At 45.8% G+C, this 72,089-nt stretch overlaps 2 protein-coding genes across 8 annotated transcripts in view; both read left to right on the top strand.

Annotated features, from left to right (window-relative positions):
• Positions 1-29,675, top strand: part of LOC139421251 (pyruvate kinase PKM-like) — a 36,588-nt gene extending 6,913 nt beyond the window's left edge. For 3 of the 6 annotated variants that reach the window (XM_071171968.1, XM_071171976.1, XM_071171961.1), the window contains exons 2-12: positions 3,711-3,875; positions 14,551-14,642; positions 14,779-14,910; positions 15,825-16,011; positions 16,509-16,782; positions 24,901-25,051; positions 25,569-25,721; positions 26,181-26,347; positions 26,462-26,528; positions 26,704-26,818; positions 29,279-29,675. In XM_071171968.1, coding sequence (XP_071028069.1) covers positions 3,737-3,875; positions 14,551-14,642; positions 14,779-14,910; positions 15,825-16,011; positions 16,509-16,782; positions 24,901-25,051; positions 25,569-25,721; positions 26,181-26,347; positions 26,462-26,528; positions 26,704-26,818; positions 29,279-29,385 — 1,584 coding nt within the window. In that variant the 5' untranslated portion in view covers positions 3,711-3,736 and the 3' untranslated portion in view covers positions 29,386-29,675. Of the gene's footprint in view, positions 1-3,585; positions 3,601-3,710; positions 3,876-14,550; positions 14,643-14,778; positions 14,911-15,824; positions 16,012-16,508; positions 16,783-24,900; positions 25,052-25,568; positions 25,722-26,180; positions 26,348-26,461; positions 26,529-26,703; positions 26,819-29,278 lie in introns of all 6 variants that reach the window. The other 3 variants (XM_071171998.1, XM_071171987.1, XM_071171954.1) reach the window with 3 other exon arrangements.
• Positions 29,676-36,392: 6,717 nt separating this feature from the next.
• On the top strand, positions 36,393-61,451 carry LOC139421238 (potassium/sodium hyperpolarization-activated cyclic nucleotide-gated channel 3-like). 2 transcript variants are annotated; one of them, XM_071171942.1, is made up of 9 exons: positions 36,393-37,066; positions 51,674-51,880; positions 52,138-52,360; positions 52,696-52,857; positions 55,580-55,798; positions 56,945-57,091; positions 57,339-57,579; positions 57,785-57,949; positions 59,011-61,451. In XM_071171942.1, exons 1-9 carry the CDS (start codon positions 36,393-36,395, stop codon positions 61,275-61,277), a joined length of 4,305 nt encoding a protein of 1,434 aa, XP_071028043.1. In that variant the 3' UTR covers positions 61,278-61,451. The 2 variants fall into 2 exon arrangements, with proteins under 2 accessions (XP_071028043.1, XP_071028035.1); XM_071171934.1 differs by lacking the exon at positions 36,393-37,066 and adding an exon at positions 49,783-50,033 and having other exon boundaries at positions 51,378-51,880.
• The last annotated feature ends 10,638 nt before the right edge of the window (positions 61,452-72,089 follow it).

The following is a 72,089-nucleotide window of genomic DNA, read 5'->3' as shown; positions in this document are numbered from 1 at the left end:
ACATTACACATACAGAAGTTTCAAAACAATAAAGATATTACAAATGTCATATTATACATATATATATATACAGTGCCTTGCGAAAGTATTCGGCCCCCTTGAACTTTGCGACCTTTTGCCACATTTCAGGCTTCAAACATAAAGATATAAAACTGTATTTTTTTGTGAAGAATCAACAACAAGTGGGACACAATCATGAAGTGGAACAACATTTATTGGATATTTCAAACTTTTTTAACAAATCAAAAACTGAAAAATTGGGCGTGCAAAATTATTCAGCCCCCTTAAGTTAATACTTTGTAGCGCCACCTTTTGCTGCGATTACAGCTGTAAGTCGCTTGGGGTATGTCTCTATCAGTTTTGCACATCGAGAGACTGAAATGTTTTCCCATTCCTCCTTGCAAAACAGCTCGAGCTCAGTGAGGTTGGATGGAGAGCATTTGTGAACAGCAGTTTTCAGTTCTTTCCACAGATTCTCGATTGGATTCAGGTCTGGACTTTGACTTGGCCATTCTAACACCTGGATATGTTTATTTTTGAACCATTCCATTGTAGATTTTGCTTTATGTTTTGGATCATTGTCTTGTTGGAAGACAAATCTCCGTCCCAGTCTCAGGTCTTTTGCAGACTCCATCAGGTTTTTTTCCAGAATGGTCCTGTATTTGGCTCCATCCATCTTCCCATCAATTTTAACCATCTTCCCTGTCCCTGCTGAAGAAAAGCAGGCCCAAACCATGATGCTGCCACCACCATGTTTGACCGCGGGGATGGTGTGTTCAGCTGTGTTGCTTTTACGCCAAACATAACGTTTTGCATTGTTGCCAAAAAGTTAAATTTTGGTTTCATCTGACCAGAGCACCTTCTTCCACATGTTTGGTGTGTCTCCCAGGTGGCTTGTGGCAAACTTTAAATGACACTTTTTATGGATATCTTTAAGAAATGGCTTTCTTCTTGCCACTCTTCCATAAAGGCCAGATTTGTGCAATATACGACTGATTGTTGTCCTATGGACAGAGTCTCCCACCTCAGCTGTAGATCTCTGCAGTTCATCCAGAGTGATCATGGGCCTCTTGGCTGCATCTCAGATCAGTCTTCTCCTTGCATGAGCTGAAAGTTTAGAGGGACGGCCAGGTCTTGGTAGATTTGCAGTGGTCTGATGCTCCTTCCATTTCAATATTATCGCTTGCACAGTGCTCCTTGGGATGTTTAAAGCTTGGGAAATCTTTTTGTATCCAAATCCGGCTTTAAACTTCTTCACAACAGTATCTCGGACCTGCCTGGTGTGTTCCTTGTTCTTCATGATGCTCTCTGCGCTTTTAACGGACCTCTGAGACTATCACAGTGCAGGTGCATTTATACGGAGACTTGATTACACACAGGTGGATTGTATTTATCATCATTAGTCATTTAGGTCAACATTGGATCATTCAGAGATCCTCATTTAACTTCTGGAGAGAGTTTGCTGCACTGAAAGTAAAGGGGCTGAATAATTTTGCACGCCCAATTTTTCAGTTTTTGATTTGTTAAAAAAGTTTGAAATATCCAATAAATGTCATTCCACTTCATGATTGTGTCCCACTTGTTGTTGATTCTTCACAAAAAAATACAGTTTTATATCTTTATGTTTGAAGCCTGAAATGTGGCAAAAGGTCGCAAAGTTCAAGGGGGCCGAATACTTTCGCAAGGCACTGTATATATATACAGTGTTGTAACAATGTACAAATGGTTAATGAACACAAGGGAAAATAAATAAGCATAAATATGGGTTGTATTTACAATGGTGTTTGTTCTTCACTGGTTGCCCTTTTCTTGTGTCAACAGGTCACAAATCTTGCTGCTGTGATGGCACACTGTGGAATTTCACCCAGTAGATATGGGAGTTTATCAAAATTATATTTGTTTTCGAATTCTTTGTGGATCTGAGTAATCTGAGGGAAATATGTGTCTCTAATATGGTCATACGTTGGACAGGAGGTTAGGAAGTGCAGCTCAGTTTCCACCTCATTTTGTGGGCAGTGTGCACATAGCATGTCTTCTCTTGAGAGCCAGGTCTGTCTACGGAGGCCTTTCTCAATAGCAAGGCTATGCTCACTAAGTTTGTACATAGTCAAAGCTTTCTCTCTCTCTCTCTCTCTCTCTCTCTCTCTCTCTCTCTCTCTCTCTCTCTCTCTCTCTCTCTCTCTCTCCCCCTCTCTCTCTCTCTCTCTCTCTCTCTCCCCCTCTCTCTCTCTCTCTCTCTCTCCATCTCTCTCTCTCTCTCTCTCTCTCTTTCTCTCTCTCTCTCTCTCTCTCTCTCCCCCTCTCTCTCTCTCTCTCTCTCCATCTCTCTCTCTCTTTCTCTCTCTCTTTCTCTCTCTCTCTCCCCCTCTCTCTCTCTCTCTCTCCATCTCTCTCTCTCTCTCTCTCTCTTTCTCTCTCTCCATCTCTCTCTCTCTCTCTCTCTCTCTCCCCCTCTCTCTCTCTCTCTCTCTCTCCCCCTCTCTCCCCCCCTCTCTCTCTCTCTCTCTCTCTCTCTCTCCATCCCTACCTCCCTCCCTCCCTCCCTCTCAGGGCTAGACCACCTCCCAGGACCAGCATGTTTGTCAGCTCCCTCTCTCTCTCTCCCCCCCTCTCTCCATCTCTCTCTCTCTCTCTCCCCCTCTCTCTCTCTCTCTCTCCATCTCTCTCTCTCTCCCCCTCTCTCCCCCTCTCTCTCTCTCTCCATCCCTACCTCCCTCCCTCCCTCTCAGGGCTAGACCACCTCCCAGGACCAGCATGTTTGTCAGCTCCCTCTTTTCCTTCCCACCGTTTATTTCATAGTTTTAATGTCTCCATTATTATTTTACAATGTAGAAAATAGTACAAATAAAGAAAAACCCTTGAATGAGTAGAGTTGTCCAAACTTTGACTGGTACTGTATATTCATTACATGTTACATGTTTTTAATGGATGGATTGCATTTCTATAGGCCCATAAGAGCACTCACCCAGGTCTCAAAGCACTTGACCTTGAACTCACCTCCTCCACCACCAGTCTAGAGCAACACCAACTAGGGTCTCGATTCAATCCGTCGCTCTGAAGACCTGCACTACAGCGCAATAGAAATTTAAAGGCAATGTTTCCGCGTTCGCCGAGACTGCATTCACAGTAAACGGTGTATACGTCGGCTCAATAGGAAATGACCTTTACCTTTAAATCGTGCTACAGATTGAATGGAACCCCTGTTACTGTACTGTAGGGTTTGTTTGTAAAGACACCAGCACCCAGACAGACTGTGCATCTGATGTGTGTGTTCAATTAAAACAGACTCCAAATTATAACCATTTGTCAGATTGCTTCTTGTCTCCAGAATGTCACTGTATATGATTTCCATGTCAGGTTGTAAATGTCATGTAGTGGCCAGTCACAGCATCTGTCCTGTATGGCAGTATGTTGCATGTCACGTGACGTTAGCCCCCTCCCCTCCCCACACACACACACACACACACCCTCTCTTGAATGTCACTGTTCAGAATGCTGCATGTTAACCTTCTCCAACCTTAGTTCTGTTAGTCTGAGGCCATCTCTCTCTCTCTCTTTCTCTCTCTCTCTCTCTCAATTCAAAAGGTTTACATTACCAAAGTAAGTCGAATAGACAACAAACAAAAACGGAAATAAACCATCAGAAATTAACAGTAAACATTACGCTCACAAAAGTTTTAAAATAGCATAGACATCTTTCTCTCTCTTAGCTCGTATCAGACGTTACTCTGACGTCATGCCCCTCCCAGACTCCTTCATCCAGAAGCAGCAGCTGGACGCCAGCATGGCCGACACCTTCCTGGAGCACCTGTGTCTGCTGGACATCGACCAGGAGCCAATCACAGCCCGCAACACAAGCATCATCTGCACCATCGGTGAGTTAAATAACGAATCATCTGCACCACGTGTCAGAACTCATTCCACGGAGGCCTGAGTGTCTGCGAGCTTTCGCTCTACCCTTGTACTTGATGGATGAATTAAGGTCACTAATTAGTAAGGAACTCCCCTCGCCCGGATGTCTAGGTCTTAAGTGAAAGGAAAAAACAAAAACCTGCAGACACTCAGCCCTCCGTGGAATGAGTTTGACACCCCTGATCTACGCCATCGGTGGGTTAAATAGCCAATCAGCTACACCATAAGTGAGTTAAATATCCAATCAGCTGGATCATTGGTGAGTTAAATAACCACTTCTGCACCATAAGTGAGTTAAATATCCAATCAGCTACACCATCGGTGAGTTAAATAGCCAATCAGCTACACCATCAGTAAGTTAAATAACCCATCAGCTGCACCATCAGTGAGTTAAATAACCAATCAGCTGCACCATCATTGAGTTAAATAACCAATCATATGGACCATCAGTGAGTTAAATAACCAATCAGCTGCATCATTGGTGAGTTAATTAACCCATCAGCTGCACCATCAGTAAGTTAAATAACCACATCTGCACCATCAATGAGTTACATAACCACATATGCACCATCAGTGAGTTAATTAACCCATCAGCTGCACCATCAGTAAGTTAAATAACTACATCTGCACCATCAGTGAGTTAAATAACTACATCTGCACCATCAGTGAGTTAAATAACCAATCAGCTGCACCATCAATGAGTTAAATAACCAATCAGCTGCACCATCAATGAGTTAAATAACCACATCTGCACCATCAGTGAGTTAAATAACCAATCAGCTGCACCATCAATGAGTTAAATAACCACATCTGCACCATCAGTGAATTAAATAACCAATCAGCTCCATCATTGGTGAGTTACATAACCACATATGCACCATCAGTGAGTTAAATAACCCATCAGCTGCACCATCAGTGAGTTAAATATCCACATCTGCACCATCAGTGAATTAAATAACCAATCAGCTCCATCATTGGTGAGTTACATAACCACATATGCACCATCAGTGAGTTAAATAACCCATCAGCTGCACCATCAGTGAGTTAAATATCCACATCTGCACCATCAGTGAGTTACATAACCACATATGCACCATCAGTGAGTTAAATAACAAATCAGCTGGATCATTGGTGAGTTAAATAACCAATCAGCTACACCATCAGTGAGTTAAATATCCAATCAGCTGCACCATCAGTGAGTTAAATATCCAATCAGCTGCACCATCAGTGAGTTAAATAACCACTTCTGCACCATCAGTGAGTTAAATATCCACATCTGCACCATCAGTGAGTTAAATATCCACATCTGCACCATCAGTGAGTTAAATATCCACATCTGCACCATCAGTGAGTTAAATATCCACATCTGCACCATCAGTGAGTTAAATAACCACACCTGCTACACCATCAGTGAGTTAAATAACCACTTCTGCACCATCAGTGAGTTAAATATCCACATCTGCACCATCAGTGAGTTAAATATCCACATCTGCACCATCAGTGAGGTAAATATCCAATCAGCTGCACCATTGATGAGTTAAATAACCAATCAGCTGCACCATCAGTGAGTTAAATAACCAATCAGCTGCATCATTGGTGAGTTAAATAACCAATCAGCTGCACCATCAGTGAGTTAAATAACCAATCATATGGACCATCAGTGAGTTAAATAACCAATCAGCTGCATCATTGGTGAGTTAAATAACCCATCAGCTGCACCATCAGTGAGTTAAATAACCACATCTACACCATCAGTGAATTAAATAACCCATCAGCTGCACCATCAGTAAGTTAAATAACCACATCTACACCATCAGTGAATTAAATAACCCATCAGCTGCACCATCAGTAAGTTAAATAACCACATCTACACCATCAGTGAATTAAATAACCCATCAGCTGCACCATCAGTAAGTTAAATAACCACATCTACACCATCAGTGAATTAAATAACCCATCAGCTGCACCATCAGTGAGTTAAATAACCACATCTACACCATCAGTGAATTAAATAACCAATCAGCTCCATCATTGGTGAGTTAAATAACCACATCTACACCATCAGTGAATTAAATAACCCATCAGCTGCACCATCAGTAAGTTAAATAACCACATCTGCACCATCAATGAGTTACATAACCACATATGCACCATCAGTGAGTTAATTAACCCATCAGCTGCACCATCAGTAAGTTAAATAACTACATCTGCACCATCAGTGAGTTAAATAACCAATCAGCTGCACCATCAATGAGTTAAATAACCAATCAGCTGCACCATCAGTGAGTTAAATATCCACATCTGCACCATCAGTGAGTTACATAACCACATATGCACCATCAGTGAGTTAAATAACCCATCAGCTGCACCATCAGTGAGTTAAATATCCAATCAGCTGCACCATCAGTGAGTTAAATAACCACTTCTGCACCATCAGTGAGTTAAATATCCACATCTGCACCATCAGTGAGTTAAATATCCACATCTGCACCATCAGTGAGTTAAATATCCACATCTGCACCATCAGTGAGTTAAATATCCACATCTGCACCATCAGTGAGTTAAATAACCACACCTGCTACACCATCAGTGAGTTAAATAACCACTTCTGCACCATCAGTGAGTTAAATATCCACATCTGCACCATCAGTGAGGTAAATATCCAATCAGCTGCACCATTGATGAGTTAAATAACCAATCAGCTGCACCATAAGTGAGTTAAATAACCATATCTGCACCATCAGTGAGTTAAATAACCACATCTACACCATCAGTGAGTTAAATAACCCATCAGCTGCATCATTGGTGAGTTAAATAACGACATCTGCACCATCAGTAAGTTAAATAACCCATCAGCTGCACCATCAGTGAGTTAAATATCCACATCTGCACCATCATTGAGTTAAATAACCAATCAGCTACACCATCAGTAAGTTAAATAACCCATCAGCTGCACCATCAGTGAGTTAAATAACCAATCAGCTACACCATCGGTGAGTTAAATAACCCATCAGCTACACCATCGGTGAGTTAAATAACCAATCAGCTACACCATCGGTGAGTTAAATAACCAATCAGCTACACCATCGGTGAGTTAAATAACCAATCAGCTCCATCATCAGTGAGTTACATAACCACATATGCACCATCAATGAGTTACATAACCACATATGCACCATCAATGAGTTAAATAACCACATCTACACCATCAGTGAGTTAAATAACCAATCAGCTGGATCATTGGTGAGTTAAATAACCAATCAGCTACACCATCAGTGAGTTAAATAACCCATCAGCTGCACCATCAGTGAGTTAAATAACCACATCTGCACCATCAGTGAGTTAAATATCCCATCAGCTACACCATCAGTGAGTTAAATAACCCATCAGCTGCACCATCAGTGAGTTAAATATCCACATCTGCACCATCAGTGAGTTAAATAACCAATCAGCTACACCATCAGTGAGTTAAATAACCGCTTCTGCACCATCAGTGAGTTACATAACCACATATGCACCATCAGTGAGTTAAATAACCAATCAGCTACACCATCAGTGAGTTAAATATCCAATCAGCTGCACCATCAGTGAGTTACATAACCACATCTGCACCATCAGTGAGTTAAATAACCAATCAGCTGCACCATCAGTGAGTTAAATATCCAATCAGCTGCACCATCAGTGAGTTAAATATCCAATCAGCTGCACCATCAGTGACTTAAATAACCACTTCTGCACCATCAGTGAGTTAAATATCCACATCTGCACCATCAGTGAGTTAAATATCCACATCTGCACCATCAGTGACTTAAATAACCACTTCTACACCATCAGTAAGTTAAATAACCCATCAGCTGCACCATCAGTGAGTTAAATAACCAATCAGCTACACCATCGGTGAGTTAAATAACCAATCAGCTACACCATCGGTGAGTTAAATAACCAATCAGCTACACCATCGGTGAGTTAAATAACCAATCAGCTACACCATCGGTGAGTTAAATAACCAATCAGCTCCATCATCAGTGAGTTACATAACCACATATGCACCATCAATGAGTTACATAACCACATATGCACCATCAATGAGTTAAATAACCACATCTACACCATCAGTGAGTTAAATAACCAATCAGCTGGATCATTGGTGAGTTAAATAACCAATCAGCTACACCATCAGTGAGTTAAATAACCCATCAGCTGCACCATCAGTGAGTTAAATAACCACATCTGCACCATCAGTGAGTTAAATATCCCATCAGCTACACCATCAGTGAGTTAAATAACCCATCAGCTGCACCATCAGTGAGTTAAATATCCACATCTGCACCATCAGTGAGTTAAATAACCAATCAGCTACACCATCAGTGAGTTAAATAACCGCTTCTGCACCATCAGTGAGTTACATAACCACATATGCACCATCAGTGAGTTAAATAACCAATCAGCTACACCATCAGTGAGTTAAATATCCAATCAGCTGCACCATCAGTGAGTTACATAACCACATCTGCACCATCAGTGAGTTAAATAACCAATCAGCTGCACCATCAGTGAGTTAAATATCCAATCAGCTGCACCATCAGTGAGTTAAATATCCAATCAGCTGCACCATCAGTGACTTAAATAACCACTTCTGCACCATCAGTGAGTTAAATATCCACATCTGCACCATCAGTGAGTTAAATATCCACACCTGCACCATCAGTGACTTAAATAACCACTTCTACACCATCAGTAAGTTAAATAACCCATCAGCTGCACCATCAGTGAGTTAAATATCCACATCTGCACCATCATTGAGTTAAATAACCAATCAGCTACACCATCGGTGAGTTAAATAACCAATCAGCTCCATCATCAGTGAGTTACATAACCACATATGCACCATCAATGAGTTACATAACCACATATGCACCATCAATGAGTTAAATAACCACATCTACACCATCAGTGAGTTAAATAACCAATCAGCTGGATCATTGGTGAGTTAAATAACCAATCAGCTACACCATCAGTGAGTTAAATAACCCATCAGCTGCACCATCAGTGAGTTAAATAACCACATCTGCACCATCAGTGAGTTAAATATCCCATCAGCTACACCATCAGTGAGTTAAATAACCCATCAGCTGCACCATCAGTGAGTTAAATATCCACATCTGCACCATCAGTGAGTTAAATAACCAATCAGCTACACCATCAGTGAGTTAAATAACCGCTTCTGCACCATCAGTGAGTTACATAACCACATATGCACCATCAGTGAGTTAAATAACCAATCAGCTACACCATCAGTGAGTTAAATATCCAATCAGCTGCACCATCAGTGAGTTACATAACCACATCTGCACCATCAGTGAGTTAAATAACCAATCAGCTGCACCATCAGTGAGTTAAATATCCAATCAGCTGCACCATCAGTGAGTTAAATATCCAATCAGCTGCACCATCAGTGACTTAAATAACCACTTCTGCACCATCAGTGAGTTAAATATCCACATCTGCACCATCAGTGAGTTAAATATCCACATCTGCACCATCAGTGACTTAAATAACCACTTCTACACCATCAGTAAGTTAAATAACCCATCAGCTGCACCATCAGTGAGTTAAATATCCACATCTGCACCATCATTGAGTTAAATAACCAATCAGCTACACCATCAGTGAGTTAAATATCCACTTCTGCACCATCAGTGAGTTAAATAACCACATCTGCACCATCAGTGAGTTACATAACCACATATGCACCATCAGTGAGTTAAATAACCACATCTACACCATCAGTGAGTTAAATAACCAATCAGCTACACCATCAGTGAGTTAAATATCCAATCAGCTGCACCATCAGTGAGTTACATAACCACATCTGCACCATCAGTGAGTTAAATAACCAATCAGCTGCACCATCAGTGAGTTAAATATCCAATCAGCTGCACCATCAGTGAGTTAAATATCCAATCAGCTGCACCATCAGTGACTTAAATAACCACTTCTGCACCATCAGTGAGTTAAATATCCACATCTGCACCATCAGTGAGTTAAATATCCACATCTGCACCATCAGTGACTTAAATAACCACTTCTACACCATCAGTAAGTTAAATAACCCATCAGCTGCACCATCAGTGAGTTAAATATCCACATCTGCACCATCATTGAGTTAAATAACCAATCAGCTACACCATCGGTGAGTTAAATAACCAATCAGCTCCATCATCAGTGAGTTACATAACCACATATGCACCATCAATGAGTTACATAACCACATATGCACCATCAATGAGTTAAATAACCACATCTACACCATCAGTGAGTTAAATAACCAATCAGCTGGATCATTGGTGAGTTAAATAACCAATCAGCTACACCATCAGTGAGTTAAATAACCCATCAGCTGCACCATCAGTGAGTTAAATAACCACATCTGCACCATCAGTGAGTTAAATATCCCATCAGCTACACCATCAGTGAGTTAAATAACCCATCAGCTGCACCATCAGTGAGTTAAATATCCACATCTGCACCATCAGTGAGTTAAATAACCAATCAGCTACACCATCAGTGAGTTAAATAACCGCTTCTGCACCATCAGTGAGTTACATAACCACATATGCACCATCAGTGAGTTAAATAACCAATCAGCTACACCATCAGTGAGTTAAATATCCAATCAGCTGCACCATCAGTGAGTTACATAACCACATCTGCACCATCAGTGAGTTAAATAACCAATCAGCTGCACCATCAGTGAGTTAAATATCCAATCAGCTGCACCATCAGTGAGTTAAATATCCAATCAGCTGCACCATCAGTGACTTAAATAACCACTTCTGCACCATCAGTGAGTTAAATATCCACATCTGCACCATCAGTGAGTTAAATATCCACATCTGCACCATCAGTGACTTAAATAACCACTTCTACACCATCAGTAAGTTAAATAACCCATCAGCTGCACCATCAGTGAGTTAAATATCCACATCTGCACCATCATTGAGTTAAATAACCAATCAGCTACACCATCAGTGAGTTAAATATCCACTTCTGCACCATCAGTGAGTTAAATAACCACATCTGCACCATCAGTGAGTTACATAACCACATATGCACCATCAGTGAGTTAAATAACCACATCTACACCATCAGTGAGTTAAATAACCAATCAGCTGCACCATCAGTGAGTTAAATAACCAATCAGCTGGATCATTGGTGAGTTAAATAACCCATCAGCTGCAACGTCAGTGAGTTAAATAACCACTTCTGCACCATCAGTGAGTTACATAACCACATATGCACCATCGGTGAGTTAAATAACCACATCTACACCATCAGTGAGTTAAATAACCAATCAGCTGGATCATTGGTGAGTTAAATAACCAATCAGCTGCACCGTCAGTGAGTTAAATAACCCATCAGCTGCACCGTCAGTGAGTTAAATAACCACATCTGCACCATCAGTGAGTTACACAACCACATATGCACCATCAGTGAGTTAAATAACCAATCAGCTGGATCATTGGTGAGTTAAATAACCAATCAGCTGCATCGTCAGTGAGTTAAATAACCCATCAGCTGCACCATCAGTGAGTTAAATAACCACATATGCACCATCAGTGAGTTAAATAACCAATCAGCTGCACCATCAGTGAGTTAAATAACCAATCAGCTCCTCAATTGGTGAGTTAGATAACCAATCAGCTCCATAATTGGTGAGTTAGATAACCACATCTGCACCATCAGTGAGTTAAATAACCAATCAGCTCCTCAATTGGTGAGTTAGATAACCAATCAGCTCCATAATTGGTGAGTTAGATAACCACATCTGCACCATCAGTGAGTTAGATAACCAATCAGCTCCTCAATTGGTGAGTTAGATAACCAATCAGCTCCATAATTGGTGAGTTAGATAACCACATCTACACCATCAGTGAGTTAAATAACCAATCAGCTGCATCATTGATGAGTTAAATAACGACATCTGCACCATCAGTAAGTTAAATAACCACATCTGCACCATCAGTAAGTTAAATAACCCATCAGCTGCACCATCAGTGAGTTAAATAACCACTTCTGCACCATCAGTGAGTTACATAACCACATCTACACCATCAGTGAGTTAAATAACCAATCAGCTGCATCATTGATGAGTTAAATAACGACATCTGCACCATCAGTAAGTTAAATAACCACATCTGCACCATCAGTGAGTTAAATAACCAATCAGCTGCACCATCAGTGAGTTAAATATCCACATCTGCACCATCATTGAGTTAAATAACCAATCAGCTACACCATCAGTGAGTTAAATAACCACTTCTGCACCATCAGTGAGTTACATAACCACATATGCACCATCAGTGAGTTAAATAACCAATCAGCTGCATAATTGGTGAGTTAGATAGCCAATCAGCTACACCATCAGTGAGTTAAATAAATCAAATCAAATCAAATGTATTTAAATACAGTGCCTTGCGAAAGTATTCGGCCCCCTTGAACTTTGCAACCTTTTGCCACATTTCAGGCTTCAAACATAAAGATATAAAACTGTCTTTTTTTGTGAAGAATCAACAACAAGTGGGACACAATCATGAAGTGGAACAACATTTATTGGATATTTCAAACTTTTTTAACAAATCAAAAACTGAAAAATTGGGCGTGCAAAATTATTCAGCCCCCTTAAGTTAATACTTTGTAGCGCCACCTTTTGCTGCGATTACAGCTGTAAGTCGCTTGGGGTATGTCTCTATCAGTTTTGCACATCGAGAGACTGAAATGTTTTCCCATTCCTCCTTGCAAAACAGCTCGAGCTCAGTGAGGTTGGATGGAGAGCATTTGTGAACAGCAGTTTTCAGTTCTTTCCACAGATTCTCGATTGGATTCAGGTCTGGACTTTGACTTGGCCATTCTAACACCTGGATATGTTTATTTTTGAACCATTCCATTGTAGATTTTGCTTTATGTTTTGGATCATTGTCTTGTTGGAAGACAAATCTCCGTCCCAGTCTCAGGTCTTTTGCAGACTCCATCAGGTTTTCTTCCAGAATGGTCCTGTATTTGGCTCCATCCATCTTCCCATCAGTTTTAACCATCTTCCCTGTCCCTGCTGAAGAAAAGCAGGCCCAAACCATGATGCTGCCACCACCATGTTTGACAGTGGGGATGGTGTGTTCAGGGTGTTGCTTGTACGCCAAACATAACGTTTTGCATTGTTGCCAAAAAGTTCAATTTTGGTTTCATCTGACCAGAGCACCTTCTTCCACATGTTTGGTGTGTCTCCCAGGTGGCTTGTGGCAAACTTTAACCGACACTTTTTATGGATATCTTTAAGAAATGGCTTTCTTGCCACTCTTCCATAAAGGCCAGATTTGTGCAATATACGACTGATTGTTGTCCTATGGACAGAGTCTCCCACCTCAGTTGTAGATCTCTGCAGTTCATCCAGAGTGATCATGGGCCTCTTGGCTGCATCTCTGATCAGTCTTCTCCTTGTATGAGCTGAAAGTTTAGAGGGACGGCCAGGTCTTGGTAGATTTGCAGTGGTCTGATACTCCTTCCATTTCAATATTATCGCTTGCACAGTGCTCCTTGGGATGTTTAAAGCTTGGGAAATCTTTTTGTATCCAAATCCGGCTTTAAACTTCTTCACAACAGTATCTCGGACCTGCCTGGTGTGTTCCTTGTTCTTCATGATGCTCTCTGCGCTTTTAACGGACCACTGAGACTATCACAGTGCAGGTGCATTTATACGGAGACTTGATTACACACAGGTGGATTGTATTTATCATCATTAGTCATTTAGGTCAACATTGGATCATTCAGAGATCCTCACTGAACTTCTGGAGAGAGTTTTCTGCGCTGAAAGTAAAGGGGCTGAATAATTTTGCACGGCCAATTTTTCAGTTTTTGATTTGTTAAAAAAGTTTGAAATATCCAATAAATGTCGTTCCACTTCATGATTGTGTCCCACTTGTTGTTGATTCTTCACAAAAAAAGACAGTTTTATATCTTTATGTTTGAAGCCGGAAATGTGGCAAAAGGTCGCAAAGTTCAAGGGGGCCGAATACTTTCGCAAGGCACTGTAGCCCTTCGTACATCAGCTGATATCTCAAAGTGCTGTACAGAAACCCAGCCTAAAACCCCAAACAGCAAGCAATGCAGGTGTAGAAGCACGGTGGCTAGGAAAAACGAAAAAATCAGCTGCACCATCAGTGAATTAAATAACCTTTTGTTTTGTGTAGCTTGTGTAGGTAAACCCATGTGACTCAGTTGGTAGAGCGTGGTTCTTGCAATGCCAGGGTTGTGGTTTAGATTCCCACGGGGAACATGAACAAAGAAAGTATGAGAATCAATGCACTCATGTCTGTCTGGATTAGAGTGCCTGCTTAACAGTATAGGTAGGCCTTCTAATTCTTTCACTATGGCCACGCAGAGTTGACCTAGGGTAGAACTGTATGGGCTAGGGGTTGGAGCTCAGTAGATCTAGGTTGGTGTGGTGTTGGCTGGCAGGCTGGGTATTGGTGATTGGCATCCCACTGACTGCACTATTGATGATGTATCAAAGTGGATTGATTGACCAATAAACTGCTGGACAACCCATGGTCTCTGTTATCTCTTGTTCTCTCTCTCTTTCAGGGCCTGCGTCTCGCTCCATCGCCAAACTGCAGGAGATGGTGAAGGCAGGAATGAACATCGCTAGACTCAACTTCTCTCATGGCTCTCATGAGGTTTGTTTGTCTCTGCATAACCTGTCTCGCAAGTAATCACTGATCTGACACAACTATCAATCATATCAGTTTAGTAACAGCTATTCTCTCTCTGTCTCTCTCTCTCTCTGTCTCTCTCCCTGTCTCCCTCCTTCAGTACCATGGTGAGACCATCAAGAACATCCGGGAGGCGGTCGAGACCATAACCACTGACCCTTTATATTACAGGCCGGTAGCCATCGCCTTGGATACCAAAGGCCCTGAAATACGCACAGGCCTGGTTCGAGGGGTAAGCCAGCATTTCATCACTACTTAACATTCTATCCAATGGGCTTACATTCCCTACATCCCGACTGGTCAGTAGTCCAGTTTAGGGTGAGGGTCAACAGACCAGGAGAGTGTGACCCGTGTTGACTGACCATGCTGGTTGTTTTGGGGGTGTTCTATCCTGGACACAGACACAGATTGTGCAACAGTATCAACAGTAGTGAGAAAGAAGCTTTCTCAGCATCAGAACAGGTGTTTGGGCACCAGAGGAGGCTGGTGGGAGGAGTTATAGGACAGGCCCATTGTAATGGCTGGAATGGAATAAATGGAACGGTATCAAACACATCAAACATATGTACACCACATGTTTGACTGCGCCCCATTTATTCCATTGCAGCCATTACAATGAGCCTGTCCTCCTATAGCTCCTCCCACCAGCCTCCTCTGTTGGGCACTGATCTGTTTGTTATAGCACCAGTCCTGCCAATGGAAAGTTCAATATACTTTAGAAATTATAAAAACCTAGTTTATGGTCTGCTACATTCTATGTGTTCTATGTGTGAGGAAGATAAGGCAATGTCTTGTGTGTGTGTGTGTGTGTGTGTGTGTGTGTGTGTGTGTGTGTGTGTGTGTGTGTGTGTGTGTGTGTGTGTGTGTGTGTGTGTGTGTGTGTGTGTGTGTGTGTGTGTGTGTGTGTGTGTGTGTGAGACACAGAGCTGGAGGCACGTCTACATGCCATTTCTTGCTAGCTCTGACTGTCCTGATAGCTACTTTACTGAGGAAAAGTTTTACTTACTATATGACTGTGATGCGTGGTTGTCTCACCTAGCTATCTTAAGATGACTGCACTCACTGTAAGTAGCTCTGGATAAGAGAGTCTGCTAAATGACTGAAGTTAAGATGTGTGTGTTATTTTGTGTTTCTCTGTGTGTGTAGACTGCAGAGCAGGAGGTGGAGCTGGAGCGTGGGGCCAGTGTGCGTGTGGTGACAGGGGAGGGGGACAGGGACAGTACGGATGGGAACGTCATCTGGGTGGACTACCCCAGTCTGCCTCAGGTCCTGGAGAAAGGAGGAAGGATCTATATCGACGACGGACTCATCGGACTAAAAGTCCTGGAGACAGGTAACACATCATTTAACACACACACACATTCTCACACACACACACTCACACACACACGTTCTCACACACACTCTCACACACACACTCACACACACACACACACTCACACTCACACACACTCACACACACGCACACACACATATTGCATCTAAACACATTACTGGAGATACAGTGTTGGTGCAGTGGTTCTTCCTTTAAAGGTTTTGACTTTATGTTGCGACCGTTTGTGGTAGATGGTGGCATATTGTGGTAAATTGCGTCATTCTGGCAACAATGGCTGACACTTAAATAACGTGCCATAGAATTCTGTGGCATCCCGCAAGCTGTGCTGCAGTATGCCGCTACTTTTAAAGGAAGAACCACTGTACATGATCATACTGCACAGTCCTGGAGATAGACAAGCCATAAACAACTATAAACAAATAAACATTCTCTACTTCTGTCTCATGATCTGTTCTCATGACCTCCCTCCCTTCTCTTCCTCTCCCTCTCTCCAGGTCCAGACTGGGTGGAGGCACTGGTAGAGAGTGGAGGTGTTCTGGGCAGCCGTAAGGGGGTCAACCTGCCGGGGTGTGACCTGGTGGACATGCCCGCTGTGAGTGAGCGTGATGAGGGGGACCTGAGGTTCGGCGTGGCCCAGGGGGTGGACATGGTGTTCGCCAGCTTCATCCGCTGTGGCCAGGATGTCAGGGAGGTCCGACGGGCCCTGGGGCCCTTCGGAAAGGGCATCAAGGTGGTCAGCAAGGTGGAGAGTCGCCAGGGAGTACATAAGTGAGTGTGTGTGGAGGAGAAGAGAGAGAGGAAGAGACACACACAGAGTCAACAACATGAATATATTAACTTTCATTGAATGAGTTGCTTTACAGTCTCAGATTTACACATGAACAGCACGTATCTTCAGCCTCAGTACCTGTCGTTGCCCTTGGAACCACATGACTCATTCCTTATCTACAGTGATAAGATTCTATAATCTACAGAAAGACAAGACAAGCATACTCCTGAATTATTTTCCCCCTTTATTTAACGAGGCAAGTCAGTTGAGAACAAATTCTTATTTACAATGAAGGCTTAGGAACAGTGGGTTAACTGCCTGGTTCGGGGCCAGAATGACAGATTTTTGCCTTGTCAGCTCAGGGATTCGATCTTGCAACCTTTTGGTTACAAGTCCAACGCTCTAACCACTAGACTAGCCTCCCCAAGTTGAATGCTCTACCAGCTAGAATAGAGGAAGTATTCAGAGTAGGAGATCTGAAAATGTTTGTTGTTGTTGTTGACCAGATACTATGCTATTTCACAGTAAACAAATGATCAACTGACTCAGCATGCTTATAGGTAAGGACATTCAACATGTACGGCACAGAGACAAATAACTCCTGATTGGCTGAGATAAATTGATACTAAAAATATTGTGGGAGCTGTTTTGTTAGTCTTCAGTGCAGCTTTTAACATTATTGATCATAATGTTCTGCTGGAAAAACATCTGTGTTATTGTTAGGTATGTGTAACTGGCTGTAAGCGAGTCAGGAGCAGGAGAGCAGAAGTTGGGCAGCCAAAGGAGCCTTTTATTTTGGTGAACAAAACACACGGCACTAAGAACACTAAACACAATATGGGTTGACATAACCCAGCGCAAACCAGTCTAGCGTGCACATACACGAAACAACAAATGATTCCACACACAGACATGGGGGGAACAGAGGGTTATATACACGTCTAATACTGAGGGAATTGAAACCAGGTGTGTAGGAAAACAAGACAAGACAAATGGAAAAATGAAAGGTGGATAGGCGATGGCAAAAAAGCCGGTGACGTCGACCGACGAACGCCGCCCGAACAAGGAGAGGAAGCGACTTCGGCGGAAGTCGTGACAGTACCCACCCCTTGACGCACGGCTCCAGCAGCTTGCCGACACCGGCCTCGGGGATTACCCAGAGGGCGAGGTACAGGGCGGTCCGGATGGAGACGGTGGAACTCCGTTAGCATTTTAGGGTCCAACACGTCCTCCACCGGAACCCAGCATCTCTCATCCGGACCATATCCCTCCCACTCCACGAGGTACCCGACGCCTCGAATCCAGTATGGAGCGAACGGCGTATGCCGGGGGCCCCTCGATGTCCAGAGGGGGCGGAGGAACCTCCCGCACCTCAAACTCCTGGAGCGGGCCAGCCACCACCGGCCTGAGGAGAGACACATGGAACAAGGGGTTAATAAGGTAATTGGAGGAGAGCTGTAACCTGTAACACACCTCGTTCAGTCTCCTCAGGACTTTGAATGGCCCCAGAAACCGCGGACCCCGCATCCGGCAGGGCAGGCGGAGGGGCAGGTTTCGGGTCGAGAGCCAGACCCGGTCCCCCGGTGCGAACACCGGGCCTCACTGCGGTGACTGTCTGCGCTGGCTTTCTGGCACGGCTCCCTGAAGGTGAACATGGGCGGCGTCCCATGTCTCCTCCGCGCGCCGGAACCAGTCATCCACCACAGGAGCTTTGGTATGACTCTGATGCCAAGGAGCCAGAACTGGCTGGTACCCCAGAAACGATCCACAACAATCAGGATCGTGGTGTTTCCCTGTGATGGGGGAGATCGGTCAGGAAATCGATCGACGGTCTGGAAATCCATGGCCGTTGTGGAATGGGTATGACCATGGCCATTGTGGAATTACCCATTCCACAACGGCCATGGTCACACCTGTCGATCGATTTCCTGACCGATCTCCCCCAACTTACCTCTGGGCAGGTGCCTAGGAGCCTTACACTGCGCGCACCCTGAGCAAGAGGAAACATAAACCCTCACGTCCAGCCTCCCGGGTGGCGCAGTGGTTAAGGGCACTGTACTGCAGCGCCAGCTGTGCCATAAGAGACTCTGGGTTCGCGCCCAGGCTCTGTCGTAACCGACCGGGAGGTCCGTGGGGCGATGTACAATTGGCCTAGCGTCGCCCGGGTTAGGAAGGGCTTGGCCGGTAGGGATGTCCTTGTCTCATCGCACACCAGCGACTCCTGTGGCGGGCCGGGCGCAGTGCGCGCTAACCAAGGTTGCCAGGTGCACGGTGTTTCCTCCGACACATTGGCTGGTTGGATGCGCGCTGTGTTAAGAAGCAGTGCAGCTGGTTGGGTTGTGTATCGGAGGACGCATGACATTCAGCCTTCGTCTCTCCCGAGCCCATACGGGAGTTGTAGCGATGAGACAAGATAGTAGCTACTACAACAATTGGATACCACGAAATTGGGGAGAAAAAGGTGTCAAAAAATACAAATAAAAATAAAATAAAAACCCTCACGTCCTTAGCCAAAGTGGGCCACCAGTACTTCCCACTCAGACAGTGCACCGTCCGACCGATGCCTGGATGACCAGAGGAAGGTGACGTGTGGGCCCAATAGATCAGCCGGTCACGGACAGCAGATGGAACGTACAGATGCCCAGCGGGACACGCGTCCAGCTCCCACACTACCGGTGCCACCAGGCAGAAGGCCGGGAATATGGGGGTGGGATCCATGGGCCGCTCCTCTGTGTCATACAGCCGGAACAGTGCGTCTGCCTTCATTTCCTGGGAACCTGGTCTGTACGAAAGGGTGAAAACAAAACGGGTGAAAAACATGGCCCACCTTGCCTGGCGAGGGTTCAGTCTCCTCACTGCCCGGATTTACTCCAGATTGCGGTGGTCAGTCCAGATGAGAAAAGGGTGTTTCTTGTTTAGCCCCCTGTCTCCATGCCTTCAGAGCCTTGACAACAGCCAACAGCTCCCGGTCCCCCATGTCATAGTTTTGCTTGGTGGCGTACCCGAGCGCTGAGAGAGCACGGCTCCTATCCCAGCCTCGGATGTGTCCACCTCCACTATGAATGCCAAAGAGGGATCCGGATGGGCCAGCACGGGAGCTGAGGTAAACAGATCCCTCAGGTGACCAAAAGCCCTGTCCGCCTCAGCCGACCACTGTAAACCTACCAATCCCCCCTTCAGCTGTGAGGTAATGGGAGCCGCTACCTGACCAAAACCCAGGATAAACCTCCGGTAGTAATTGGCAAACCCTAGAAACCGCTGCACCTCCTTTGCCATGGTGGGAATCGGGCCAATTACGCACTGCTGAAATGCGGTCACTCTCCATCTCCAGCTCACCTGGGGTGACGTCAGAATGCCCTGCCTGCATGCTGCTTCGACCCCTAGAGGAACCAACCCGGCACCGACCAGCAGTGTGACCTCTGCGGCCACAGATGGTACACATGAAGGTCCCTCCTCCGGCCTCCCTGAGCACAGCACCTCCCAGCTCCATGGGCACCGGAGCGGTGGTGCTGGGAGGGGGAATCGACAGAGCCCTCTCTGGACGTCCGCGGGTGACCAGCAGGTTATCCAACCGAATGGACAAGTCCACCAGCTGGTTGAAGGTGAGGGTGGAATCCCTGCAGGCCAACTCCCAACAGACATCATCGCGCAGGCTGCAGCGGTAGTGGTCGTTCCATCCCGCTCCTGTGGCCAGGGTCCGAAATTCCAGGGCTAACTCCTGGGCGCTCCTCGTCCCCTGCCTCAGGTGGAAGAGACGTTCACCCGCCACTCTACCCTCGGGCGGGTGGTCGAAGTCAGCCTGGAAGCGGCGGGTAAACTCCTCGAAGTGGTCCAACGCCGCATCTCCTTCTCCCCACATGGCGTTTGCCCAATCCAGAGCTCCCCTAGAGGCATTATTTATTTTAGGCAAGCCTAAAGAATCATGATATGAAGAAAATGTAGTCTATTTAAGAAGAACAGAATAGCATACTCTTGAGTTGTCCTTATGTTAGGCCCTGATCAAACTATGCCATATGGCTGTGGGCTACACTAGTTAATTTAGCAGACAATATTTGCTTAGAATTCCTTGGCATTATGAAGAATACAATTGAACACAGCTCAATAAAATATAACGGATATTTTCTACAAACAATTGTGGCTATTCTGTGTTGAACGGTTAACAAAGGAACTGATCCTACTATATGCTTCATTTAGAGTTATTTGTGCAACTTTAGTTGTAATATAACTGTTGGGCTATATGTTTAGATTTGAAAAACATTCTGAGGCTGCATGATAGGACTCTGCTTTCTTGACATCGCTATCAACAAAACTAGTCCTACAGGCTCTGGTTTTATAGCACCAGGATGGTACTGTATGGTCAAGTGCCACAAAGAGGGACATAGGCAAATTACAGTTGGCCCAGAACAGAGCAGCACGGCTGGCCCTTAAATGTACACAGAGAGCTAACTTCAATAACATGCATGTCAATCTCTCCTGGCTCAAAGTAGAGGAGCGATTGACTGCATCACTGCTTGTCTTTATGAGAGGTATGGACGTGTTGAAGGCACGGAGCTGTCTGTTCAAATGGCATGCACACAGCTCAAACACCCATGCATACCCCACAAGGCATGCCATTGCCACCAGGGGTCTCTTCACAGTCCCCAAGTTCAGAAAAGACTCTGGGAAATGCATAGTACTACATAGAGCCATGTCTACATGGAACTATTCCACATCAAATAACTCAAGCAAGCAGTAGAATCAGATACCTTATGGAACAACGCGGACTGTGAAGAGACACACACACAGGCACTCACAAACGCATACGCACAGACACGCTAACACACGCACTACACACACGTACATTGTAATGTTGTAATATTGTTTTATTGTGGTATTATACATTTTGTATTGTAGATACACTACAGTATACAGTACCAGTCAAAAGTTTGGACACACCTACTCATTCCAGGGTTTTTCTTTATTTTTACTATTTTCTACATTGTTGAATAATCGTGAAGACATCAAAACTATGATCAAGGCGAACTGGCAACAGACAAACAGAGAACACAGGTATAAGTACACTGGGGAAAATGGAGAAGATGGGTGACACCTGGAGGGGGGTGGAGAGAAGCACAAAGACATGTGAAACAGATCAGGGTGTGACAACTATGAAATAACACATATGGAATCATGTAATAACCAAAGAAGTGTTAAACAAATCAAAATATATTTAATATTTTAGATTCTTCAAAATAGCAATTTTTTTACCTTGATGACAGCTTTGCAAACTCTTGGTATTCTCTCAACCAGCTTCAGAAGGTAGTCACCTGGAATGCATTTCAATTAATAGGTGTGCTTTGTTAAAAGTACATTTGTGGAATTTCTTTCCTTCTTAATGCGTTTGAGCCAATCAGTTGTGTTGTGACACGGAAGGGGGGTATACAGAAGATAGCCCTATTTGGTAAAAGGCAAGAACATCTCAAATAAGCAAAGAGAAATAACAGTCCATCATTACTTGAAGACATGGAGGTCACTCAATCCAGAACATTTCAAGAACTTTGAAAGATTCTTCAAGTGCAGTCGTAAAAACCATCAAGCGCTATGATGAAACTGGCTCTCATGAGGACTGCAACAGGAAAGAAAGACCCATAGTTACCTCTGCTGCAGAGGATAAGTTCATTAGAGTTACCAGCCTCAGAAATTGCAGCCCAAATAAACGCTGCACAGAGTTCAAGTAATAGACACATCTCAACATCAACTGTTCAGAGGAGACTGAATTAATCAGGCCTTCATGGTCAAATTGCTGCAAAGAAAAGGACTAAAGGACACTACTAAAGGACACCACGAAGAGACTTGCTTGGACCAAGAGACACAAGCAATGGACATTAGACCGGTGGAAATGTTTGTTTCCAACCGCCATGTCTTTGTGAGACAGAGTAGGTGAACATATTATTGCGAGAGAGAGAATGCCAAGAGTGTGCAAAGCTGTCATCAAGGCAAAGGGTGGCTACTTTGTAGAATCGAAAATCTATTTTGATTTGTTTTACACTTTTTGGTTACTACATGATTCATGATTCATGATATGTGTTATTTCTTAGTTTTGATGTCTTCACTATTATTCTACAATGTAGAAAATAGTAAAAATAAAGTAAAACCCTTGAATGATTAGGTGTGTCCAAACTTTTGACTGGTGCTGTATATACAAAAGTATGTGGACACCCCTTCAAATGAGTGGATTCGACTATTTCAGTCACACCCGTTGCTGACTGATGTATAAAATTGAGCACACAGCCATGCAATCTCCATAGACAAACATTGGAAGTAGGATTGCCATAATGTAGAGCTCAGTGAATTTCAACGTGGCACCGTCATAGGATACCACCTTTCCAATAAGGCAGTTTGTAAAATTTCTGCCCCACTAGAGTTGCCCCGGTCAACTGTAAGTGCTGTTATTGTGAAGTGGAAGCGTCTTGGAGCAACAACGGTTTAACTGTGAAGTGATAGGCCACACAAGCTCACAGAACGGGACCACCGAGTGCTGAGGTGTGTTGCGCATAAACATCGTCTGTCCTCAGTTACAACACTCACTACCAAGTTCCAAACTGCCTCTGGATGCAAAGCAGCAGCACACAAGCCTAAGATCCCCATACACCATGCCAAGCATCAGCTGGAGTGGTGTAAAGCTCGCCGCCATTGGACTCTGGAGAAGTGGAAACGCGTTCTCTGGAGTGATGAATCATTCTTCATTATCTGGCAGTCTGACGGATGAATCTGGGTTTGGCGGCTGCCAGGAGAACACTACTTGCCAGAATGCATAGTGCCAACTGTAAAGTTTGGTGGATGAGGAATAATGGTCTGGGGTTGTTTTTCATGGTTCGGGCTAGGCCCCTTAGTTCCAGTGAAGAGAAATCGTAATGCTACAGCATACTATGACATTCTAGACGATTCTGTGCTTCCAACTTTGTGGCAACAGTTTGGGGAAGGCCCTTCCCTGTTTCAGCAATGACAATGCCCCCATGCACAAAGCGAGGTCCATACGGAAATGGTTTGTCAAGATCGGTGTGGAAGAACTTGACTGGCCTGCACAGAGCCCTGACCTCAACCCCATTGAACACCTTTGGGATGAATTGGAATGTCGATTGCGAGCCAGACCTAATTGCCCAACATCAGTGCCCGACCTCACTAATGCTTTTGTGGCTAAATGGAAACAAGTCCCCACAGCAATGTTACAACATCTAGTGGAAAGCCTTCCCAGAAGAGTGGAGACAGTTATAGCATCAAAAGCGGGACCAACTCCATGTTAATGGCCATGATTTTGGAATGAGATGTTTGTCAAGCAGGTGTCCACATACTTTTGGTAAGGTAGTGTATGTAGAGGTAGAGTAGTGGTGTAATAATGCATTGTAGGGTGTACTGTTTTATTTTAAATGGTGAAGTAATTGCCTTCATCTTGTTTGGACCCCAGGAGGAGTAGCTGCTGCCTTGGCAGGAACTACTGGGGATCCATAATGAATACATATAAAACCACTCTGCAGTATCCTAACCACAGAATTAAATAGAACATTATCTGCTATCATAACAGACACATTCCCACTGACAGCGAAGTGATGGATAACCACGTCACTGATAACCATGTCTGGATGTTAGAGATCTATAATCACACTGACAGCTGACAGCAGAGTGATGGATGAGGATGTGTCAGAACTATATAGGATCTGGATATTAAAAATCTATGATACATCACCCATATGGCTGTCTGTATATGAATATGTCATCATAAGTCATGTCTACTTCTCTCTTTCCTCCTACGCTCCCCCTCCATCTCTCTCCTCCCTCCCTCCCTCCCTCTCTCTCTCCTCCCCCTTCCCTCTCCCTCTCTCTCCCTCTCTCCCTCTCTCTCCCTCTCTCCCTCTCTCTCTCTCGCTCTCTCTCTCTCTTTCCCTCTCTCTCTCCCTCTCACCCTCCCCCTCTCTCTCTCTCCCTCCCTCTCTCTCTCTCTCCTTCCCTCTCCCTCTCTTTCCCTCTCTCCCTCTCCCCCCCCTCTCTCCCCCTCTCTCTCTCGCGCTCTCTCTCTCCCTCTCTCCCTCTCCCTCCCCCCTCTCTCTCTCTCTCTCCCTCCCTCTCTCTCTCTCTCTCAGTTTCTTGGAGATCCTGGCGGAGAGTGATGGGGTGATGGTTGCCAGGGGCGACCTGGGCATAGAGATCCCTGCAGAGAAAGTCTTCATCGCTCAGAAGATGATGATCGGACGTTGCAACTCCGCTGGCAAGCCTGTTATCTGTGCCACACAGGTCAGATGACACACACACACACACACACACACACTCCTGGAGCCATGTTGAGTGTGTTGTACTCTTGACTCAGAGTGACAGCATAATAGCAGGTTTTTTTAAATAAAAGGCCAAAATGCACACATACACATGCAGACACACACATACACACACACACACACACATAAATGCTTCAGGGCATGAAGAGAGGGGCAGCGCCAAACAACATACACACGCAGTTGGGATGTGTTAAAGAGGATATTAGCAACAGGACACAAAATATAATGATGATAACATAGATACTGTCTCTCACAGACACACACACATAGACACGGACACAAACACTCCTCGGTCTCATGTTCTCTCTGTCTCCTTCATATTGACTCATATGGCTAGACTCTGTGTGGAGTCTCACGAATATCAATAACCATCCCTCCCCATCACTCTACCCATTCTATTCTCAGTGTCTTCTCTCATGTTGCCCAACCACATCCCTTGTGTGCTGATGTGTGTGTGTGTGTGTGTGTGTGTGTGGTAGATGTTGGAGAGCATGGTAGCCCACCCCAGGCCTACGCGTGCGGAGGGCAGTGACGTAGCTAACGCAGTGTTGGATGGAGCAGACTGTGTGATGCTCTCTGGGGAGACGGCTAAAGGACTGTTCCCTGTCGAGTCTGTGGCCATGATGCACTCGGTCAGTGTGTGGAGAGTAGAAAGTCCATTCTATTAAATAATCATTTGGTGGGTGCTTATATTTGTCCTATTTCACACGTGTACAAGTGTGTATTATAGATGTGTAAATTGGAAATGTGTTTTTCAATATATCCCAACTCCCACTGAGACACCCTCAGAGAGTGGGGTCATGGCCAGCCATTATCAACGGCGACCCTGGTGCAATTAGGGTGGTTAAGTGCCCGGCTCAAGGGTACATCAACATATTTTTCACTTTGTCGGCTTGGGTATTCAAACTAGCAACCTTTAGGTTACTGGCCCAACTCTCTAACCGCTAGGCTACCTGCTGCCTGTCAAATGTGGAGAATTGGGCTGTAGGACACTACCAAGGAATCAAAATGTCTGACAAATTTAGATTTTGCGGTGACCTATCCCTTTAACAATTCCCCCTCCATCTCTGTCACACCACACACACCTACAGATATGCAGGGAGGCAGAGGCAGCCATCTTCCAACAGCAGTTGTTTGAGGAGCTTCGTCGTCTGACCCCTCTGTCCAATGACCCTACTGAGGTCACTGCTATAGGAGCTGTAGAATCCTCCTTCAAATGCTGTGCTGGAGCTGTCATAGTACTCACTACTACTGGCAGGTATGCTGTTATACACACACACACATACACACGTACTGTACATGCAAACACACACATGCTCACTGACTCCAACCCTCTCCCTTTCTGCTCGTTCTATCCCTCTCTCTCTCCCAGGTCAGCCCAGCTCCTGTCCCGGTATCGCCCACGCTGTCCCATCGTCGCGGTAACAAGAAGTCCTCAGGTGAGATAGAATACTGGCCCACTCTACGAGTCACAACCCCTAAGGTTAGGTTTAGGATTGTTGTTTGATATGTGGTTGTAGCCTGTAGAGTGGGGCTGTTACCTGCCTCCCTCAGGCTAAAGTTAAAGGCTGTTAGTTTGGGTAGACTGATGCAGTGTGTGTGTTCTGTCTCCAGGTGGCACGTCAGGCCCAGCTGCTGAGGGGTGTGTTCCCAGTGCTGTTCCACCCCCTCCCTGCCCCCGTCTGGGCCGACGATGTAGACAACAGAGTCAACTTCGGCATGAACATAGGTCTGTGTGTGTTGAAGGGGTGGGTGTGTGAGAGAGAGAGAGAAAAGGAGTGGGAAAGATGGGGAGAAAGTGGGAAAGAGAGAACGTAGGTTTAGTGTCATATGGATGATATTCACGTCTCTTTTCACTATCTCACTATGTCTGCCTCCCCCTTCCACCCTCCCTTACTGTCTGCCTCCCTCTTCCACCCCCTCACTGTGTCTGCCTCCCTCTTCCACTCTCTCTCACTGTCTGTCTCCCTCTTCCACCCTCACTGTCTGCCTCCACCTTCCAACCTCCCTCACTATGTCTGCCTCCCTCTTCCACCCTCCCTTACTATGTCTGCCTCCCCCTTCCACCCTCCCTCACTATGTCTGCCTCCCCCTTCCACCCTCCCTCACTGTGTCTGCCTCCCCTTTCCACCCTCCCTCACTGTGACTTCCTCCCCTTCCACCCTCCCTCACTGTCTGCCTCCCTCTTCCACACTCCCTCACTATGTCTGCCTCCCCCACTATGTCTGCCTCCCCCTTCCACTCTCCCTCATTGTCTGCCTCCCTCTTCCACCCTCCCTCATTGTCTGCCTCCCTCTTCCACCCTCCCTCACTGTCTGCCTCCCCCTTCCACTCTCCCTCACTGTCTGCCTCCCTCTTCCACCCTCCCTCACTGTGTCTGCCTCCCCCTTCCACTCTCCCTCCCCCTTCCACTCTCCCTCACTGTCTGCCTCCCTCTTCCACCCTCCCTCACTGTCTGCCTCCCTCTTCCACCTTCCCTCACTGTCTGCCTCCCTCTTCCACCCTCCCTCACTGTCTGCCTCCCTCTTCCACCCTCCCTCACTGTCTGCCTCCCTCTTCCACTCTCCCTCACTGTCTGCCTCCCTCTTCGACCCTCCCTCACTGTCTGCCTCCCTCTTCCACCCTCCCCCACTACGTCTGCCTCCCTCTTCCACTCTCCCTCACTGTCTGCCTCCCTCTTCCACCCTCCCTCACTGTGTCTGCCTCCCTCGTCCATCCTCCCTCACTGTGTCTGCCTCCCTCTTCCATCCTCCCTCACTGTGTCTGTCTCCCTCACTGTGTCTGCCTCCCCCTTCCACCCTCCCTCACTGTCTGCCTCCCCCTTCCACTCTCCCTCACTGTCTGCCTCCCTCTTCCACCCTCTCTCACTGTGTCTGCCTCCCCCTTCCATTCTCCCTCCCCCTTCCACTCTCCCTCACTGTCTGCCTCCCTCTTCCACCCTCCTTCACTGTCTGCCTCCCTCTTCCACCCTCCCTCACTGTCTGCCTCCCTCTTCCACCCTCCCTCACTGTCTCCCTCCCTCCCTCTTCCACCCTCCCCCACTATGTCTGCCTCCCTCTTCCACCCTCCCCCACTATGTCTGCCTCCCCCTTCCACTCTCCCCCACTATGTCTGCCTCCATCTTCGACCCTCCCTCACTGTCTGCCTCCCTCTTCCACCCTCCCCCACTATGTCTGCCTCCCTCTTCCACTCTCCCTCACTATGTCTGCCTCCCTCTTCCACCCTCCCTCACTGTGTCTGCCTCCCTCGTCCATCCTCCCTCACTGTGTCTGCCTCCCTCTTCCATCTTCCCTCACTGTGTCTGTCTCCCTCACTGTGTCTGCCTCCCCCTTCCACCCTCCCTCACTGTCTGCCTCCCCCTTCCACTCTCCCTCACTGTCTGCCTCCCTCTTCCACCCTCTCTCACTGTGTCTGCCTCCCCCTTCCATTCTCCCTCCCCCTTCCACTCTCCCTCACTGTCTGCCTCCCTCTTCCACCCTCCTTCACTGTCTGCCTCCCTCTTCCACCCTCCCTCACTGTCTGCCTCCCTCTTCCACCCTCCCTCACTGTCTTCCTCCCTCTTCCACCCTCCCCCACTATGTCTGCCTCCCCCTTCCACTCTCCCTCACCGTCTGCCTCCCTCTTCCACCCTCCCTCACTGTGTCTGCCTCCCTCGTCCATCCTCCCTCACTGTGTCTGCCTCCCTCTTCCACCCTCCTTCACTGTGTCTGTCTCCCTCTTCCACCCTCCCTCACTGTGTCTGCCTCCCTCGTCCATCCTCCCTCACTGTGTCTGCCTCCCTCTTCCACCCTCCTTCACTGTGTCTGTCTCCCTCGTCCATCCTCCCTCACTGTGTCTGCCACCCTCGTCCATCCTCCCTCACTGTGTCTGCCTCCCTCTTCCACCCTCCTTCACTGTGTCTGTCTCCCTCTTCCACACTCCCCCACTATGTCTGCCTCCCCCTTCCACTCTCCCTCACTGTCTACCTCCCTCTTCCACCCTCCCTCACTGTGTCTGTCTCCCTCGTCCATCCTCCCTCACTGTGTCTGCCTCCCTCGTCCATCCTCCCTCACTGTGTCTGCCTCCCTCTTCCACCCTCCTTCACTGTGTCTGTCTCCCTCGTCCATCCTCCCTCACTGTGTCTGCCTCCCTCTTCCACCCTCCCTCACTGTGTCTGCCTCCCTCTTCCACCCTCCCTCACTGTGTGTAGGAAAGGCCAGGGGCTTCTTCAAGACAGGTGACATGGTGATCGTGGTGACCGGCTGGATCCCTGGTTCTGGTCACACTAACATCATGAGGGCAGTCCACGTGCCCTAAACACTCTGTTCCTATTGGACACTACCACTGACTGACAGACAGGCCCACCAATCCTAAGTGGCACATAGCCTAACAGACACACTAACTGGAACACTAACGACATAGATAGCATAGAACTAGAATTAATACATTTCCCTTATGTGGAGATGAAGTACATAAACAAAACAACAGTCAATATTTTTTCCATGTTCATTGAAAGTGATTTTAATGTAGTCAAGTTTCTGTGTGTTTATTCATTTCTGTCTTGGAAGCACTGCCTCTCTCCAAATAAAGCTTGGAGCATAACCTTATCATAACATGGTGTGACATCTGCCTTTCTCTCTCTCTGTCATTATGGAGGTCAGGCAGTGAATTATCTGGCAATTTTTTTATCCTTTATTTACCTAGGCAAGTCAGTTAAGAACAAATTCTTATTTTCAATGACAGCCTAGGAACAGTGGGTTAACTGCCTGTTCAGGGGCAGAACGACAGCTCGGGGATTTGAACTTGCAACCTTTCGGTTACCTAGTCCAATGCTCTAACCACTAGGCTACCCTGCCATCCCAATTAACAGATCGTCCAACGAGCTACTAGATAGTTAGCTGTCTGTACTCTCTCCGCAGCTCCATTTGTCTGCGAAACATACTTCTTTATGAACTCCTTGAACTCAGTGCAGACAAACTGAGTAGCGTTGTCGCTAACAAGCTCGGTAGGTATCCCCCATCTTACAAACATACCTTTGAGGCGGGTGATGACATGCTGGCTAGTGGTAGTGGGCAGGTGAGCTATTTCTATGTCCCTAGAATAGTAGTCACCACTATGTGGTATTTCTAATGTCCCTAGAATAGTAGTCACCACTATGTGGTATTTCTATGTCCCTAGAATAGTCGTCACCAATATGTGGTATTTCTATGTCCCTAGAATAGTCGTCACCACTATGTGGTATTTCTATGTCCCTAGAATAGTAGTCACCACTATGTGGTATTTCTAATGTCCCTAGAATAGTAGTCACCACTATGTGGTATTTCTATGTCCCTAGAATAGTAGTCACCACTATGTGGTATTTCTAATGTCCCTAGAATAGTAGTCACCACTATGTGGTATGTCTAATGTCCCTAGAATAGTAGTCACCACTATGTGGTATTTCTATGTCCCTAGAATAGTAGTCCACCACTATGTGGTATTTCTATGTCCCTAGAATAGTAGAACACCACTATGAGGTATTTCTTGCCCTCTAGCTCACACAGGTTGGCTGCGATCTTCAGCCACGGACCCTTAGGTAAAGGTGTCATGACAAGTGGTTCTCTCTTTTGAGTTGTTTTGTTCTCTGTACAGAACCTGCATGACAGAACCTGCATGACTTCACCTTTCTCGCGAAGTGGACGCTGATCTGCTCTGAATGGCGCAGGATTTGTGTTGCCATCTCCAGTGTCAAGTCTGGCTCCAGCTGTAGCTTTTGTGAAACATCACTGTCCATAATGCCAATCACAATACTGTCCCTTATTTGTTTGTCCTTTGTAGTTCCAAACTCGCAGTATTCAGCTAGCTCATACAGATTCCTCACAAAAGATTCCACTGTCTCTCCCCCTTTCTGAATGCGCTGTGGCACAAAATGTTCATTCCGTTTTTCAATCAGCACATCATAGTCAAATTATTCATTAAAGTCATCAAAGGAGAATGCATTGTAGACCATATCTGCATCTTTCCCCATTGCATAAAGTTGTGAATTCACCTGCACTACACCAGTCTCCTTTTCCATTTTCAATGCCACTCAACTGGAAAAACTCTCCAGATAGGCACTGATGACGGCTGCAAGAAATCGAACTGCTCTGGTGGGTTGAATTTTGACATTTTCCTCACTAATCATCGGCGTGTGAGTTCTTTAATTCTGACACCATGTCATGATGGAGACCAGGCAGTGAATTATCTGTTTAGTTACGTTTACTAACTCTTAAATCAGACAATTCACATGCAGTCCACACAGCTACTATCTGCTAGTCCTCATTGCTAGGTTAGTTATATCCGGTTATGACGATGACACGCATAACCAATCAATTATGGAGATAACTATCAGACATCACTACATCTCCCCTTTTCTGAGAGAAATCCAAACTATACATCCTCTCTACCTAATACAAATATTCACCCTGTGGACCTTTTCAATACAAACTATTTGTATTTCAATAACATATATTTTTAGTAACATAGAAACACATGTTTTATTTTTCTTTAACATCGACAATACACACAACTGTGTCAACTAGGACATGGGGGTTGACAGTCCACAGCAACATAACTGTGTCAACTAGGACATGGGGGTTGACAGTCCACAGCAACATAACTGTGTCAACTAGGACATGGGGGTTGACAGTCCACAGCAACATAACTGTGTCAACTAGGACATGGGGGTTGACAGTCCACAGCAACATAACTGTGTCAACTAGGACATGGGGGTTGACAGTCCACAGCAACATAACTGTGTCAACTAGGACATGGGGGTTGACAGTCCACAGCAACATAACTGTGTCAACTAGGACATGGGGGTTGACAGTCCACAGCAACATGAGGATCATTCTGCCCTGAAACAGTTGCTGTTCCTATTCCTCTTTTGTTCTTTTTTCTCAAGTGTCTCTGAACCTCAGTGGTAGTTTTACCTCTCCACCTCTGGAGGTCATTCTCACCAGTTGTGGTGAGGCTGGCTGAGGTGGTGGACTGAGTGAGAGGATGGGAGTTGGATGGCTCACTGGTAGACTGGGTGACTCTTTTGTTGTTCTCTCTGGAGTAGGTGACTCTGCAAAAGCCTGAAGGCGTCGCCTGTTTCTCTGAGCGATGGTGCTGTGTTCAGTTTCCACAACGTAGGATCTCGGCTCTGGAGATTTGCTGATGACAACTGCTGGTGTTTTCCATCCTTTCTCTCCGTCCAGATTGACTCTGACACCCTGTCCAGGGTGTAATTCCAGTAGGGGCGTACTGTATGCCTCCTGTTATAGAAGAACTGGTAAGCTTGTTTGGCTTTCTGGTCCTTCTGTTTAACAGTGTTATGGCTGAAGCGTTTTGGTTGGAGTTTCCCATCCAGCACGGGGACCGTCGTCCATATCTGACGTTCTGTCATGAGTTGTGCTGGGCTTGCTCCTGTTGCGCTGATGGCTGTGGCTCGGTAGCACATCACAGCCATGTGTGGGTCTGGTTGTTTAAGAATTTGATTAGCTGTCTGTACTCTCTCCGCAGCTCCATTTGTCTGCGAAACATACTTCTTTATGAACTCCTTGAACTCAGTGCAGACAAACTGAGTAGCGTTGTCGCTAACGAGCTCGGTAGGTATCCCCCATCTTACAAACATACCTTTGAGGCGGGTGATGACCTGCTGGCTAGTGATAGTGGGCAGGTGAGCTATTTCTATGTCCCTAGAATAGTAGTCACCACTATGTGGTATTTCTATGTCCCTAGAATAGTAGTCACCACTATGTGGTATTTCTAATGTCCCTAGAATAGTAGTCACCACTATGTGGTATTTCTAATGTCCCTAGAATAGTAGTCATCACTATGTGGTATTTCTAATGTCCCTAGAATAGTAGTCCACCACTATGTGGTATTTATATGTCCCTAGAATAGTAGTCACCACTATGTGGTATTTCTATGTCCCTAGAAAAGTAGTCCACCACTATGTGGTATTTCTATGTCCCTAGAATAGTAGTCACCACTATGTGGTATTTCTATGTCCCTAGAATAGTAGTCACCACTATGTGGTATTTCTAATGTCCCTAGAATAGTAGTCACCACTATGTGGTATTTCTAATGTCCCTAGAATAGTAGTCCACCACTATGTGGTATTTCTATGTCCCTAGAATAGTAGTCACCACTATGTGTTATTTATATGTCCCTAGAATAGTAGTCCACCACTATATGTGGCGGTAGGGTAGCCTAGTGGTTAGAGCGTTGGACCCAAAGGTTGCAAGTTCAAATCCCCGAGCTGACAAGGCACAAATCTGTCGTTCTGCCCCTGAACAGGCCGTTAACTCACTGTTCCTAGGCCGGCATTGAAAATAAGAATTTGTTCTTAACTAACTTGCCTAGTTAAATAAAGGTAAAATAAAAATAAATAAATGTGGTATTTCTATGTCCCTAGAATAGTAGTCACCACTATGTGGTATTTCTATGTCCCTAGAATAGTAGAACACCACTATGTGGTATTTCTATGTCCCTAGAATAGTAGTCCACCACTATGTGGTATTTCTATGTCCCTAGAATAGTAGAACACCACTATGTGGTATTTCTATTTCCCTAGAATAGTAGAACACCACTATGTGGTATTTCTATGTCCCTAGAATAGTAGTCACCACTATGTGGTATTTATATGTCCCTAGAATAGTAGTCACCACTATGTGGTATTTATATGTCCCTATAATAGTAGAACACCACTATGAGGTATTTCTTGCCCTCTAGCTCACACAGGTTGGCTGCGATCTTCAGCCACGGACCCTTAGGTAAAGGTGTCATGACAAGTGGTTCTCTCTTTTTTGAGTTGTTTTGTTCTCTGTACAGAACCTGCATGACAGAACCTTTCTTGCGAAGTGGACGCTGATCTGCTCTGAATGGCGCAGGATTTGTGTTGCCCTCTCCAGTGTCAAGTCTGGCTCCAGCTGTAGCTTTTGTGAAACATCACTGTCCATAATGCCTTTGGTTTAATCACCCAAAGACATCGTAAATCTCCTCTGTCAGTGTTATCTCATAGAGGCCCATCCTCAGTGGAACACACACACAATAGTTAACAGAATACTCTATTCTGTCAAATAAAACAACCATTATAATGCAATACAAGCATTATAACATAATCTTGCGATTTTCCACGACACTCTCTCTGTTTCTCTCTGTTTGTCTGTCTCTCTCTGTAACTCATTTATGTTCGGTGTGCATGGTCCCCATCCATCAAATGTTTTTATACTGTTTGAGAAACAAATAATGAACTGCAATGAAGCCATTTCAGTTGCCAGTTATTGCGGCTTATCTCTGTCACTGTGGCTGGTGGAGATATTCGGTTTGACCGATGCCATAAGATGCTGAGTTTTCTGAGGTGCATCAGCTGTGTCCTATATTGTACGACTGAAATGACCCACATCCGTGTGCAAGGCGACTGCCCATAAACGAATTAACTGTCTCATTTGTTTCTTATCTTCTCTCCCATGTCCCTTTTCTTCCGCTTGCTCTATTGCTCCTTAAGGGAAAATCCACTCAGAAATGGTCGTTAAGCATCATATTATGCATTTAGCATCATCAAGAGGATGTGGCAAGTGACAATTTGATTTTCGAAAGTCCTATATCTTGAAAATGTGATTTCTGACATGGAAAACACTTTGGGAATAATGAAAAAATATATACATATATTGTGTTGGATTTGTCCTTCAACGCACCTCTCTCTCTCTCTTTCTCTTTATTTCCCTCCCTCGCGCAATTCCCCGGTTGTATTGGGGTGGATGACGCGGCACCCATACCTGTGCTGTGTGCTTCTTGCGCCGGTTGGGCTTGCAGCCTGGGGAAGGAAGGGTGATGGGGATGCGGCTGCCATGGTAACAAGCCGATTAGATCCAGACCTTTGTGTGTATTTATTTATTTAATATTTCAGTTGCGTGCGTGCCTGAGAGGTGACGGGCGTTTTGGAAGTCAGTCTGCAATCGGAATCAGAATAGTAAGACTGGTGTCGCGTTCCTTTTGAGTTATGATTGGCCATAGAATTGCCTATTTTAAATATTTGGCTATACCTTCTCAAGCTCAACAAGTTATTCCGGTTGGAAGAGGACTTCATGGATATAATTAATTTAAGTGCACTTAATTTCCTTGCGTGGTTTTATTCATCAAGATTCGTCAAAAACATGTAAATGAAACACAGGTTTTGTTCATCGTAAACGAATAGGATGGGCTCCAACGATGTCGCTGTAACGGTCCAAGGATGTCATTGGGACTGACTGGAGAAGTGGAAGAGGAGGGGAAACGCGTCTGAAATAGCAGAACATTTATCCGGGCGGGTTTGGAGACTCTGCACTTGCCTGCAGGTTGTCTGTTCTGTTTGTGTGTTTCCGAACTGAATTCCGAAAATAACCCTAATGCTGACGCTAACAGCTTGTCTTGTTTTACGTGCCCGGACAAAGGGGATATTAGGCGAATGTGGACTAAATTGGGGGTACGACCACTTGCATATGTACTCTTGCTTATGTTCGTGTCTGTGTGTGTATCTCTGTCTATGTTTGAAAGCGTGTTTCAGTATAAATCAGTGCGTGGGTGAGTCAGACTGTGTGCAAGTGTCTGTCTGTGTGTGTCTCGTGCCCGTTTGTGTCCGTTAAAACAGACCGATCCGTGCTGATGAGGCTCACGTGTACTTGTCATTCATAGGTAGCCAACCACCCAAAACTACCACCTCTCATCCACTGTCAAGATGAACTCTTACAGAATACTACCATGTGTCGATGAGAGCAAGAGGGAGACATATCCTTGACAACCAGAGAGGGAGGGTCAAAGAGCGACCTGCGTCATTATCCCTGAGAGAGAGACCAGGAATTAGGTGCCAATATGCCTATTGTGGAAACGCTGAGGGCGGCAGTAGAAAGGAGAAGGTGGGCCTCAGGCCAGGAGAACAAGGGAGGATGGAGAGATCTCCATGAAGAAAAGCGAGCTGGGGAAAGGAGGAGATAAGAGAAAGCACTGCCAGCATATTTTTGGAGTGACAAATCTATTGTTTTTACGTGGCAAACACCCAGAGGTGGGGTTAGGATGCACAGATCAGTGGAGAGGAGGCAGATCACTACAAGCCATTGGAGATTATAAAAACTTGAGGTCAACTATTTAATCACCACCTTTCTCTTCCCCCAGACAGTCTTAGCTAGTAGCCTGTTATTAGGCTCCTAGTTGAACATTGACAGGACATATTGTCCCGTTTTGACAATCTGAAAGTGACAGGTCTGAGAGTGACAGAGAGTGAATCTGAGAGTGACAGGTTATATTGATCTCCCTTTGCCCCCCTTCTCCCTGGTTAGGGGATGGATGGGGTGGCGGGAGGTGTTGGGCCCCCTGGCGGGGGTGAGGGTCGGCCGGGTCGTAGTGGAGGAGACTCTAAGAGGCGCAGTAAGGGCAGCCTGCCCTCCCCAGGGTACCGCCTCTCTCAGGCATCGCTGGAGGGTGACAGGTCAGGGGTCGAGGGGTCCGGTTCTGGAGGGGGGCGACGGCGCCTCTCCATCTTGAGTGCCACCAGAGACGGCCTCCCCTTCCGTTCAGCTGGAACCCCGACCACCCCTGTCCCCCTGCCCCCTCCTCCAGCCCCCTTCTCCTCCACCCAGCAGCGTTCTGTTGGCTTTTCCTCGTCACGCGCCGCCCTTGCCTCCACTTCCTCCTCCACCGGCACCGGAGTGGTCGTCGTAGCGTTGGGCCCGGAAACCACGACAACCACGGCTTGTAACACCGTGGCGGGCACGCCGGAGATGGGGAGTCTGTCTGGGACGGGGGGCATGGGGGGGTTTGGGATGGGTCTAGACGGGGAGGACTACAGCTACTCCAACCAGTCCACCTTCATCCAGAGACAGTTTGGAGCCATGCTGCAGCCGGGGGTCAACAAGTTCAGCCTGCGCATGTTTGGGTCCCACAAGGCCGTGGCCATGGAGCAGGAGAGACTCAAATCAGCAGGGGAGTGGATCATACACCCCTACAGCGACTTCAGGTACGCACCATACACCCTACAGCGACTTCAGGTACGCACCATACACCCCTACAGCGACTTCAGGTACGCACCATACACCCCTACAGCGACTTCAGGTACGCACCATACACCCCTACAGCGACTTCAGGTACGCACCATACACCCTACAGCAACTTCAGGTACGCACCATACACCCCTACAACGACTTCAGGTATGCACCATACACCCTACAGCGACTTCAGGTACGCACCATACACCCTTACAGCGACTTCAGGTACGCACCATACACCCTTACAGCCCTAGGGAATGGAAAATATCATGCACTCTGACAGTCACTTCAGCTCCATACAGACCATACAGCCTTGCCAGGGGGGAGGGAGAGGGTGGGGGGGGGGAGGCAGAGTGAGGAGTGGAGAGGGAGTCTGGGAGTCTTTGGATGGGAGAGAGACGAGGTGAAAGACACAGTGGGGCCATGACCCAGAGGGAGAATACAGTATGTCCATCCTCCTTCAGGTAAGGAAGGAAAGAAGGAAGGAAGGAAGGAAGGAAGGAAGGAAGGAAGGAAGGAAGGAAGGAAGGAAGGAAAGAGAGGAGTGATATGGAGATGGATGGATGGATGGATGGATGGATGGATGGATGGATGGATGGAAGGGGGGCAAAGGGGATGGATGGATGGATAAAGGGATGATCAGAGGGAGAGAGATGTGTTGAGGATATATAAGACAGTGGAGGGAACAGGTCAGACAGAGTGTGGGTGAAACACCCTTACAGCAACGTCACATCAGTAACCACAACACTATGAATAGAGGAAGAGAGAAGAGGCAGGGATGGAAAGAGAGAGGGGGAGAGAAAGAGGTGTGAAAGACAGGGCAGCATAGAGAGAGAGCATGTCACCCCTATCAAATCTCATGTAGGCTACTCCATTCCATCCATATCAATGAATAAAGGCTGTGTCTTCATTTGACCTCTAGCCTCATCTCCTTGAGTCCTTTCCTTTCCCTCATAACCACTGAAGAGATTTGACGAGGTTTTCACAGTTTATCAAGTCTTTCAGACCAGTGAAGGAGAGGCTGAGAAGGGGAAGCTAATGGGATGTACCCTGAGAGGAAAGACAGAGGGAGAGAAGAGACGGGATGTGCAGGCTGGCTGGTGGTGAGCTGATGATGAAGTTGGGGAACATCCTTCAGGAACGTCCTTGTTACTAAGTTAGTAGAAGCTCCTTAGAATAGAGAGAGAAAGAGAGGATTTGTGAATAGAGGGAGAATTGAAGGAAGGGAATCAGAGGAAGGGGGAGAGAGGGAGGGGGAAAGACAGAGAGGGGAGTGGGAGGGGAGAGAGAGAGGAAGGGGAGAGGAAGGGAGAGAGAGTGGGAGGGGAGAGGAAGGGAGAGAGAGAGGGGGAAAGACAGAGAGGGGAGAGAATGAGGAGAGAGGGAGGGGGAAAGACAGAGAGGGGAGAGAATGAGGAGAGAGGGAGGGGGAAAGACAGAGAGGGGAGAGAATGAGGAGAGAGGGAGGGGAGAGAGGGAGGGGGAAAGACAGAGAGGGGAGAGAATGAGGGAGGGGAGAGGAAGGGAGAGAGAGAGGGGAGAGAATGAGGAGAGAGGGAGGGGAGAGAGGGAGGGGGAGAGACAGGGGAGAGAGAGAGGAAGGGGAGAGGAAGGGAGAGAGAGGTTGAGAGAATGAGGAGAGAGGGAGGGGAGAGAGGGAGGGGGAGAGAAGGAGGGGAGTGGGAGGAGAGAGAGAGAGGGGGAAAGACAGAGAGGGGAGAGAATGAGGAGAGAGGGAGGGGGAAAGACAGAAAGGGGAGAGAAGGAGGGGGGAGAGAGAAGGAGGGGAGCGTAAGGGGGAGAGAGTGGGAGGGGAGAGGAAGGGAGAGAGAGAGGGAGGAAGATACTTTCTTAGAATGTGCTGTATCCTGTCTAGTTTCTTTTTACTGTAGTTTTGTAGCCCTTTCCTGCAGTCAAATGACCTAGTGGCTTCACGGGTGAAATGTTATTCATATTTTTCAGACTTTTATAAGTAATAAACATTATTTCAAAAAAGCTGCTGAAAATCTGGTGTTTCTATGTCAAACAGTTTTGTTATATTTCAGTCTTCTGTGATGTATATAAAGTGTAATATTGGGATGTATCTGACATAGTACAGGGTCCTCTTTTTAAGTCCATAACCATGTGTGTGAGGTGTGTATTTTAGTTTCAAAGTAGATTTGTTTGTCTATCAAGAAACACTGTGTGTGACCCTGATTTAGCCCACTGCAGTAGGTTAATTGAAACACTGTGTGTGACCCTGATTTAGCCCACTGCAGTAGGTTAATTGAACCAATCTGATAAAGGATATAGTGAGACATGATGTGTTACACTCACAACACACACACCACACGCACATACATACACACCACACGCACATACATGCACAACACACACACCACACGCACATACATGCACAACACACACACCACACGCACACACTGTGTGTTCTCTGTGTGAAATATCTGTGATGTAAGTTGTCACTGTGCTTGCCCATAAAAATCAATCACGCATAAGCCCTGTTTATACCTGCCGCTAACATGCGTCCTTTGTCCTGATCTTGACCTGGTCTTTCAATCGTGTCTAAAATGTGGGCATAATAAGAATGTGGACAAGTTCAGGACAAAGCACGCATGTTAGCACTCGACTAACCTGTACCCCCGCACACTGACTCGGTACCCCCTGTGTATTGCCTCGTTATTGTTATTTTATTGTTACTTATTATTTTTTACTTTAGTTCATTTAGTAAGTATTTTCTTAACTCTATTTCTTGAACCCATTGTTGGTTAAGAGCTTGTAAGTAAGCATTTCACGGTAAGGTTGTATTTGGCGCGTGTGACAAATACAATTTGATTTGATTTGATAAAGACAGGGTTTTACATGTGGGCCTGCTGGCCTGGCCCTGTGTGTGTGGTCTTGTGAGTGAACCCACCACAACACCCCCTGCTGGCTACTTACTGACAGTGTTTTAGAATCACAAATCTTTTTTGAGAAAACCGTCACATTGACAGTCCTTAGAATGAGGTGAGGTGATCCTTAAAATGAAATGTCTTTAACTTCAGGCGTTGGATGTCTGTGAACATTTCATCATGTTGAAATCACTTCAGGGAATTAGATGGGGAAACATGTTGAAAACTCAGAGTGGTGCAGCAGTCTAAGGCACTGCATCTCAGTGCTAGAGGCGTCACCACAGACCCTGGTTCAATTCCAGGCTGTATCACAACCGGCCGTGATTGGGAGTCCCATAGGGCCGTGCACAATTGGCCCAGCGTTGTCCGGGTTAGGGTTTAGCCGGGGTAGGCCGTCATTGTAAATAATAATTTGTTCTTAACTGACTTGCCTAATTAAATAAAGGTAAAATAAAAAATAAATAAAATCACTTCAGGGAATTAGATGATACATTTTCTGGTGGTTGCTAGTGTAACCAATGTGAAATGGCTAGCTAGTTAGCGGTGGTGCGTGCTAATAGCGTTTCAATTGGTGATGTCACTTGCTTTGAGACCTTGAAGTATTGGTTGCACTGCAAGGGCCGCGGCTTTTGTGGAGCGATGGGTTATGATGCTTCGTGGTTGTCAGTTGTCTATGTGTGCAGAGGGTCCCTGGTTCGAGCCCGGGTAGGGGCGAGGGGACAGACTAAAATTATACTGTTACACTAGCCTTGGGTGTGTTTGAAACTTTCAAAAAACTTTGTAGACTGATGGATAATCAACCAGTGGTTTCTGTATGGTGAGAGAGACAGAGTAGTAATCTCCAGACAGGCCTCAGAAACAATGGATTACTTGATCCCCCAGTCTCCTGGCCCACTTTGGTTCCTCCAGCATCAATCGAACGCACACACACACACACACACAAACACACACACATTCTCTTTTTTTTCTTTCTCACACTCTACAACTCAATGGAGATCAGCTATCCCTCTTCTGATTCTAGTCAGGTGATGGAGGGAGGGAGATGGAGATGGAGAGATGAGGGAAGTACAGAGGAGAGGTTAGAGAATTGGATTTCCTCCTTTTTATTACTATTCACACATTCCATCACAATATGTAAATCACAATTGAATATGCATAAATTATGCATAATATTCTAAATTATGCATGTAGTGTATTCATTATGCATAATTCAGGCATCTAATCTTTCAATTAGGTACCTGTAGATTGGAATAGAGAAGGGAGAGCGACAGACTGATGAGGAGGGAACAATAGAGGGAACGAAAGACAGAGAGCTTAGTGGCAAAGCCCTAATGTGTGTTTTGTCCTGACGATGACCTTGGTCTCCGGAGGTGTGTGTGTGTGTGTGTGTGTGTGTGTGTGTGTGTGTGTGTGTGTGTGTGTGTGTGTGTGTGTGTGTGTGTGTGTGTAAAGTCTATCTTGTTGAGTCTGGTGATAAGCTCTCACACCCTTCACCTCGTTAAGATAATACGAGTAGCCAAGACATAATGAGGAACAGAAAGAGAGGGGGAGACAGTTGGAGAAAACGTATTAAGAGAGACGTTAGAGGGAGAGAACATATATTAGATATACATATATTTCAGGCCAATAAAGCTAAAATAATAGTTGTGAGAATACAGGGAGGCAGGGGGGAGAGAAAGTGGGGAAAGAGAGGGAGGAAGGAAGGAGAAAGAGGGTAACAAGAGAGAGGGGGAAGGAGAAAATTGGAAAGAGAGAGACAGGGAAGGAGAAAGAGATGAAAGCGAGAGGGTGGAAGGAGAAAGAGGGAAAGAGAGAGAGGGGGAAGGAGAAAGAGGGAAAGAGAGAGAGTGGAAGGAGAAAGAGGGAAAGAGAGAGGGTGGAAGGAGAAAGAGGGAAAGAGAGGGTGGAAGGAAGGAGAAAGAGGGTAAGAGAGAGAGGGGGAAGGAGAAAGAGGGAAGAGAGGGAGGAAGGAAGGAGAAAGAGGGTAAGAGAGAGAGGGGGAAGGAGAAAGAGGGAAAGAGAGAGAGGGTGGAAGGAGAAAGAGGGAAAGAGAGAGAGGTGGAAGGAGAAAGAGATGAAAGCGAGAGGGTGGAAGGAGAAAGAGGGAAAGAGAGAGAGGGAAAAGTAGATACAGTGCCTTGCGAAAGTATTCGGCCCCCTTGAACTTTGCGACCTTTTGCCACATTTCAGGCTTCAAACATAAAGATATAAAACTGTATTTGTTTGTGAAGAATCAACAACAAGTGGGACACAATCATGAAGTGGAACGACATTTATTGGATATTTCAAACTTTTTTAACAAATCAAAAACTGAAAAATTGGGCGTGCAAAATTATTCAGCCCCCTTAAGTTAATACTTTGTAGCGCCACCTTTTGCTGCGATTACAGCTGTAAGTCGCTTGGGGTATGTCTCTATCAGTTTTGCACATCGAGAGACTGACATTTTTTCCCATTCCTCCTTGCAAAACAGCTCGAGCTCAGTGAGGTTGGATGGAGAGCATTTGTGAACAGCAGTTTTCAGTTCTTTCCACAGATTCTTGATTGGATTCAGGTCTGGACTTTGACTTGGCCATTCTAACACCTGGATATGTTTATTTTTGAACCATTCCATTGTAGATTTTGCTTTATGTTTTGGATCATTGTCTTGTTGGAAGACAAATCTCCGTCCCAGTCTCAGGTCTTTTGCAGACTCCATCAGGTTTTCTTCCAGAATGGTCCTGTATTTGGCTCCATCCATCTTCCCATCAATTTTAACCATCTTCCCTGTCCCTGCTGAAGAAAAGCAGGCCCAAACCATGATGCTGCCACCACCATGTTTGACAGTGGGGATGGTGTGTTCAGGGTGATGAGCTGTGTTGCTTTTACGCCAAACATAACGTTTTGCATTGTTGCCAAAAAGTTCAATTTTGGTTTCATCTGACCAGAGCACCTTCTTCCACATGTTTGGTGTGTCTCCCAGGTGGCTTGTGGCAAACTTTAAACAACACTTTTTATGGATATCTTTAAGAAATGGCTTTCTTCTTGCCACTCTTCCATAAAGGCCAGATTTGTGCAATATACGACTGATTGTTGTCCTATGGACAGAGTCTCCCACCTCAGCTGTAGATCTCTGCAGTTCAGCCAGAGTGATCATGGGCCTCTTGGCTGCATCTCTGATCAGTCTTCTCCTTGTATGAGCTGAACGTTTAGAGCAGGGGTGTCAAAGTCAAATGGACGGAGGGCCAAATAAAAAAATCAGCTACAAGACGAGGGCCGGACTGTTCGAATGTTCATTGAAAAATGTTTAAATGACGCATATAGTCTAGTGAACCTAATTGAACCTACTGAAAACCTAACAAATATATTACAATATGATCAGATAAATAAAGCAATATTTTCTTATGGCTCTGTCAGTAATCTTTAATTTTCAACAGACACAAAAGACAAATTTCCTTTATATAAATATCCCCATAACATGAACATTAAATGAAAGAAACCGGTATTCAAGGCACCATCAGTAGACTATATTTTCTATTTTAGCAAAAGTGGGCTAAATTTACTTCAAAGAAAAAACAATAATAGCAATTTTCTATCATCCACTCAACTGAAATATTTTTAAAATATAATTGGATTGAAATACAAAAAAATAAAGTGCAAAAATCTATTAATCAAAAACAACACTTTGTTTAAGGAGAAGTAACATGCAGTGAAAACAAATATTAAATTTTAACTTTTAAACTTGAACTGAGTAAAAACTCTAAATATGTGATTGCACAGTAATGTTCACTTGTTTGAGGTTGAGGGTGATACTTGGTGGTGTCCCATCTTTTCCACAAGTTCATCAATGTTCGGGGTAAGGCTCTGAGCTGAAGAAATCCTCAGAATTGAGTGGAGGTGTTCAGCAGTAAGTCGACTTCTGTGTGATGTTTTGTTCAGGTTCATCAAAGAAAACAGTTGTTCACACAGGTATGTGCTGCCAAACATAGACAACGTTTGAGCAGCCTGGATGCGCAGCTGGGGCATTGTGCCGGGGAGGAAACGGGCGAACTCCGCAGCACCCACTGCCGCATATTTTGCCCTCAGTGCATCATTGCATTGGAGGTCAATCAACTCCATTTGGAGGTTTGGTGGTGAGCTTTCCACGTCAACAGCAAATGGGTTACCGAGCAGTTCCAACCTGCTTTTTTGTGCTTCAAAGTCAGCAAATCGGCGTCGAAAGTCAGCGGCAAGCATACCTATTTTATCAGCCAACTGTGTGCTCGGGAACGCACTGGTAGAGAGCTTCTCTTTCATGGTCTGGCAGCTGGGAAAGTGGCTCAAATTTTCTTTCCGCATCTGCGTCTCCCACAGAGTCAGTTTGGTTTTAAATGCCTTCACTGTACTGTACATATCAGAGATGACACGATCCCGACCCTGCAGCTGCAAGTTTATTGCATTCAGATGACTCGTAATGTCACACAGAAAAGCCATTTCACACAGAAACATTTCGTCTCGGAGTTGTGTTGTGTCTTTCCCTTTGCTGTCCAAGAACAGACAAATCTCCTCACGAAGCTCGAAACATCTTTGAAGCACCTTTCCCTGGCTTAGCCATCGCACCTCTGTGTGATAAGGCAAATCACCATGCTCCGTTTCTAACTCCGTCAGAAATGCCTTGAACTGGCGGTGATTCAAACCTTTGGCTCTGATAAAGTTAACTGTGCGCGTGATGATGCTCATTACATGCTCCATTTTCAAGGCTTTACCGCACAACGCTTCCTGGTGTATGATACAATGATAAGCTGTCAGCTCACCTGTCGCGTTTTCCTCTTGCATCTTTTCCCGTATCTTCGCCACCAGTCCGCTCCTGTGTCCACACATCGCAGGTGCTCCGTCGGTTGTCAAACCCACGAGTTTTTCCCAAGGCAGCTCCATCTCATTTACACATCTTGACACCTCTTCATACAAATCATGCCCCGTAGTTGTGCCATGCATAGGACGTAAAGCCAAAAACTCCTCTGTCACGCTTAGGTTGGAGTCCACTCCGCGGATGAAAATTGACAACTGGGCAATGTCAGAAATGTCGGTGCTCTCATCCACAGCCAAGGAATATGCAATAAAATCTTTTCCCTTTTTCACAAGCTGCTCTTTTAGATTGATGGACAACTGGTCTACTCTCTCGGCAATGGTGTTTCTGCTCAGACTCACATTTAAAAAGAGTTGCCTTTTTTCTGGGCAAACTTCGTCACAAACTTTAATCATGCAGTTTTTGATGAAATCCCCCTCCGTAAATGGCCGGGCTGATTTAGCGATCTCTTCTGCCAAAATAAAACTGGCCTTGACAGTTGCGTCCGCGTGTGTGTCCGCGTGTTTCGTTTCATAATGTCGTCTCAGATTATACTCTTTCAGTACCGCCACACTTTCTCCACACAGAAGACACACAGGTTTTCCAGCTACCTTCGTGAACATATACTCCGACTCCCACCTTGTTTGAAACCCCCGGTTCTCAGTATCCACCTTCCGTTTTGCCATTTTTGATGGGTATCTGAAAGTTAATTTTACTGTGATGCTGACGACTGCTGTGCCAATAAATATTGAAATGAAGCAGCCTACTGCTCGGTGCGTCACCTTTGCATTGTGGGAAATGTAGTATTGGTGCGTGTAAAAGATCTGCGGGCTTGCTGCGGGCCGGTTCTAATAATAAATCAAGATCATCCCAGGGGCCGTAAAAAACCTTCTTGCGGGCCGGATGTGGCCCGCGGGCCTTGACTCTGACATATGTGGTTTAGAGGGACGGCCAGGTCTTGGTAGATTTGCAGTGGTCTGATACTCCTTCCATTTCAATATTATCGCTTGCACAGTGCTCCTTGGGATGTTTAAAGCTTGGGAAATCTTTTTGTATCCAAATCCGGCTTTAAACTTCTTCACAACAGTATCTCGGACCTGCCTGGTGTGTTCCTTGTTCTTCATGATGCTCTCTGCGCTTTTAACGGACCTCTGAGACTATCACAGTGCAGGTGCATTTATACGGAGACTTGATTACACACAGGTGGATTGTATTTATCATCATTAGTCATTTAGGTCAACATTGGATCATTCAGAGATTCTCACTGAACTTCTGGAGAGAGTTTGCTGCACTGAAAGTAAAGGGGCTGAATAATTTTGCACGCCCAATTTTTCAGTTTTTGATTTGTTAAAAAAGTTTGAAATATCCAATAAATGTCGTTCCACTTCATGATTGTGTCCCACTTGTTGTTGATTCTTCACAAAAAAATACAGTTTTATATCTTTATGTTTGAAGCCTGAAATGTGGCAAAAGGTCGCAAAGTTCAAGGGGGGGCGAATACTTTCGCAAGGAACTGCATGTCCCAGATGCTTTAGTTTTGTTTAAGAGAGAGAAGTTGGTATTTACTGTATCAGCTAAGATTAGGAAGATGAGATAAGACTAATTTGCATGTCAGAAATGTTCTGCTATTTCTTTAATAACCTGCAGATACTTCAAGGTGTGGCTGAGCATGTCTCTGCATGTGTGTCTACCCATACACCGGAACCTTAGTTGTAATTTACATTTTGTCAAGTTCTAACAGGAAAACAATGAACTGAGACACAGGAAGGAAGTGACTTGTATTAAGAGAGATGACTGCTTGGTTGGAGTCCTGTAGAGCAGAAATTCCATTCCAACTCCAGTCTGCTCATGAATAGAACACTGGTGAGGATGTCAATGAGAATCTCACAATTCAGAATTGGAATTTCTATGACATTCATCTCCTGAAATAAATTGACTGGAACTCTGTTCAGCAAAAACAGATCTGGGAACGTATTCATCCAGATTGGTTTATCTGGGTGTAACAGGATAAATACAGATTGGTTTATGTGTGTGTAACAGGATGAATACAGATTGGTTTATGTGGGTGTAACATGATTAATACAGATTGGTTTATGTGGGTGTAACAGGATGAATACAGATTGGTTTATGTGAGTGTAACAGGATGAATACAGATTGGTTTATGTGGGTGTAACAGGATGAATACAGATTGGTTTATGTGGGTGTAACAGGATGAATACAGATTGGTTTATGTGGGTGTAACAGGATGAATACAGATTGGTTTATGTGGGTGTAACAGGATGAATACAGATTGGTTTATGTGGGTGTAACAGGATGAATACAGATTGAACTAATTTCTCTCCCTATGCATCTGGTTCTCTTGTAGCCAACCACACCGAGCCATAGGGCATATGCACTTAGGAAACAAGGTGCTATCTAGAACCTAAAAGGGTTCTTCGGCTGTTCCCATTGGCAAACCCTTTGAAGAACCCATTAGGGGTCCATGTAGAACCCTCTGTGGTTCTACATGGATCTCAAATTAGTTCTACCTGGAAACAAAAAGGGTTTTCCTACGAGGACAGCTGATTTAACCTTTTGGTAACTTTTTCTAGTGTAGAACAGCCAGACTGCCTGGTCTGCAAGTACCCAGCACGTATTGTACCACACAGCAACAATTCAGACACCCATTTCTGAGCATCAAGCATTTTAATCTTTCCCCTGAGAAAAATCCCTCCCATTCTTCCCTTCTCCAGACTTGTTGTCATGTGTTGTCATTTGTTTGTGGGCACAAAAATGTGCTGGTATCAGCTGTCACAACCCAGCTTGGACAAAGGAACCTAATGTGTAGAGACTTAATGAGGTTTGGTGATGTGATGTTCTCTGGAAGGTGTCTGTTCTTTAGTGTCTTCACACATAAACTCAGCAAAAAAAGAAACGTCCTCTCACTGTCAACTGCGTTTATTTTCAGCAAACTTAACACTTGTAAATATTTGTATGAACATAACAAGATTCAACAACTGAGACATAAACTGAACAAGTTCCACAGACATGTGACTAACAGAAATGGAATAATGCGTCCCTTAACAAAGGGGGGGGGGGGTCAAAATCAAAAGTAACAGTCAGTATCTGGTGTGGCCACCAGCTGCATTAAGCACTGCAGTGCATCGCCTCCTCATGGACTGCACCAGCAGATTTGCCAGTTCTTGCTGTGAGATGTTACCCCAGTCTTCCACCAAGGCACCTGCAAGTTCCCGGACATTTCTGGGGGGAATGACCCTAGCCCTCACCCTCCGATCAAACAGGTCCCAGACGGGTTCAATGGAATTGATATCCGGGCTCTTCGCTGGCCATGGCAGAACACTGACATATGGCTGGTGGCAATGTCATGCTGGAGGGTCATGTCAGGATGAGCCTGCAGGAAGGGTACCACATGAGGGAGGAGGATGTCTTCCCTGTAACGCACAGCGTTGAGATTGCATGTAATGAGAACAAGCTCAGTCCAGTGATGCTGTGACACATTGCCCCAGACCATGACGGACCCTCCACCTCCAAATCGATCCCGCTCCAGAATACAGGCCTCACTGTAATGCTCATTCCATCGGCAATAAACGCGAATCCCATCTCCACCCCTGATGAGATAAAACCGTGACTCGTCAGCGAAGATAGACTTTTTGCCAGTCCTGTCTGGTCCAGTGACGGAGGATTTGTGCCCATGGCGAAGTTGTTGCCGGTGATGTCTGGTGAGGACCTGCCTTACAACAGGCCTACAAGCCCTCAGTCCAGCCTCTCTCAGCCTATTGAGGACAGTCTGAGCACTGATGGAGGGATTGTGCATTCCTGGTGTAACTCGGGCAGTTGTGTTGCCATCCTGTACCTGTCCCGCAGGTGTGATGTTCGGATGTACCGATCCTGTGCAGGTGTTGTTACACGTGGTCTGCCACTGCGAGGACGATCAGCTGTCTGTCCTGTCTCCTTGTAGCGCTGTCTTAGGCATCTCACAGTATGGACATTGCAATTTATTGCCCTGGCCACATCTGCAGTCCTCATACCTCCTTGCAGCATGCCTAAGGCACAGTCATGCAGCTGGGCAGAGACCCTGGGCAGCTTTCTTTTGGTGTTTTTCAGAGTCAGTAGAAAGGCCTCTTTAGTGTCCTAAGTTTTCATAACTGTGACCTTAATTGCCTACCGCCTGTAAGCTGTTAGTGTCTTAATGACCGTTCCACAGGTGCATGTTCATGAATTGTTTATGGTTCATTGAACAAGCATGGGAAACAATGTTTAAACCCTTTACAATGAAGATGTGAAGTTATTTGGGTTTTGTTAAAGACCCTGTCTTTATGGTTCCCCAATGAAGAGGTAGATCAGGACCCTGCTTTGAAAGACAGGGTCCTGAAAAAGGGACGTTTCTTTTTTTGCTGAGTTTATATATAGTGGCGGTTTCAGCGCCAATATCTTTGTAAGGCAGCGTTTACACATACAAAACACACACCACCAGTCCAAGGGAAGGGTTAAACCACTTTATTATCAGGTTTAGGCAGCGTTCCTCATATACACAACTCAAAACAAACAGAGTAAATACTTCGTCACCAGTTGAAGATCCTCCAAATTTGGTCTTTGGGGGTTCCAACCTTGTTGAAATCATCAGTTCCTTTTTCTGGAAAACCTCCTTCTCCACCGTACACTCTGCCGCTCCAATCACCTCCTACTCCTTCACCTGCTGGGGTCAAAGGAAAGAACCAAGAAAGAAAACCAGGGCGCGGTTAAGTAGAGACCCTGATTGGTTTCAGCTGTCCGCAGTTTGGCTCTAATTACAACTGGAGACAGGTGTGGCTGTTCCGCTACAGTCTAGAAGTTTCCCCTGAGATGTCCATGCGCCTGCCTCTGAGGAATACTTCACTTAGCTGTCCATGGTCCTGGGAAGCAGAAAACACAGAAACCTTGCAGGCACATACCGCCCATTCACCACACAGCCCCTGAAACCGCTACAATATATATATTTGTCTCTCTCTCCTTCGGTCTGTCTGTCTGTCTGCTTTGTACATAATCTCGGAGCCTCACAGAGACAGATAATATGTTATTATCTGTGCTACTTGAATCTACTGAGGTTAAGCAACACCTTCATTTATTTCTGTTAAAGACTACTGGCAGACTAGCCGGAGCAGTGTGTAGGGGGGTTAGATAGTGGTGTCTTCTACCAGACTAGAGGAGCAGTGTGTAGGGGGGTTAGATAGTGGTGTCTTCTGCCAGACTAGCGGAGCAGTGTGTAGGGGGGTTAGATAGTGGTGTCTTCTGCCAGACTAGCGGAGCAGTGTGTAGGGGTTAGATAGTGGTGTCTTCTGCCAGACTAGAGGAGCAGTGTGTAGGGGGGTTAGATAGTGGTGTCTTCTGCCAGACTAGAGGAGCAGTGTGTAGGGGTTAGATAGTGGTGTCTTCTGCTAGACTAGTGGAGCAGTGTGTAGGGGGGTTAGATAGTGGTGTCTTCTGCCAGACTAGAGGAGCAGTGTGTAGGGGGGTTAGATAGTGGTGTCTTCTGCCAGACTAGAGGAGCAGTGTGTAGGGGGGTTAGATAGTGGTGTCTTCTGCCAGACTAGTGGAGCAGTGTGTAGGGGGGTTAGATAGTGGTGTCTTCTGCTAGACTAGTGGGAGCAGTGTGTAGGGGGTTAGATAGTGGTGTCTTCTGCTAGACTAGTGGAGCAGTGTGTAGGGGGGTTAGATAGTGGTGTCTTCTGCCAGACTAGTGGGAGCAGTGTGTAGGGGGTTAGATAGTGGTGTCTTCTGCTAGACTAGTGGGAGCAGTGTGTAGGGGGTTAGATAGTGGTGTCTTCTGCCAGACTAGTGGAGCAGTGTGTAGGGGGGTTAGATAGTGGTGTCTTCTGCTAGACTAGTGGGAGCAGTGTGTAGGGTGTGAGATAGTGGTGTCTTCTGCCAGTCTAGTGGGAGCAGTGTGTAGGGGGTTAGATAGTGGTGTCTTCTGCTAGACTAGTGGGAGCAGTGTGTAGGGGGATAGATAGTGGTGTCTTCTGCCAGACTAGCAGGAGCAGTGTGTAGGGGCTAGATAGTGGTGTCTTCTGCTAGACTAGAGGAGCAGTGTGTAGGGGGTTAGATAGTGGTGTCTTCTGCCAGACTAGTGGAGCAGTGTGTAGGGTGTGAGATAGTGGTGTCTTCTGCCAGACTAGAGGAGCAGTGTGTAGGGGGTTAGATAGTGGTGTCTTCTGCCAGACTAGCAGGAGCAGTGTGTAAGGTGTGAGATAGTGGTGTCTTCTGCCAGACTAGAGGAGCAGTGTGTAGGGGGGTTAGATAGTGGTGTCTTCTGCCAGACTAGAGGAGCAGTGTGTTGGGTTAGATAGTGGTGTCTTCTGCTAGACTAGTGGGAGCAGTGTGTAGGGGTTAGATAGTGGTGTCTTCTGCCAGACTAGAGGAGCAGTGTGTAGGGGGGTTAGATAGTGGTGTCTTCTGCCAGACTAGAGGAGCAGTGTGTAGAGGGTTAGATAGTGGTGTCCTCTAGCGTGTGTGTTTGCCACAGTGTGATATGAAAGTGATGTTATTCATTTGTTCTCTTCTAACTCATACCTCTATATTCTAAAGTTAGGATGACATCATTATCGCCCACAGCAGTTGTCCAGAGTGTTTCTCTAGTAATCCTTTTATTCAATATCACAGTTATAAACCCACCGCTGGCTCTGGAACTAGACTGTCTGAGAGACGGGGTGTGTGTGAGAGTTGTCGTAGTTCATCTGGATCATTCCATTAATGATGCCAGAACTGGAGTCCCACAGAAAAGAGAAAGAGAAAGAGAGGAGTGTGATATTTGGTGAAAAATATAGTACAGGGAATGAGTTCAATTGGGATATGTCATTGGTATTGGTGATAGGGAACCCTTCTCTCTCCCCTCCCCTCCTCTCCTCTCCCAGGTTCTACTGGGATCTGATCATGTTGTGTTTGATGATGGGGAACCTGATCATCCTGCCAGTAGGAATCACCTTCTTTAAGGATGAGAACACTCCTCCCTGGATCATCTTCAACGTGGTCTCTGATACTCTCTTCCTGGTTGACCTGGTCCTCAACTTCAGGACCGGTATCGTCAAGGAGGACAGCACTGAGATACTGCTAGACCCCAAGTCAGTGTGTGTGTGTGTGTGTGTGTGTGTGTGTGTGTGTGTGTGTGTCTGTGTCTGTCTGTGTGAAGGTGACACAGAGCTGGAGGCAATGCTTCCCTGTGTGGTGTTCTTCCAGAATGTGAATGAATGGAGTTGTTTGTTATTTCTTCTAAAGAACCATAACTACTGGGGCCATAGGAATCAATGTTGGTCTACGCTATGCTAAGCTAACTGTGAGACCATAGAAATTACTTTTATATTATGCTATGCTACCACAGGGCTATCCGTCAGCGCTACCTAAAGAGCTGGTTTGCGGTGGACTTTGTGTCGTCCATCCCTGTGGACTACATCTTCCTGATGGTGGACTTGGAGGCCCGGCTGGACTCAGAGGTTTACAGGACGGCCAGGGCCCTCCGCATCGTACGCTTCACCAAGATCCTCAGCCTGCTACGCCTGCTGCGCCTGTCACGACTCATACGCTACATCCACCAGTGGGAGGAGGTGAGAGGCCGGGAACACAGGGAGAGGAGGTAGAGAAAGAGGGGAGGGAGGGAAAGAGAGACTTACTACCACTGTCACAACTCGCTGGTTATATCCTCCAGAGAGAGGGTAGAGGGCAGTCAGTGGAACATGCCAGAGGGGAGGGAGATAGGGAGGTGAGAGGAGAGAGGCAGAGGCTGAGAGGGCGAAAGGAGAGGTCAGCGTAGTATAGGGGAAAGAGAGACCGTTACGGGGGCAGCTGATCTACCTCTTCATTGGGGAAGAGGCAACTATCATAAAAGGTGCCCGCGCAAGACGTCAATAAACTAAAGTGATGTCAAACTCTCCCCCTCCAGATCTTCCATATGACCTATGACCTGGCCAGTGCCATGGTGAGGATAGTCAACCTGATAGGCATGATGCTGCTGCTGTGCCACTGGGACGGATGTCTACAGTTCCTGGTTCCCATGCTGCAGGACTTCCCCCTGGACTGCTGGGTCTCCAAGAATAACATGGTGGTGAGTTACATTGGGGCGGCAGGTAGCCTAGTGGTTAGAGCGTTGGACTAGTAACCGGAAGGTTGCAAGTTCAAACCCCCGAGCTGACAAGGTACAAATCTGTCATTCTGCCCCTGAACAGGCAGTCATTGAAATAAATTGTTCTTAACTGACTTGCCTAGTTAAATAAAGGTAAAATAAAATAAATAAAACTCTGTGTGTCTATCTGTCTCTCTGTCTGACTTCTGGGTCTCCAAGAACAACAAGGTGGTGAGTTTGTTACATGGGTACTGAGACATGTGTGGGGGGTTGTGTGCACAGTGTGTGACATTATTGATATTGTGTTTGTGTGTGCACTGATTACGGGGTAGTGGACTGATTGTGTGTGTAGCCAGAGAGAGAGAGTGTGTGTAGACTGAGGGAGAGAGAGTGTGTGTAGACAGAGAGAGAGAGTGTGTGTGTAGACAAAGAGACAGAGTGTGCAGAGAGAGTGTGTGTAGACAGAGGGAGAGAGTGTGTGTAGACAGAGGGAGGGAGAGAGTGTGTGTAGACAGAGAGAGTGTGTGTAGACACAGAGAGAGAGTTTGTGTGTGTAGACAGAGAGAGAGAGTATATGTGTGGAGAGAGAGTATATGTGTGGAGAGAGAGTATGTGTGTAGACAGAGAGTGTGTGTAGACAGAGGGAGAGAGAGTGTGTGTAGACAGAGGGAGAGAGAGAGTGTGTGTAGACACAGAGAGAGAGTGTGTGTGTAGACAGAGAGAGAGAGTGTGTGTGTGTAGAGAGAGAGTGTGTGTAGACAGAGGGAGAGAGAGTGTGTGTAGAGGGAGAGAGAGAGTGTGTGCAGACACAGAGAGAGAGTGTGTGTGTGTAGACAGAGAGAGTGTGTGTGTGTAGACAGAGAGAGAGTGTGTGTGTGTAGACAGAGAGAGAGAGTGTGTGTGTAGACAGAGAGAGAGAGTGTGTGTAGACAGAGAGAGAGAGTGTGTGTGTAGACAGAGAGAGAGAGTGTGTTTAGACACAGAGAGAGAGTGTGTGTGTGTGTAGACAGAGAGAGAGAGTGTGTGTAGACACAGAGAGAGAGTGTGTGTAGACACAGAGAGAGAGTGTGTGTAGAGAGAGAGTGTGTATCCTCGTGTCGGACGTTGTTTACTCTCTGTGTTAGTTTATTGGTTCATGTAGCAGCATGTCTGTTTGGAATAAATAAAACATCTCCCAACTTAAACATCCTACTGATGGAGTAGATGGAGATATGAACACACACACGCACACATACACACACGGCTGTGTGTTTCGCTGACTCCCGTCTCGGCAGTGTTTCCTCTGTGGTTGCCGGGGTGACTGTTGCTAGGCCAGCTGAGGCTGAGTGTTTTCCCCCAGAGAAAGCCATGTGCCACCCCCCGGACCATTTAACAGAACAGGATATAATTGGCCTCACACACACACAAGCAATCACAAACACAGTCACACACACACTCAGCCTGAGATAAATATGCTTCATTGCATTATTGGCAAACACACACTGGCTTGATAAGATATTTTAGAGCTATTCTATTATTATTTTCCTCTAGCTTTTTGCCTGTTGGTAGTCTGTTTTACACAGCAGGAAGTAGAAAAGCAACTCTACCCAGCACTTTACAGCCACAGTTTTAGCCTAGGTTGTAGCTATTACCTTAACTAGTGTTGTACCACTCATCCCTCCCTCCCTTCCACCTTCTTCTCCCTCTCCCTCTTCCTCTCGGACTCCCTCTGTAGAAGGGCCTGTTTAACTCTCTCCATCTCTCTCTCCATCTCTCTCCACCTCTCTCTCCACCTCTCCCTCTTCCTCTGTAGGAGGGCCTATTTAACTCTCTCTCCACCTATCTCTCCACCTCTCTCTCCATCTCTCTCTCGATCTCGCTCTCCATCTCTCTCTCCACCTCTCTCTCCATCTTTCTCTCCATCTCTCTCTCGACCTCTCTCCATCTCTCTCTCCATCTCTCTCTCTTCCTCTTGGACTCCCTCTGTAGAAGGGCCTGTTTAACTCTCTCCACCTCTCCATCTCTCTCTCCACCTCTCTCTCCACCTCTCTCTTCATCTCTCTCTCCACCTTTCTCTCCATCTCTCTCTCCACCTCTCTGTGACACGGACAAGGAGTAATTAAAGTTAATGAACACCATTCCAACTAGGCAGAAAGGAATGGGTTGCAGATTAAGTAAGCAGATAAGGTAGTTAACCTATGGTTGAACCGACAAAACTTAGCTCTGGGGTGTTTTAGATAAGGCAGTGAGTGCATTCCTAGGTTCTCTGTTAATTAGAATTGTCAGCTAAGTGGTGATCGATAATGGTGAGGGGTCAAAAGTTAATTCAGTTATGTTGTGTGACCTGTGAGTGTGTAAGTGAGTTGGAATGAACTTTTAAACTCACTTAATTCTAGGTAGGGAGGAGGGGATTCATTCTAGAAGCAATGAAATGACGTCATGTTATTGTATATAAACTGTTGCTCGTGGTAACGTGGCAGTGCGCTCCGAGAATAAATTCTGTTACCTATTATTAATAAGACTGTTCTCCGTCTATTTTATGCAAACAAGAATCTTACAAATTCTCATAAAATAGATTAAGGGAATTCAATTAATGAAAACATATTGGAATAATTAAATTACAGTAACATTAACTCTCTCTCCACCTCTCTCTCCACCTCTCCCTCTGTAGAAGGGCCTGTTTAACTCTCTCTCCACCTCTCTCTCCATCTCTCTCTCCGTCCAGAATGATACGTGGGGGATCCAGTACTCCTATGCCCTTTTCAAGGCGATGAGCCACATGTTGTGTATTGGCTACGGTGCCCAGGCTCCAGAGGGCATGACAGACGTGTGGCTCACCATGCTCAGTATGATCATTGGTGCCACCTGCTATGCCATGTTCATCGGCCATGCCACCGCTCTCATACAGTCCCTGGACTCCTCAAGACGACAGTACCAGGAGAAAGTAAGAGATTAGGACCCTCTCTATCCCTCCCTCCAACTCTCTCTCCATTCCTCTGTCCCTTATTCTCTCTATCCAACCATTCATCCAATTAATTTGTTGACTCCTCAAAGGCAGGAGACGGTAAAGGAACCATACTCCACTCATAAACAATCTTCCTGCTCATCCAGTGAAGTGTGTATTATACTGTAGTAAAGCAGTATAGTGTGTATTATACTGTAGTAAAGCAGTATAGTGTGTATTATACTGTAGTAAAGCAGTATAGTGTGTATTATACTGTAGTAAAGCAGTATAGTGTGTATTATACTGTAGTAAAGCAGTATACTGTGTATTATACTGTAGTAAAGCAGTATAGTGTGTATTATACTGTAGTAAAGCAGTATAGTGTGTATTATACTGTAGTGAAGCAGTATAGTGTGTATTGCCGTTGTATTAATATTGTATTGACGTTGTATTAATATTGTATTGACGTTGTATTAATATTGTATTGACGTTGTATTAATATTGTATTGACGTTGTATTAATATTATATTGACGTTGTATTAATATTGTATTGACGTTGTATTAATATTGTATTGACGTTGTATTAATATTGTATTGATGTTGTGTTAATATTGTATTGACGTTGTATTAATATTATATTGACGTTGTATTAATATTGTATTGATGTTGTATTAATATTATATTGACGTGGTATTAATATTGTATTGACGTTGTATTAATATTGTATTGACGTTGTATTAATATTGTATTGATGTTGTGTTAATATTGTATTGACGTTGTATCGTTGTATTCCCGTTGTATTGACATTGTATTGACGCTGTATTAACGTTGTATCGTTGTATTCCCGTTGTATTGACATTGTATTGACGCTGTATTAACGTTGTATCGTTGTATTCCCGTTGTATTGACATTGTATTCCCGTTGTATTGACATTGTATTGACGCTGTATTAACGTTGTATCGTTGTATTCCCGTTGTATTGACATTGTATTCCCGTTGTATTGACATTGTATTGACGCTGTATTAACGTTGTATCGTTGTATTCCCGTTGTATTGACATTGTATTGACGTTGTATTGACGACGTTGTATTAACGTTGTATTAACGTTGTATCGTTGTATTTCCGTTGTATTGACGTTGTGTTCCAGTATAAGCAGGTGGAGCAGTACATGTCGTTCCATAAGCTCCCTGCAGATGTCCGTCAGAGGATTCATGAGTACTACGAGCATCGCTTCCAGGGCAAGATGTTTGACGAGGAGAACATACTGGGTGAACTCAGCGAACCACTAAAGGAGGTAACACACACACACAAGAGCCACGGATGCAGGCACACGGGCAGGCACACACACTGTTACAAGTTACGAAAGCTAGCTATAGCGTAACTAAAAAAAACACCTGCTCAAACCAGTCGATTCAAACTACCTAAAACACATTTTACATGAAAGAAAATTAAAACGTACTGATACAATTCAGTTTTTGTGCATTCTAACTGACTTCCCAACTCCTCCCCCCTCCCTCCCCCTCTCTTTCCCCCCCTCTCAGGCGATAGTTAGCTTTAACTGCCGTAGCCTGGTGGCTCACATGCCGCTGTTTGCTAATGCGGACCCTAACTTTGTGACGGCAGTGCTGACCAAGCTTCGCTTCGAGGTGTTCCAGCCCAATGACTTCATCATCCGTGAGGGCACGGTGGGACGCAAGATGTACTTCATTCAACATGGACGAGTCGGAATACTCACCCGCGGAAACAAGGAGACCAAACTCAGTGACGGGTCCTACTTTGGGGGTGAGGAGAGGAGGGAGAAGGGGGAGGGATGGGTGAGGGTAAGGACAGTGTGATGAAAAAGGGAAGTGGAAGGGGAGAGGTGTGACTGTGAGTTAGATTAATCAGTTCTTCAATTTCACAATTTCTTCAACAAAATCTTATTTTTTCCACTCTCTCATCCCTTCTCCCTCTTTATCCACACCTGCCCCCCCACTCTCTCTCTCAGAGATCTGTTTGTTGACTCGGGGCCGGAGGACGGCGAGTGTCAGAGCGGATACATACTGTCGTCTCTACTCCCTCAGTGTGGACAGCTTCAACGAGGTCCTGGAGGAACACCCTATGATGAGGCGGGCCTTCGAGACGGTGGCCGTCGACCGGTTGGACCGCATTGGTACTAAAGCCTCTCCCGATTGGCTCAAGCACCTGCCAATCAGTCCATTACTTGCAATGACTCAGTTTTCAATTCAGTTTAATTTCTATAGTGCTTTGTGCAAAGATCTTGCCAGCGAAAAGCATTTTTTGAATCAATTCAGATTTTATTTGTAAATGACCTTACAGTTGCAGAAGCCCTTCAAGGCAGGTTAAGGGAGAGATAAACTATTTTCCCTTTTGTATTTGCACATATGACATTTGAAACGTCTTTATTATTTTGGAACTTTAGTGAATTTACTGTTTACTGTAAATGTGTTTTGTTTATTATCTACTGTTAAAATATGTTTCCCATGCCAATAAACCCCCTTTGTCACGGTCGTCCTCCTCTTCATCTGAAGAGGAGAGGCGAGAAGGATCAGAGGACCAATATGCGGCGTGGTAAGTGTCCATGGTAAATCTTTAATAAAGAAAGACTGAACACTATACAAACGAGTAACAAAAACAATAAACCAAATTCGACCGTGAAGCTACAAAATGAGACCTGTGCTGAAACAAGCCATCAACATAGACAATCACCCACAAACAAACAGTGCAACCCAGGCTACCTAAGTATGATTCTCAATCAGAGACAACTAATGACACCTGCCTCTAATTGAGAACCATACTAGGCCGAAACAAAGAAATGCCCCAAAACCTAGAAAAACAAACATAGACTGCCCACCCAACTCACGCCCTGACCATAATAAATAAATACAAAACAAAGGAAATAAAGGTCAGAACGTGACACCCTTGAATTGAATTGAATTGAGAAACTGCTAGAAAAACGTGGAGAGCTGTTAGAACAGAGAGCTAGAGCAGATACCTGGTTCTGTTTGTGATCTTTAATCAGCCACTCAGCCCTGTGTCAGCCTCGTTACAACTGTGTTGTTTGACCCTCACTTTAGTTTCTACCACTTTCTTCTTGCTCTTGTTTTCCTCCATTTGTGTCAGACAGGAACAGTATCCATCCCCTCCATCAGTTTGTTTCTGTTTTGATCGTTTCATTCTATTCTCTTCTCTCTTCTTTGTTCTCCTCTGCAGGTAGGAAGAACTCTATCCTGATGAGGAAGCCGTCCCAGGCGGGTTCCATGGCGGGGGGCAGCGGTTTGGGGCGTGGGGGTCGAGGAGGAGGAGGGACGGGGCTAGGCATGGGAGGGCTGGGCTCCTGTGACAGCATGCTGGTTCAGCAGACCGTTAAACACGACAGCATGCCAGCCATGCAGGAGGCCATCGCTGCTGCCGCTGCAGGAAGGGGAGGGGCCACGGGAGGAAGTGGTACGGTCTCTCCTAGGCCCCACCCACTGATCTGGGCTCCACTGATCCACGCTCCGCTCCAGACGGCGGCCGCTACGACTAACGTGGCCATCGCCCTCATGCACCAGCAGCAGCAGCAACAGCAGCTTCAACATCAACTACAGCAGCAACATGCGCTAGGAGGCGCTATATTCCTCCCCTCCATCTCTCCATCGTCCTCCGTCTCCTTCCCCCTCTCCCCCCCGCGGCCCCCTGTCCTGCAGCCCCTGCGCCCCTCTGTGAGTTCCCTCATTGGGATGATGGGAGTAGGAGGGATGGGGGGGCTGTCCCCTAGAGGGTTTCCTGCCTTCCCCTCCCCCTCGCCCTTCCCCATGGTCCCCCCGGGAGGTGTGATATCACCCCCTGTTGCTCAAACCCCACCCACACCGGCCTCCTCTGTTTCCACGTCGCTCCAATTAGGAAAGACCCTGCACTACAGTCTCCGCCTCCACCCGGAACACTCTTCAGTGATGGGTGGAACCCCAGGAATCCCCAAGGTAGGAGGGGCCACCACACCCCATCTGTTCTACCACGTGAATCCAACTGCAGTCACCAGTGTCATGTCAGACACTTGCAGTTCCATGGCTGGCCAGCATGGGGCCAAGGAGGCGCTATTGCGTCACGGAGGCAGCAGCAACCAGGGCCTGCCTGCACTTGGGAGGCTCACCCAGGAGGCCAGGCTCCTCTCCGCCTCGCAGCCCATCCTGCCTCATCGATCCTGGGCAAGCATGCAGCCTCACCCCCCTCTCCAGCGGAAGGCCTCTGGAGGTAACCTGCTGCCAGCCTCGTTCCTGGCTGGGACGCAGCTAGCCAGGGGTGGCAGTGTGGGGGTGTTGACTACTCCCCTACCAGTACAAGTCTCAGCACAACGGTTACAGATGCCCCCCTTCAATGCACAGATACAAGCACATAACCTGGGCTCTATACAGCCCATCCCTGATCATGTCTCTACACACTGCCCTGCACACACACACACAGCCACACACACACATCCTGTCGCTGTACCTGCAGCCACACCCACATCAGCTTCTCCCCTGGCCTCCTACACCCCCTCCTCTGCTCCCACTCCTTTCTCCCTCATCCCAGCCCTGCCACTGACCCCTCGACCCAAACCCACCCCTACACACCCATCTCGCTCCTCCTCTCCTCCCCCCTGCTCCATCCCTCCCTCTTCCGGAACTACTCCACTCACCTCAACCCCTCGCCCCAAACCCACCCCTACACCCCCATCTCGCTCCTCCTCTCCTCCCCCCTGCTCCATCCCTCCCTCTTCCGGAACTACTCCACTCACCTCAACCCCTTTGTCCAAACCCATCCCTACACCTCCCCCTCGCTCTTCTTCCCCCTCTCCCTCCTCCACTCCCCCTCCCTCCTCTGTAACCACCTCTTTCCCCCTCACCTCAACCCCTCGCCCCAAACCCATCCCTACACCTCCCCTGTGCTCTTCTTCCCCCTCTCCCTCCTCCACTCCCCCTCCCGCCTCTGTCAGTGCCCCTCTCTCACTTCCACAAACCCATGGGCGCAAGTCCTCTCTCGCGTCCCCCTCTCCCCCCTCCTCTTCCCTACCTTCCTCTCCCACTCTTCTTCAGAGCCCCCTAATCAAGCCCTCCCCTACACCCCCCTCCCCTTACCCTCTATCTGGGCCCACCCCTACCCCCTCTAAAGCCTTTACCCCTATCCAGACTGGTACCCCTACCCCTACCCTCTCTCAACCCTCCAATCGTCCCTCTACCCCTATTTCTACTCCTGTTCCCATTCAGAGCCAAACCCTAACTGCAACCCCCACCCCAGCCCCCACCCCAGCCCCCACTCCCACCCCAGCCCCCACCCCAGCCTCCACTCCCACCCCAGCTCCAAAGCTGACCACAGCCGTAACACCTGTCCAAACCTCCACTACCACCCTCCCACCCACTCAGTTGGTCCCAGGCCCTGCCACCTCTCTCCCTCCAACCTCTTGCCCCCCAGCCACCTCTGCCCCCTCTGCCTCCCCCAAGGGGGGCAAGAAGGACCCGTAGCTGCCTCAGACAGGGAAAGACTAATAGGGACTGAGAGAAAAACTGCCTGACAACATGTGATGGTCCTGGAGGAAATTATCTGATTGGAGGATGGACTTTTCAGGACAGATATAATGTGTAGATTGTGTCACCAAACACCCCATGCCCCAATTAAAGTAGCACACTGTAAGGAATAGGGTACTGCAGATTTGAGTTCAACAAACTATCCTCCAAACAGTCCATGACTTGCGACTAGGTTTTAACAGTTGTTGCCAACATGGCATGCCAAAATTCTAGATTCAAACCGAGTTCGGCAGACTGTGTATATCTATGGCTCTGGTGACTAGGGCAGGCTAGAGTAGAATCACAGTTTATATTTGAAGTCCAAACATATAGATACATATCTGTGTTAGTGATTGTTGGAGCAAGCAAGAGAGATGAAGTGGAAGATAATGGCAGCACACAGTGGGAGGGACGATACAGCTGTCAGAAAAGACGAGGATGATGATGACAAAGATAGCAATGGGGCTCGTTGCATCTTGCTGCTGATTGGAGGAGGGTTAGTTGGTCAATTCTAAGGCGACCAATAAGATAGGCACTTCCTGATTTCCAGCTACACCTCCCTTTTACCTCTCGCTCTTCACCAAAGTGTAATATTTTGTCATTATATGATTAATCATAGTATGAGATTACTAATCACTGTAAAGTTAGTCATCATATTGATCAGTAACTATAGGAGCGATTGATCCACTTGTAGTTTTGTTGTCCAAGTTGTGTGGTGTTTAGCTTCGGTCCAATATGTTCACACAACTTCTGTAACTGAATTGTGTGTTTTGGTGCAACACTTAATACTGCTTCCTCGTAAACTGTGGATCTGGGTTTATTTGTTCCGCCTAGCTTCCTGTAAATGCATGCCTCTCTCTCTCTATTCCCTCCTTTTCCCTCGTTCCTCACCTCCTCTGGCTCCTGTCTGCTTTCATTCTGTCTTTCATCTCTGTTTGTCTGATCCTCCTTTCATCTTTCACAGAGCTTTTGTAGTTAACTACTGTTCCAGAGACATTCACAGATGCTCTCTACCTCTCTCCATCTCTGACTTTTCCCTCTCTCTACTGTAGCTCTCTCTATCATTCCCTCCCTCCCCCTCCTTTCTTCCCTCCCTTGTCCTGGTGTCATGTCCAGTGCTGTTTGATGTTTTCTGTGGGTAGCAACAGAGCATTCCTCTTTTAACCCTTGATACCATGTTGCCTAGATTATATTTAAGGACCAAATGTTTTATTTGTGATCACAGCTTTAGCTTTTGAGCAAAATCAATGAAATGATAGTTGTTGATGATGATGTGGTAAGAATGTTTTTGATGATAGCTAGAATAAAGCACATTTAGAAAGTCAGTTTGTCTTTGGTGCATTGAGAAGAAGGCGAGAGAGAAAGTGTGTGTATGTGTGCGCGTGTGTGCGCGCGTGCGCGTGCGCGCGTGTGTGTGTCCTGCCCGGTAATCCTGAACACCTCCAGAGGTGAAGCAGACTCATATCCAAGGTGACGCTTGTGGATGGGAACGCTGGGATCACTGTTGCTCTCGACTCTTAACTAAATCAATATCCTCCTGCACAGGGAAGGATTATACCATGTCTAATACACAGCCTGACCCTCCTGACTATCTCTCTCCCTCACTCCATCTAATCTGTGTTCAAAGGGGTTCAAGAGTCTCATTTCCACACTATGTTGTGTTTGGCGGTGATTGATTTATTTTTCACCTTTGGAGGATTGTGAGGCATTAGAATGTTGGATTTACACTCAGAGTCATTTGCATTAAGGCCTGGAATTAAATATTGTACTGAAGGGAACAATCATGATCTTTGGAGGGATGCATGATTGTTAGAGGGATGTATAGGGACTTACTGTGTACATTCTACTCTATTCTAAAGGGACTCTGAGGCTATTCTCAGACATTTACTTAGCGGACAGCAAATACTATATACAGAATACAAAACAACTTTGTTCATACCTTTGGATTTAAATCTAGACATTAAAGATCTATATACTTTAAACCTATAACAATAGACTGTATAGCTACTCTTGTGAGAGATGTAGGCCTACCCTTCAGACACATTAAGAAGTGAACGCTTGTAAGTACCAAGCTGTCATCTACACATTGACCACTAGATGGGGGTCAGCACCTAAACCAGACTCCTGTCTGCATTCCAGGAAAAGGTAGCAGCTTAGGATAGCCACATAGTTAATGTTACACCGTGTATTACCTTCACCATGGTGAGGTCTGACAGCCCCTTAAATTGAGATGAAATAAGAGAGCTGTGGAGATATATATGTGGAGAGATGTGAAGAGATGTTGTATATTTGGAGAGATGTATATTTGGAGAGATGTGAAGAGATGTTGTATATGTGGCGAGATGTGAAGAGATGTTGTATATGTGGCGAGATGTGAAGAGATGTTGTATATGTGGAGAGATGTTGTATATGTGGAGAGATGTTGTATATGTGGTGAGATGTGAAGAGGTGTTGTATATGTGGAGAGATGTATAAGTGGAGAGATGTATATTTTGAGAGATGTGGAGAGATGTCTATTTTGAGAGATGTGGAGAGATGGTGTATATGTGGAGAGATGGTGTATATGTGGAGAGATGTTGTATATGTGGAGAGATGGTGTATATGTGGAGAGATGGTGTATATGTGGAGAGATGGTGTATATGTGAAGAGATGGGGTATATGTGGAGAGATGGTGTATATGTGGAGAGATGGTGTATATGTGGAGAGATGGTGTATATGTGGAGAGATGGTGTATATGTGGAGAGATGGTGTATATGTGGAGAGATGGTGTATATGTGGAGAGATGGTGTATATGTGGAGAGATGTTGTATATGTGGAGAGATGGTGTATATGTGGAGAGATGGTGTATATGTGGAGAGATGCTGTATATGTGAAGAGATGGGGTATATGTGGAGAGATGGTGTATATGTGGAGAGATGTTGTAGTATATGTGGAACGATGTGGAGTGTGTAGCAGCATGTAAGAGGTTAACAGCAGTGTCAGACCACAGGATTAGTAGAGAATAAATAGGACTGTAATTGCTGCCTGTCACTCTGGCTCTGAACTAGAGGACCTGCGGGGAAGTCCTATTCTGGGGCCTCAGCACTGGAATCACACAGAAATGTCTTAGAGGATCACTTAAGGCTTGCAGGACATGGACAGAAAGAGAAATGGATTGCAATTATTTATTCAGTATATATTTCAGTGTGTTAAGGATTGTGTGTGTATTTGCAGTGTGTGTGTGTCTCCCTGCAGAGAGTGAGGTGACAGTGGAAACTCTGATCCTCCATCATGTAACAGGTTATTAAGTCTATAAGGGTAGGCTTGGATTCAGCACACCCAGGTGGGTCACACACTCCTCTTGACTACTGGACCAACTGTGTGAGGGTGTGCATTAGTTCCATTGCTGTCAGTGCATTTGAACTTCTGCAAGGAAATTCTTAATTTGATTCTTTGCTTAATGAAATTGAATTCAGGGAGTTTTTGGGGGACAATAAAACAATATTTTAACTTTGTAGGTGAACAACAAGGTTACCCACTGTGCACAGACCACAGTCTAATATTGATTTACATTTGGTTGGTCAACTAACGTGAATTCAATGTGAAATCAACAAAAACAAATCACCATGTCATTGGATTTAGGTTATAAAATGGATGTAAAAATAGAAAATGCCTTTATGTTGATGATTTTTTTTGCTAAACCAATTAGTTTTCCACGTTGAAATGACGTTTTTGCCCATTTGGTCGCGTGAATTGCAGTAACACACACGTCACACACACCACACGCAACAGCAGCCAGATAGGTAGCCAGACCGCAGATTGAGCACAGATTTAAGGTTAGGGGGCGGCAAGGGGAAGGTGGGCTGGGTGGGCTGGGTGGGTAAACCACAAGATGTTATATTTAGACTTCCCATCACTTCAAAATCTGCCATCTCTCTCACACACACACACACACACACACACACACACACACACACACACACACACACACACACACACACACACACACACAGGGGAGGTGTTTGAGAGAAGGGGGGTGTATGCAGGAGCAAAGAGCGCAAGATGCAAAACTTAGAAAGGATAAGGTGATTCCTTCTGCTGTGTAGTTACCACTTCAAACAGGAAGCTGATGTGTGTGTGTAGTTTGCTACGAGGGGAGGGGTGTGTGCACAGTGCATGTGACTCTAACCTCATTCTCTCTCTAGTGTGTCTCAAGATTCTTGCATCAGCCCTGTGTTGTCATACACTCTTCAGTCTCCCTCTGCACTGGAAACAGTGAATCACTTACAGTAGAAAATGTCCTCTTTACCAAAAATGTGATTTTGAATTGCCTTCAGTATATCACAAGATCACAAACACACACACACACACACACACACAGTGAGATATTATTCTTACATGAAAGTCCCCCAGCGGTTTCAGTAGAGTGGGTGTCCCCCAGCTACTGTAGCCTGTACTGCTTCTAGTCTTCTCAGAATTTGGGGCAAAGTCTCTAAGAGTTATTAGAAGGAGATTGGAGTTATTTTAACACTCCAATCAGCCACCATGAGACGGCTGCTTGTCATAGCTGTCCGTAAATATATGGCAGGGGATGTGACTTGTGACTGAGGCTGAGTAGTAGCCTACATACCCTGTATATACTGTATGTGCACCTGCTGGTTTCTCTGTCTCTATGGTCACCTCTTGTCTTGGTCGCCATGGCTTCATTTGCAAATGAAATGCTTAAGGTGCGCATAGAGAGAGAGATGCAGGGAGGTGGGAAAGAGAGAGAGAGAGATGTACAGTAACAGCCTGACAGAGGCAGATAAACTGCACGAGCACCATAAATAGCGCGTTTAAATAAGGCGATCCATTTCAAGTGGAAATGTCCGCTGCAGCTGGCACACGCATATGCCCTCAAACGATTATCTCCATCTCTGTGCCCACCTCTTAGCCCCGCTGTGATCCCTCACAGACCTTCAACCTGCCCCGCGGGTCTCTATAACAACATGCCCACCTCGGCCCTCCTTCCCTCCCACCTCGCTACGACAGACACTTCCGCTGGCCTATCGCACCGTGGCCGACCCCTGTGCCCTGCCCACCCCAGCGGTCCCTCTCCAGCCCCGCTAGAGCCAATCCGCGACGGGGTGTAAAGTAGGACAAGCCGCTTCCTGGTTCAAGGAGGAGCTGCCTGGAGTTGGAATGGGCCAGCGGAGTCAGAGAGGGGGGAGAACAGCCCAGCGAGCCGGCGGTCTGCAAAGAGAGAGCCGAGGCAGGGGGATATAAACGCCGGCAGAGAGACAAGAAGAAGCGGATATTACAGAGAACTCCCGGGCAATACGTGGTTCGTCAGAGGGACTGGTGTGAGATTTTGGACAGTGCCGAGAGAGCGGTGACCCCCGGGGAGCGACGAGGGGGGGAGAGAGGCTGGTGGGAGTGAATCCAGGAAGTACAGAAGCCGGTCAGGTGGGACGCGACGAGATAACATAGGTGACACCGGCGCACAGGTAAACCCGCTCCCTCACTCGCTCTCTGTTTTGGGGGGTTATTATGGAATTCTTAAAGTTAGGACTTTACGCTTGTCTTTCCCATTTTCTATAACAACCGCTCCCGATCCCCCCCCCCCCCCCAGGTCCTAACCGGGGTTACGGGAGGACTACGTCATGGGTATTCGGTAACTCCTGTGTGACGTGTCGACAATAATTTATCCCAATGATTTTCGCGCTCTCTTTTCCTAGAGGCTTATTTTGACACAAGAACGCATACTATTTAAATTACATTAACAGAGAATATTTATGTGATCTCAGGTTAGTTGCTCTGTGTTGCTACCTGTGTGGATGTGGCCAGGTGAACAAGCAGGGTCGACGGGTACACTTCTGGAGGCTTGGCTTCTAATTATAGCAGCGAACATCGGCTGACATCCAAAACCTAACCTGTTCTCACGCACATCGCCGGCCTCTGTAGGCAATAAGCCATGTGCTCCACCACAGGGCAACTTTGGCCACGAATTCTATTATTCCACGACCCTTTCAGTGGGCTATGCTGTTGTCACGACACGTTGACACGACACGTTGACATATCCTTTATCTTAAATTGTATAGCTCTGTTGCTGATGTAATGTTCTTGAAATGTATATTAATGCTGGATGGATGAGGGCTTTTAAATGTATAAAACTTAGGCTATGGATGGTGGGAGGCTGTCATGTGTGCCTGTGACTGCATGTGTGTGTGTGTGGGTTGCTGACTCGCCCCTCTTGTGGTACAGACAGACCTGCTGAACCTGCCAAACTGGCTTGGGTTTGGTCCTCTGTCTGAGTTTGTTGTTTGATATACCACTTTATGGACACCATGATATTAGTCCAATCCACTGAAGGGTTTCTGGTCTACAATGTTTATTTTTCACACAATAGTTCTCCAAACAGTGTTGGGTCTAGACCTGAACTTCAGTGCACCTGGAAGGAATAAGGAAAACATTTTCCCTGTAACAGTATGTAGGCTAATATTTGTACTGTGGGTTTCCGTGTGTGATCTTGACAAATAGGTATTGTTGACGTCTGCGATGCAGATTAGATTTGACACAAACCCCAACTCTGTGAATAATTCCACTATTTAGTGTGAGAGATGGAAGGGAAAAGAGAGCGAGAAGCAGAAACAGTTCTGCACTATCAACCCTAATTGCCACTTGTCTGAATTGAAGCAGTCTTACTACCAACTAAAGGACAGTTGGGAGACCTGGAAAGTCTGTGTAGACTGTCTTTGGCTTAGTGGTAACTGATCTACCCCTCCCTCTCTTCTCATCTCTCCTTCTGGTGTCATGGTAACTGAATTACTCCTGTCATTTACTAGATCGGACTGTTCTCATGAACCCTCTCTCTCCCTACCACACACATGTACACACTCACAAACACCAAATTACATTTAAATGCACCTTCTCGATTCTGACAGATAATGGGTATAGTCGCTGCTCTTGCCACTGAGTATGGGATAGTGCAGAGTGTGTGTGTCTGAGGATGTCTGTGGTCCTACACAGGTGTGTGCTGTGCCTGTTTCCCAGCCCTGTTCATTGTTAGTGTAGGCCACTTCTGCTCTGTGGCCTGGTGAAGTGGGAAGTGGTCTTTCTCCGTCCCCCACCCTGAACCCCTCACCATGTCTAACACATCATCTGACACACTGTGTGTTTAGGTTCATTTTCTTTCTTTTTATTCACTCTTTATATCCCACTTCTCGTTTATCTTTTGATCTCCTGTTTGTCTCTCTTTTCCTTCACCTTATTCCCTCAGTATTTGACCCCGTTCCTTTCCTTCCCTGTGTCTCTGTCTCACGAAGCAGATATTAAATACTGTGCCTAGAGAAAGTATTCAACCCCCTTGACTTATCCAAAGTTTGTTGCATCAATGTGGGATTCAAATGGATTTTAAAAAAATTAAAATTGTCAATGATCTAAACAAAATACTCTGATGGCCAAGTGGAAGAAAAATTCCCACATTTTGTTGTGTTAATAGTCTGAAATTTAAAATGGTTTCAATTGAGATTTTTTGGTCACTGATCTACAGACAATACCCTATAATGTCAAAGTGCAATTATGTTTTTTTTTTTAAAACATTTTTACAAATGAAAAGCTGAAATGTCTTGAGTCAGTAAGTATTCAACCCCTTTGTTATAGCAAGCCAGGAGTCCAAATTTGCTTAACAAGTCACATAATAAGTTGCATGGACTCATTCTGTGTGCAATAATAGTGTTTAACATGATTTTTAAATGACTACCTCATCTCTGTATCCCACACATACAATTATCTGTAAGGTCCCTCAGTCGAGCAGTGAATTTCAAACACAGATTCAACCATTGTCCTGCTGAAAGGGGAATTAATATCCCAGTGTCTGGTGGAAAGCAGACTGAATCAGGTTTTTCTCTAGGATTTTACCTGTGCTTAGCTCCATTCCATTTATTTATTTATCCTGAAAAACTCCCCAGTCCTTAACGATTACAAGCATACCCATAGCAAGATGCAGTCACCATTATACTTGAAAATATGGAGAGTGGTACTCAGTAATGTGTTGGATTTGCCCTCAACATGAGTTGCTATGCCACATTTTTTGCAGTATTACTTTAGTTCCTTGTTGCAAACAGGATGCCTGTACAGAATGTTTTCATTCTGTGCAGGCTACCTTATTTTCACTCTGCCAATTAGGTTAGTATTGTGGAGTAACTACAATGCTGTTGATCCATACTCTGGTTTCTCCCATCACAGCCATTCAACTCTTTTTAACTGTTTTACTGTCACCACTGGCCTCATGGTGAAATCCCTGAGCAGTTTCCTTCCTTTCCAGCAACTTAGTTATGAAGGACGCCTGTATCTTTGTAGTGACTGGGTGTATTGATACACCATCCAAAGTGTAATTCATAACTTCACAATGCTCAAAGGGATATTCAATGCCTGCTCTTAATATTTTTTTTACCCATTTACCAATAGGCACCCTTCTTTGTGAGGCATTGGAAAACCTCCCTGGTCTTTGGGGTTGAATACAGTGAATTCAGACCCCTTCACTTTTTTCACATTTTGTTACTTTACAGCCTTATTCTAAAATGGATTTTTTTAAAAATTCCTCCCATCAATCTACACACAATTCCACATAACGACAAAGCCAAAACAGGTTTTTAGAAATATCACATTTACATAAATATTCAGACCCTTTACTCAGTACTTTGTTGAAGCACCACCAATCTTCTTGGATATTATGCTACAATCTTGACACCTGTATTTGTGGAGTTTCTCACATTCTTCTCTGCAGATCCTCTCAAGGTCTGTCATGTTGGATGGGGAGCGTCGCTGCACAGCTATTTTCAGGTATCTTCAGAGATGTTCAATCGGGTTCAAGTCCGGTCTCTGGCTGGGCCACTCAAGGTCATTCAGAGACTTGCCCCGAAGCCACTCCTGCATTGTCTTGGCTGTGTGTTTAGAGTTGTTGTCCTGTTAGAAGGTGACCCTTCGCCCCAGTCTGAGGATCTGAGCGCTCTGGAGCAGGTTTTCATCAAGGATCTCTGTACTTTGCTCCGTTCATCTTTCCCTCAATCCTGACTAGTCTCCAAGTCCCTGCCGCTGAAAAACATCAACAAAGCATGATTCTGCCACCACCATGCTTCACTGTAGGGATGGTGCCAGGTTTCCTCCAGATGTGACACTTGGCATTCAGGCCAAAGACTTCAATCTTGGTTTCATCAGACCAGAGAATCTTGTTTCTCATGGTGTGAGAGTCCTTTTGGTGCTTTTTGGCAAACTCCAAGCATGCTGTCATGTGCCTTTTACTGAGGAGTGGCTTTTGTCTGGAAACTCTACCATAAAGGCTTGATTGGTGGAGTGCTGAAGAGATCGTTGTCCTTCTGGAAGGTTCTCTCATCTTCACAGAGGAACTCTGGAGCGCTGTCAGAGTGACCATCGGGTTCTTGGTTACCTCCCTGACCAAGGCCCTTCTCCCCCGATTGCTCAGTTTGTCAGGGCAGCCAGTTCTAGGAAGAGTCTTGGTGTTTCCAAACTTCTTCCATTTAAGAATGATGGAGGCCTCTGTGTTTTCGGGGACCTTCAAGGCTGCAGAAACGTTTTGGTACCCTTCCCCAGATCTGTGCCTCAACATAACCCTGTCTCAGCGCTCTATGGACAAGTCCTTCGACCTCATGGCTTGGTTTTTGCTCTGACATGCACTGTCAACTGTGGGACCTTATATAGACAGGTGTGTGTGCCGGTCCAAATCATGTCCAAGCAATTGAATTTACCACAGGTGACAAATCAAGTTGTAGAAACATCTCAATAATTATCATTTGAACAGGATGCACCTGAGCTCAATTTTAAGTCTTATAGCAAAGGGTCTGAGTACTTGTGTAAATAAGGTATTTCTAATTTTTCATAAATTAGCAAAATGAAAATGTTTTTCACTTTGTCGTTATGGGATATTGTGTGTAGATTTGACGAGGGAAAACAATATTTAATCCATTTTAGAATAAGGCTGTAACGTAACAAAATGTAGAAAAGGTGAAGGAGTCCTGAATTCTTTCAGAATGCACTGTACAGTATGTGTTAGGAATTCACTACTCGACTGAGGGACCTTACAGATAATTCTATGTCTGGGGTACAGAGATGGGGTGGTCATTCATATCATGTTAACCACTACTATTGCACACAGAGTGAGTCGCTGCAATTTATTATGGGATTTGTTAAGCAAATTTGTACTCATGAACCTATTTTGGCTTGCCATAACAAAGAGGTTGAATACTTATTAACTCAAGGCATTTTATTAATTTATAAAAATGTCAATCTAAATTCCCCTTTGACATTCTAGGATATTGTGTGTAGATTAGTGACACAATCTCAATTGAATCCATTTTAAATTCAGGCTGTAACACAAAAAAAGGGGTTGAATAGTTTCTGAAGGCACTGTATGTGTATCTTGGTGTCAATCTGGCAGTCCTCTGGGATCAATAAAGTTTGTTCAAATCATCTAACTATCCAAACATCTCATCCCCTCAGCTTTGTATCCCTGGAAATCTTTTGGCTCTGCTGGAGAAGAACAGAAGCAGGAAGAAGTGGAAAATAGAGAGGGAGGAAGAGAGCAGGGACCCGTCCTCCTCTGAGTTTATGGACTGGAGGTAAGAGGTGTGGAATGATGAGTGTTGCACATTAACTGCATTGAACTAAAGAAAGTATTATTGTCCCAGTCGTTGACAGCGCCTGTCCTACTATAGGTATAGAAACTAGAGATTATATGACATGGCTGACCTGGGGTGCTGCAGGCCACTCTCATAAAAAAAATCTGTGAACCTT

Source organism: Oncorhynchus clarkii, chromosome 2 (assembly GCF_045791955.1).
Source record: "Oncorhynchus clarkii lewisi isolate Uvic-CL-2024 chromosome 2, UVic_Ocla_1.0, whole genome shotgun sequence".
NCBI lineage: Eukaryota > Metazoa > Chordata > Actinopteri > Salmoniformes > Salmonidae > Oncorhynchus > Oncorhynchus clarkii.
Note: the sequence above shows the minus strand (reverse complement) of the source record. Positions and strands in the feature narration are given on the sequence as shown.

What these genes read in the sequence shown, in the direction of transcription:
- LOC139421238 (XM_071171942.1), top strand. Translation starts at nt 36,393, where the DNA reads ATGGATGGGGTGGCGGGAGGTGTTGGGCCCCCTGGCGGGGGTGAGGGT. An exon ending in CACCCCTACAGCGACTTCAG is followed by an intron (nt 37,067 to 51,673) that starts GTACGCACCATA and finishes CTCCTCTCCCAG; the next exon opens with GTTCTACTGGGATCTGATCA. An exon ending in GACGACAGTACCAGGAGAAA is followed by an intron (nt 55,799 to 56,944) that starts GTAAGAGATTAG and finishes GTTGTGTTCCAG; the next exon opens with TATAAGCAGGTGGAGCAGTA.